The 72,089-nt window shown below is 43.4% G+C and overlaps 2 protein-coding genes across 2 annotated transcripts; both read left to right on the forward strand.

The window, feature by feature from the left end:
• Positions 1-8,579: 8,579 nt before the first annotated feature.
• On the forward strand, positions 8,580-27,862 carry LOC148043160 (uncharacterized). Its single transcript, XM_087727102.1, has 6 exons — positions 8,580-10,414; positions 11,468-13,984; positions 14,501-14,565; positions 19,651-19,738; positions 22,621-25,764; positions 25,849-27,862. The coding sequence occupies exons 1-6, from the start codon at positions 8,595-8,597 to the stop codon at positions 27,860-27,862; spliced, it is 9,648 nt and encodes a 3,215-aa protein (XP_087583228.1). The 5' UTR covers positions 8,580-8,594.
• Positions 27,863-41,482: 13,620 nt separating this feature from the next.
• Positions 41,483-61,184, forward strand: TENT5D (terminal nucleotidyltransferase 5D). Its single transcript, XM_087728383.1, has 3 exons — positions 41,483-41,634; positions 48,513-48,636; positions 59,891-61,184. Exon 3 carries the CDS (start codon positions 59,910-59,912, stop codon positions 61,083-61,085), a length of 1,176 nt encoding a protein of 391 aa, XP_087584509.1. The 5' UTR covers positions 41,483-41,634; positions 48,513-48,636; positions 59,891-59,909; the 3' UTR covers positions 61,086-61,184.
• Positions 61,185-72,089: the final 10,905 nt, after the last annotated feature.

Raw genomic sequence — 72,089 nt, forward strand, 5'->3', positions numbered from 1 at the left:
CGTGCTTTTGAGGAGCCATGAGGCCGCAGGAGCCAGTAGGAAGGCAGCGGAGGGAGCGGGAGCAGGAAAAAAAGGCCTCATGTCTTCACAAAAGCACGGTAGAGGATGAGGCAGCAGCAGGGGTAAATGCGGTGCCCAGCTCAGGTGCTCTGAGTGGAGGGGGTGCCAGCAGGAGCTTTGGCGGCTTCACCTCAGCCGCAGCGCCGGGCAGCAAATGTGGTGATGCTATTGGAGGAGGAGGTGGAGGTGGCAGCAGTTATTCTGGTGGTGGTGGGGCTCGTCGGCATCTTCAGCGGCAGCCCTGCCCCCTGTGAAAAAAAAACAAAGATGGAGCAGATCCACGAAGATGACATCGCCGGAACATGACTGGAGGAGGAATTCTGGGAGTTGAAGTCCACAAGTCTTAAAGCTGTCATGCTTAAAGATCCCTGAGGTTTTTTTTCTAAAGGGTTATGGGTGCAAGGATCTTGTAACTTGACAGCTTTAACACTTGCTTCAATGCCAGAGTTTCTGAGCCAACATGACTGGAGGAGGAATTCTGGGAGTTGAAGTCCACAAGTCTTAAAGCTGTCAGGCTTAAAGATCCCTGAGGTTTTTTTTCTAAAGGGTTATGGGTGCAAGGATCTTGTAACTTGACAGCTTTAACACTTGCTTCAATGCCAGAGTTTCTGAGCCAACATGACTGGAGGAGGAATTCTGGGAGTTGAAGTCTACAAGTCTTAAAGCTGTCAGGTTTGAAGACCCCTGGGTTTTTTTTCTAAAGGGTTAGGGGTGCGAGGGTCTTGTAACAACAGCTTTAAGATTTGCGTGCTTCAAATGCCAGACTTTCTGAGCCAACATTTTGGTTGCTAAGCAGGAGCATTGTTAAGTGATACTGATATTATATAACACTTTTAATTAAGCGGGTACCTTGAATAAACATAACTTTGAGTTTCAAATAATACTGATTTCGTTATTGTCTTAGGTGACATCTGTGAAAAAAATTCAGGTGCTCAGGCATGAAAATATGCATCTCAAACACTATACTTTTCTGCTCACACAGAAAAAAAAATAGAGGGGACATTGCTCCAACCCCCTGCTTAGGCAGGAAACCCTACACCACTTCAAATGGGTAGCCAACGTCTTCTTAAAAATTTCCAGTGTTGGAGCAGTCACAAGTTGGGGAGGCAAGTTGTTCCACTGATTGTTCTAACGGTCAGGAAATTTCTCCTTGGTTTTAAGTTGCTTCTCTTTGATTAGTTCCCACCCATTGCTTCTTGTTCTACCCCCCAGGTGCTTTGGAGAATAGCTTGACTCCCTCTTCTTTGTGGCAACCCCTGAGATATTAGAACACTGCTATTATGTCATCCCTAGTCCTTCTTTTCATTAAACTAAACATACCCAGTTCCTGCAACCGTTCTTCATATGTTTTAGCTCCAGTCCCCTAATCATCTTTGTTGCTCTCCTTGCACTCTTTCTAGAGTCTGAACATTTTTTTTATATCGTGGCGGCCAAAACTGGATGCAGTATTCCAAGTGCGACCTTACCAAGGCCTTATAAAGTGGTATTAACACTTCACCTGATCTTGATTCTATCCCTCTGTTTATGCAGCCTAGAATTGATGTTGATTCAGTTTGTGTGAATAACAACTACCTCTAACTCCACATGCAGTCTGGTCATTTTGTCTATGTGAAAGCTGCATTGGAGTTTCTTTTTAGCTGGATGAGGACTTCTGTTCCACTAGTTACTCCCATTATAGGAGAATCAGATCTGAATCTTTATCTTCTTTATGCCTGATTCTGAGCCAATGGCCTTTGCTGGTTTCGTACATTGTCCTAAGCTTTAGTTTGCTTAACTATGACTTGCAGACTAAGCCTCCTCCTGGCTGGGTTCACACAACACTAAAAAATCCCTGCATTGTAAAAAGGTAATAGCTGGCTTCTACCTTAACCTGCTTTGTGGTTGTGTTGGAAAATGAGGCTGGGGAAATAGGTTTTCTGTGCTTGAGGATCAGCAGAAAAGAAAATTTACCTTGCTTCTTCCATGGGCTGTTTTGGTTAGAGGTAGAAACAGACAAAATGCAAAATAGGAGTTGGAAGGGACCTTAAAGGTAATGTTAAAGGTTCTCCTATATGTGCTAGTCATTCCCGACTCTAGGGAGCAGTGCTCATCTCCGTTTCAAAGCCAAAGAGCCAGATGTCCAAAGACTAAGGTGACCAGATTTTCAGATTGGTAAAGAGGGACACCTTTGACCCGGGGGGGGGGGAGGCTTGATTATAAATTTTATACGGAGCAACAAAATTTTTCATACAACGCAAAAATAGTATTGTAATTTTTTTTATTTCAACATAACTACAATTTACAAATATAAATTTTAACTGTTGCCAAACATCAAAATTTTGATCACGTGACCATGAAGATGCTGCAACGGTCGCTAAGTGTGAAAATGATCGCTAAGTGTGAAAAATGATCATCAGTCACTTTTTTCAATGCCATTGTAACTTTAGTCACTATACCACCTTTCTTGCCACAGTTCTTAAGTGAATAACTGCAGCTGATAAGTTAGTAACATAAGTGAATCTGGTTTCCCCATTTGACTTTGTCAAAAGGTCACAAAAGGCAATTACATGACCCCAGGACACTGAAACCATCATAAATACGAATCTGTTGCCAAACATCAAAATTTTGATCACGTGACCATGAGGATGCTGCAATGGTTGCTAAGTGTGAAAATGGTCGCTAAGTGTGAAAAATGGTCATCAGTCACTTTTTTCAATGCCATTGTAACTTTGGTCACTATACCACCTTTCTTGCCACAGTTCTTAAGTGAATAACTGCAGCTGGTATTTTGTATTTTCAATAGAATCTTTTTTTTAAATAGTCTAATAAATTGAAGTAAAACATTTCAAACTATTCCACACAGAATAAATTGAAGTAAAACTATTTTAAAAAATTCTATGGACAATATATTTCAAAGTATTGTGCATAGAATTTTAAAAAATGGTTTCACTTCAATTTATTTTGGATAGAATCTTTTTTTAAATAGTCTAAGACAATTTAAAAAAAGAATCCACACAGAATAAAAGTATTTTAAAAAATCCTATGGACAATAAATAAAATATTATTTTAAAATACATTAAAAAAATAAAAGAAAAAACCCAGCTCACTTACCAGCAGGCAGGCACTCCAAGTCAATCCAGAATGATGTAGATATTAATACAAAGAACTGAGCAAATTAAAATGGTGAAATTAGTCCCAGGGAAATATTTTTCAAAGAAACATACACCATTTTCCCCACACAAGCCAACCTCCCACCTCCGTGCCCCTCCCATCCGGGAAATCCAGGAAGGAACAGTCGCTACTTCTCTAGCCAAAGTATTTCCTGGAGCTCCATGGTACAGGGTCATCTTTTCTTATAAAAGGAGGTAATAGGGCGGGGGGATCCATTTTCTTGCTTTAACGTTTTAATATCTTCAATGAAAGTATTGAGACAGAGAGAGAGAGGTTAGACAGAGTGTCTTTTGTCTTGCCCCGGTTAGGATTTCTTAAGCAAATCCACTGGGCTTTCAACATGAAGCCAGAAAATCGGGACTTTTTTAAAACGTTCAGGGACACGGGACAAATTGTTAGAAATCGTGACTATCCCGGGACGTCTGGTCACCTTACCAAAGACGTCTCCATGATCATGTGGCATGGCTAAATGCCAAAGAAAGGGAGGAAAACACCCTCACCCCACCCTATGGGCTACTCCAGTTGTCACTCCAATCCAGAAACACCAATAGGGAAAGCGATCAGTGCTGAAGCCCCTCCCACAGGAATCATCCCCTCTCCAGGGCGCCACCTGCTGTGAGGGTCCCCCACTAGACACACACTCCTTTCATCAATCTCTTCAGGAGGCGGGGTTTTCTTGCCCCCACCACCAATTGAAGCTTGGCCGTGTTTTCTTGACAGGCGTCACCCAGGATACTCTCCATATTGGACATGGCAGCGAGGTGGCTCGGTTTTGGCGACCTGTTGAGCTTCTGGTCTTTCTCTCAGCGGCGGGCTTCCTGCTCCTGCCTCCGCCCAGCGAGCTCCAGTCCCCGCCTCGTCCATCAACATCATGTCACGCGGAGCTTGACGAGTCCAAAAAGAGGTGGGGAAAAAGGTGGTTGAGAGGGTGAACCGAGGCGCATGCGCACAATGGGAGTGCCGTCTTTGGAAGCCGCGGAGAAAGCCATTCTGGCGTGAGGCTCCTTCTCCCAGCCAATATAGTTTCACTTTCCTTGATGGCGTCACCGGGAAGGAAGGGGTCTGCCTCCTGTCGGGAAGAAGAAGCAACTGCACGGCTTGGATGCTTCTCAACCGGGTATAAACTAGACAGGTGAGAGTTCCCATCCTCCCCTGCCAAGTAGGACCAAGATGGGATATGTAGTATATCCCGAACGCAGGGAAGGAGCCTTGGACGAGCAAGGCAGGAAACTGGTCATTCCAGATTCACAGGAATTCACACTCCTATCATTCTTGATTAATTGCCATTTAAATAATAATTTTAATTAACTAATAATTAATAAATATTCCCTTGTATTGGTACTCATTCCATGTATTCATAATCATGTTTATACTCATATCTGTTACCTTATTCATCCTTGACGAATCAAATTAAATTAATCAGAGGAGGGGATTTTTAATGTTCGTTCTTGCAGAGGAGGCTGCAGGACATCGGACTTCAGCGCGACCCCCCACCTGCCCCCCTCCCCCCACTGGGGATTTGGGAGTTAGAGATCTGCATCTCTAACCCATTTGGAGGGAAACAAGTGAAAGAAAACGAGCCCACCTCACCACTAACCCCCAGATTGATCTGCAGAGTCCTGGACCGGATCGTACAGCGGAGTCTTCTCAAACCTTGGCAGCTTGAAGCTGGGGCGACTTTAACTCCCAGGGTTGCCCAGAATTCTGGGAGTGGAAGCCCACCTAATCTTAAAGTTGCTGAGATTGAGAAGCGCTGATGCAGACCCTGAATCGGTAGAGACCGTTCTGCGTGACTTGAGCTCGACCGGACACAATTAGGTTGAAAACGAAGTTCCCCTTTTTTTTAATTTATGGAGATTAATTCCACGTTGCTCATGCAGAACGAATTATCTTCTTTCCAACGAAGTCAGAGCATCTGGTTTAAAAGGGATGTGAATTTTCCTTGGATGCCGTGCCTTATTGGGGGTGGGGGGGCGGGGACACGGTTTGGTTGCCCCGATTTTTCTGCAAATATAAATCGATAGCAACCACCGTGCCTATTTGTGTCAATCGAGCATCCCGTACCGGTGAATGAATGAATGAAGGGAGCTCGGGGACTCCGTTTTTTTCTTCGGCCCCGCCCCGAGCGCTTGTGTTTGAAATGATCTGATTGGCTAACCCGCATCCAAATTATGTGCATACCTCTCGGTGACAGGCGGGGCAGGTCGGTGAATTAGCGCGCAGAATTCAAATTGAACTCTTCAGGAAGCTTTATAGAGTTTTGTGCACGTTTGGGCGAAATCATGGCGGACCATACAGATTTGGACCCGGAGCAAATAGAAAAGTACCGGAGGTATTTCCAAAGGGGTTCATGTACGGGGAAGGGGCGCCTCCGGATTTGCTCCTGGCAAGCCATTTCTTTTTGGGTGGGCTTGGCAGGAGTGGTGGGGATTCCGCATTCCTATATTCATCTTCCCCCTTTTTTTCCTGCTACAGGGGTCGCCCCAAAGGTGCTTTTCTTTTCTTTTTTTTAAAGTAGAGTTTCTTATTATTTTTCTCCTTTGAAAACGAAAAGCACCTTTGGGACAACCATGCTCTGGATAATTAAGAATCTCCATAAATGCCCTTTATCAATGAGAGCAGGCTAAGGGTTAGCCCAGTGCTTCCCCAACATGGGGCAATCTTGATTTTTAATAGGTGCAAGTTGAATCTTTAATGATCTTTTACGCTTCCTCTGCTTGAAAGAAGAATTATAGGGGGGAGGGGGATTAGGATTTTAGAGATCCTTAGGTGGGGCATGGCCAAAAAAAAGGTTGGGAACCACTGGGTTAGGCAAAGCCAGGGGACAGCAGGAGAATTATTTTGGGGAAAGAATGAGAATGTCAGTCCTGCCTCCGCTCCTGGCTTTTAAGTAAGAACGATCCTTGACTCCAGTTGGTGAGAAAAGTATTGTTTATTAACGGTTAAGCAGAATACAATAAAGCAAAGCCAGAACTGGAGTTTGCATCCCAAAATTCCAAGTAAAGCTTTCCCCAGCTTTAAGGCGTCCCCATTTGTCCAATCGGTTTTGAATAAATGTTTTGGAAACGGGAGCTGCATTCTTTGCTTTCTTCCTATCGGCCAGTTCTTCTCTGCACCCACGCTCTCTTAGCTTTCGCTTTCCCCGATCGCTTAGCTCTCGCTTTCCTCCCATAGGCGCTCCCCCTCCTATCTTCTCAACTGCTGAAAGAAAATGATTGTCCCAAAGTCACACCATAGGGTTTTCATGTCTAAGGCGGTCTCCTGGTTTCTAGACCAGTGTGCCTTAACCACTGACTGTTTGATGAACCAAACCAACTCACTTATTCTCCAAGATCTAAGAAGAGATGTGGACTTCAACTCTCAGAATTCCCCATCCAGTTCTAGGTGCCCCTCACTTAGAACAGGATTGGAATGCAGCCATGATAGTCCTGTTGGCTAATATTGTCAGCGAAGGACCACGACTGCCTCTGTTTCTTTTTTTAAAAAAACCACATAGAGCCAGAGGGAGGCTACATTTTGAACTGCATCCTCAATCATTTGGAAGTAAGCTTTGTTTGAAAGTTTTTGCTGAAGGTAAAGAATATTTTTGCCAAGCTGCCTTCTTGATGCTGTGGAACAGTTTGTAACCAGCCTTTGATGTTCAGGAGGAGGAAGCATAATATGTAATATAAAAGGAGACTGTGGACTTTTCACGTTTGCAGGCTTCCATGGCTTTAATCCAGGTAGCCCTCCATTTATGACCACAATTAAGCCCAACATTTCTGTTGCTAAAAGAGACAGTTGTTAAGTGAATTTTGCTCCATTTTAGGACCTTTCTTGCCGCATATGTTAACTGAATCGCTGCAGTTGTGAAGTTAGTAGCATGGTTGTTAAGTGAATCTGGTTTCCCCCAAATTAACTTTGCTGGTCAGAAGATTGCAAAAGGGGATTTAAAAACGGTCATCAGTCACTCTTTTCAGTGCGGTTGTAACTTTAAATGGTGACTAAATGAACTGTTGTAAGTGAAGGACTAGCTTGTACTAGCCTAGAAATAAGCATTACTACTACTACCCATCTCCGAATCCAAGGCACTTACTGTATTTTTCGGAGTATAAGATGCTCTGAAGTATAAGACCCATCGTCACCCATCTAGCTTTTGGGGAGGAAAACAAGGGGAAAATATCTGCCTCTGCCTCCCAGTAATTTGCCTCCTTGCAACAAACAGCAAACAGTGCAGACAATATACACTGTGTTACGTTTCAGACTATACTTGTACAGATGCTGTTAAAATAGATATGGCTTTCTCGAAATATAGTTTTTCTCTGCTATTTAATAGAAGACACAATAGCACTGGGCCTCTTCAGATCAAGCATTTATTTTAAAAAGCTTCTTCATTTTGTTAAGTTGTCTAGATCAATAACAAAGTAGTCTTTAAAAATAAGTCTAATAATTTGAACTCTCTATACGCATTTATAATTATTGACTTACCTCCTTGCAGCAAACAACCTGATTAGCACAAGAAAAAATAATCTGCCTCCCAGCAATTTGCCTCCTGCAGCAAACAACAAGTTTCACTTTCGATTTCAGCAGGGGCCTCCCAATCATCAGCTGTTTCAGGCTGCAGGGATTGCTATAGTCCATTGAAGCCTCCGCACGCCCCGTTTTCCCCATTTGCTGCAAGGAGGTAAATTGCTGGGAGGCAGAGGCCAAAGGGTGCAGCTGGGTGGGTGGGGCTATATTCGGTATGTAAGATGCACAGAAATGTTCACCGTGTTTTAGTGGGGAAAAAGGTGTGTCTTATACTCCGAAAAATGCAATATGTTGCACAGGCAGAAAGCATTAAAATTTCTTCTGTGTTTTTTTTATTTTTCTGCCCTTGAGTGTTTTTTTTAATTGTTTGTGACTTCAGAACTGTCTCTTGATTTTATAGATATGTGTCTCAAGCAGAACAGGAAGCCAAAAGTGAAGCATCTCTCCAATTGCTCGAACAGGCTCTTGAAATCCATTTCAGTGAAAAGCTGGCCACCAAGATTAAAAAGTTGAAGGACGCCCTGGTTCTGGAGGAGGAGGAAGAGGAGGAGGAGGAAATGAAGGATGAGGAGGAAAAGGAGGAGGAGGTGGAGGAGGAGGAAATGGAGGAGGAAGAGGAGGAGGAAAAGGAGGAGGAGGAGGAAAAGGAGAGGGAAGAGGAGGAGGAGGAGGAAAAGGAAGAGGAGGCAGTGGAGAAGGAGGAGGCGGAAGAAGAGGAGGAGAAGAAGAAGGATTGCTTTGTAAATGTGTGTCAGAGCGAACTCATGCTGAACAGAGAAATTCATGATAAGCTTTATGACTATCAGAGGAAAGGGGTTGCTTTTTTGTACAAGTTGTATCGAGACAGAAGGAAGGGTGGCATCCTGGCAGATGACATGGGACTCGGGAAGACCATTCAAGTCATCACGTTCCTCTCCGGGATGTTTTACGCAGAACCCATCCGTTCCGTGTTGCTGATTCTCCCCGTTGAGCTTATTAAAAACTGGGTGAAAGAGTTTGCCAAGTGGACTCCAGGCCTGCGAGTGAAAGTTTTTTACGGAGTCAACAAAGTTAAACGTAAGAGATCTCTGGAACTGATCCAGAGGAGAAAGGGTGTCTTGCTCACAACCTACCGGATGCTCCTCAACAGCAGTCAGTACCTTTCTAGCTTTGATGGGAAAGAGTTTGTTTGGGACTATATCATTCTGGATGAAGCCAATAAAATCAAAAGCCCATCTGGCAAAACGACAAAATCCCTGCGCGTCATTCCTTCCAAAAATCGCATCCTTCTCACAGGGACTCCGGTCCAAAACAATCTCAACGAACTTTGGGCTCTTTTTGATTTTGCTTGTCAAGGCTCGCTTTTGGGCACCAGGAAAACCTTTCAAATGGAATATGAGGGTCCTATCACGAGAGCCAGGGCAAAAGACGCCACTCCTGGAGAGAAAGTTCTGGGACGTAAAATCTCAGAAAACCTGATGTCCATCATTCAGCCATATTTTCTCAGGCGGACTAAAGATGAGCTCCAGAAGAAGAAAAAGGCCGAGCTTCCAAACCATCTTCCTGATAACCAAAGCAAAGATCTTGCTCCCGCCATGCCTTCTCTTCCACGAAAGAACGAGTTCATTGTATGGTTGTTCTTAGCACCCATACAAGAGGAAATATATAGAAATTTTATATCCTTGGATCATATCAAGAAGCTGTTGTTGTCTCCCAAGTTCCCAGTGGGTGAATATGTTATCCTGAAGAAGCTCTGTGATCACCCAAGGCTCTTGAAAAATCAAACACGTAGTCAACTAGGGCTGGAAGCTTCCTATTACAGCGAACAAGAAGATGGTGAAAATGAACTTGGTGAGCTCCCGGACATGGAGAGGAGTATTGAGCATGTTTCTGTTGAGATGCTGATTCAGGAGTCTGGAAAGTTGAGCTTCCTTGTGGCGCTGCTGGAAAGACTGCAAGACGAGGGACATAGAACTGTGGTGTTCTCCCAATGGCGAAAAATGTCGGACATTATAGAGTGCGTCTTAACTCACAGGGGCTTTAAGCTCATGCGCATTGATGGGACAGTGCCCCAGTTGGCAGAGCGAGAGAAGAGAATTGGCATGTTTCAGAAAGATGGAGACTACTCTGTCCTTTTGCTTACTAGTCGAGTTGGTGGGCTTGGTTTAACCTTAACAGCTGCTAGCCGGGTGGTGATTTTTGATCCCAGCTTGAAGCCAGCTAAAGATGCCCAAGCTGTGAACCAAGTTCACAGGATTGGACAAAAACAGAATGTCGTAATCTACCGTCTGGTTACCTGTGGGACAATTGAAGAGAAGATCTATAGAAGGCAAGTCTTCAAGGAAGAGCTACAGTCTTCCAATATGTTCATACTGGATGACACACGAAGCTCGGCCACACAGCTACAATTGCAGTCCTTATATCCCACCCAAAGAAAAACAGACACCGAGTTGGATGAACACATTGCACACGTCTACACGCTGAAGATATTTGGCATTTCTGACCATGATTTGATGTACACACGTGAGACAGCACATGATGACGAAGCCAAAAACGAAGAAGCCCACATTGAATCCAGAGTCCAAGAAGCCCAAGAGTTGGTACAACTAGAATCTCAGTTGAATGACCAGCACATAAGAAATATCAGAAACACGACTGAAGGAACTTGGCTAAGAGATACAGACTCAGCCACCCAGCCAAAAACAAAACCATCCATGTCTTCACCAATTGACCCTCTTGGGCCATCCACATCTGAAAGGACAAGCCCAACACTCGTGGAATCACCCACACAATCCACGGAGAAACAACCTGCTCCTCTTCCATGTCCTGTGGTTGCCCCACCTGTATTTATTAGTCCTGTCGTCAGTGATGGAGTTATTGATCTTGTAAGCGATGATGACAATGACTTTGTTAGTGATATGGTCAATTTGAGCTCTTTAATGACCAGTCTGGTTGTTGAAGACATGGATGAGGAGCAAATGCTTCAGATTATTTTTAATATGGAAGATGGTTTGCCTTCAGAGGAGAAAGAACACCAATTTCCCAGCTTCCAATCATGTGACCTAAATCCTGGGACAGGTCTTGTCTCCCCTTTTCAGGCTCATTCAGTATCTATCAAGGACTACAGCCCTGAATCAAGAGCAATCTCTGAACTGGCTGCTGAGGGTACAGATGATGAGCAAATGGTTTTCCATACCACCAAAACGGATGTTCTGCATTCCAAAAACAAAGAATGTCAACCAACCAGACTGCAAGCAGATGACCAAAATAAGACCTATACTCCTGATGATGTCATGCTCCAAACTGGGATGGTAAGTGAGCTTAAAGATGTCCAGATGAAACTGCTGCAGGATTTAAAAGGGTATTATTCTGATTTATTTGGGTATTCTTCTGATGATGGGATTCACCAAACTCAGGCTGATATGTCACTCGATGGTCTTCCAATCTCTCATGGAGATCCCTGTGAAATTAAGGAACTAGATGCTGTGGCACCACAGGAGACCATGGTTAGCAAAATGACTGAAAGCAGCGCATTGCAGAACTCTGGCATGAGAGAAACTGCACAGTCCAAGTATCTTGATATTTCCACTCACTATCAGCAGATGAGAAATATCAGAAACACGACTGAAGGAACTTGGCTAAGAGATACAGATTCAGCCACCCAGCCAAAAACGAAACCATCCAAGTCTTCACCAGGTGAGACTCTTGGGCCATCCACATCCGAAAGGACAAGCCCAACACTCGTGGAATCACCCACACAATCCACAAGGAAACCACCTGCTCCTCCTCCAAGTCCTGTGGTTGCCCCACCTGTATTTAATAGTCCTGTCGTCAGTGATGGAGTTATTGATCTTGTAAGCGATGATGACAATGACTTTGTTAGTGATAGGGTCAATTTGAGCTCTAAAATGACCAGTCTGGTTGTTGAAGACATGGATGAGGAGCAAATGCTTCAGATTATTTCTAATATGGAAGATGGTTTGCCTTCAGAGGAAAAAGAACACCAATTTCCCAGCCTCGGATTATGTGACCTAAATCCTGGGACAGGTCTTGTGTCCCCTTTTCAGGCTCATTCAGTATCTATCAAGGAGGACAACAGTCCTGAATCGAGAGCAATCTCTGAAATGGCTGCTGAGGGTACAGATGATGAGCAAATGGTTTTCGATACCACCAATACGGATGTTCTGCATTCCAAAAACAAAGAATGTCAACCAACCAGACTGCAAGCAGATGACCAAAACAAGACTTATACTCCTGATGATGTCATGCTCCAAACTGGGACGGTAAGTGAGCTTAAAGATGACGTGATGAAACTGCTGCAGGATTTAAAAGGGTATTATTCTGATTTATTTGGGTATTCTTCTGATGATGGGATTCACCAAACTCAGGCTGATATGTCACTCGATGGTCTTCCAATCTCTCATGGAGATCCCTGTGAAATTAAGGAACTAGATGCTGTGGCACCACAGGAGACCATGGTTAGCAAAATGACTGAAAGCAGCGCATTGCAGAACTCTGGCATGAGAGAAACTGTACAGTCCAAGTATCTTGATATTTCCTCTCACTATCAGCAGATGAGAAATATCAGAAACACGACTGAAGGAACTTGGCTAAGAGATACAGACTCAGCCACCCAGCCAAAAACGAAACCATCCAAGTCTTCACCAGGTGACCCTTTTGGGCCATCCACATCCGAAAGGACAAGCCCAATACTCGTGGAATCACCCACACAATCCACGGAGAAACAACCTGCTCCTCCTCCATGTCTTGTGGTTGCCCCACCTGTATTTATTAGTCCTGTCGTCAGTGATGGAGTTATTGATCTTGTAAGCGATGATGACAATGACTTTGTTAGTGATATGGTCAATTTGAGCTCTAAAATGACCAATCTGGTTGTTGAAGACATGGATGATGAGCAAATGCTTCAGATTATTTCTAATATGGAAGATGTTTTGCATTCCAAAAACAAAGAATGTCAACCAACCAGACTGCAAGCAGATGTCCAAAACAAGACCTATACTCCGGATGATGTCATGCTCCAAACTGAGGCTGATATGTCACTCGATGGTCTTCCAATCTCTCATGGAGATCCCTGTGAAATTAAGGAACTAGATGCTGTGGCACCACAGGAGACCATGGTTAGCAAAATGACTGAAAGCAGCGCATTGCAGAACTCTGGCATGAGAGAAACTGTACAGTCCAAGTATCTTGATATTTCCTCTCACTATCAGCAGATGAGAAATATCAGAAACACGACTGAAGGAACTTGGCTAAGAGATACAGACTCAGCCACCCAGCCAAAAACGAAACCATCCAAGTCTTCACCAGGTGACCCTTTTGGGCCATCCACATCCGAAAGGACAAGCCCAACACTCGTGGAATCACCTACACAATCCACGGAGAAACAACCTGCTCCTCCTCCATGTCCTGTGGTTGCCCCATCTGTATTTAATAGTCCTGTCGTCAGTGATGGAGTTATTGATCTTGTAAGCGATGATGACAATGACTTTGTTAGTGATAGGGTCAATTTGAGCTCTTTAATGACCAGTCTGGTTGTTGAAGACATGGATGAGGAGCAAATGCTTCAGATTATTTTTAATATGGAAGATGGTTTGCCTTCAGAGGAGAAAGAACACCAATTTCCCAGCTTCCAATCATGTGACCTAAATCCTGGGACAGGTCTTGTGTCCCCTTTTCAGGCTCATTCAGTATCTATCAAGGAGGACAACAGTCCTGAATCGAGAGCAATCTCTGAAATGGCTGTTGTGGATGCAGATGATGAGCAAATGGGTTTCCATACCACCAAAACGGATGTTCTGCATTCCAAAAACAAAGAATGTCAACCAACCAGACTGCAAGCAGATGACCAAAACAAGACTTATACTCCTGATGATGTGATGCTCCAAACTGGGACAGGAAGTGAGCTTGAAGATGACGTGGTGAAATTGCTGCAGGATTTAATTGAGTATTCTTCTGATGATGGGATTCACCAAACTCAGGCTGATATGTCACTCGATGGTCTTCCAATCTCTCATGGAGATCCCTGTGAAATTAAGGAACTAGATGCTGTGGCACCACAGGAGACCATGGTTAGCAAAATGACTGAAAGCAGCGCATTGCAGAACTCTGGCATGAGAGAAACTGTACAGTCCAAGTATCTTGATATTTCCTCTGACTATCAGGTTAATTTTCACCTTTCCTTGGAGGATTCTGAGAATGGACCACAATCCTTTGCAGACAAAGACATGTCATTAGAGGAGACAGCAAATGAAAGCTTCCAGCTGTGGTTGGATAGCTACTGTAGCTCTGCAACTGAATCACTTGGAAGAGAACGTGGGAGTCTCAGAGGCCTCCAGACTAGCAATGGTGCAGAGCGCTCTGTGGTCATGAATGATTCCAACGCTCCATGTGATAGCAGAGACAGTTTTGGGCTGGGGAAATGATGTCCTGCAATTATTGATTCGGATGAGAAAGATGGTGAATTAACAGGTGAACAGTTAATGGCTCTGATTTGTTCTTCTTCTTGTCAATCCATATTCGATGTTCTCTTGGAAGAAATGGAGGCTGCAGCTGGAGAAGCAGGAACTGCCAGCAATGTATCTAATGACTCATTAGATGCCCAATGTAATTTCATGTGATCTACTTTTGCAACCTTCTGCCAAGGAAAGTCAATGGGGAAGCCTACATTTTCTTTTGATCTATACATCCTTGTTCTTTTCCATTCCAATTTTTATTCCTCAAATCCAACCATGAGTAAATCCTATTCCAAATCTCCTAGTATTCTGTCTCCTTTATTTTTTAGTTCCAGCGTTAGTCTATCACATTCTGCACAGTCTAATATTTTCTTTATTATTTCCCTTTCTAGAGGTATGTTCTCACTCTTCCATTGTTGGGCATAAACTATTCTCGCTGCTGTTATGCTATGTAATGTTAAATATGTTAACCCTTTACTTTGACCTCCTTTTATAATTCCTAATAAGAATAGTTCCAGTTTAAATTCCAATTTCTCTCTGGTCATTTCTTCCAACCAAATTTGAATCCTTCGCCTGTAGTCTTTTGCCTTTCTACATGTCCACCACATGTGGTAATTGGTGCCCGTTAGTTGGTCACATTTCTAGCAATTAGGTGATAATTTTTTTCTATATTTTGGCTAGCCTAGCTGGTGGTAAGTACCACCTATAAAACATTTTATATAGGTTTTCTTTATACGATGTGGCCAGAGTTAATTTCCTATTACTTTCCTACAATCTTTCCCCACTTTTTCAATTCGATATTACACCCAAAATTCCTTGGCCAATCTATCATTGTCATCCATGAATACTCTTCATTGTAGTAAGGTAGAATAACAACCTTGAAAGGCTATTCAGCTTTCTCTCTGTCCCATTTTCTAGTAAAATCAAGGCATAAAATATTCCTCACTTTTCCTTCTTTCTTGGGACTGCATAAAAACCTTTCTACGTGCCCTCCCGTCTTCATAGCTGGTTCCTTCTTATGACCAAGGTCAACTGTACTTTTTTTTTAACAAAGGAGTTTGCACCAACCCACAATGACGTTAGAATTTTCCAGTGATACTGTATAGTAGCGGCCCTCAGATTAAGGCCCGTGGGCTGGATATGGCCCGCCAAAGCCATTAATCCGGCCCATATGGGAACACGAGGCTGCCAATCCCACCCCACCTACCCACTGGCCCCCATCCACTTTCTGGAGGCCAAAAATGGGATGCACAGAGGCCTCAGGAGGCCAAAAACAGGCCCATTTTTGGGTGGCAGGGTGGTTCTGAAAACCGAGGAAGCCAAAAACAGGCCTGCATTTGGCCTCTCCAGCCTCCAGAGAAACAGAGAGAGAAACACACACACACACACACACACACACACACACACACACACACAAACAGAAGTCCCTCAAACACACTTTAAGGCAGCCACATCCCTTCACTAACCTGCTTTCCACCCCCAGGAGCATGGCAAATTAAAGTTTAATTTGTGTGCATTGTTTAATGGACTAATAAATTGGCCATGCCCACCCAGTCACTTGACCACCTTGTTGAGCCCACCCAGTCACATGACCACTTAGCCATGCCCGCCCACCCAGTCCAGGCCCTCAACAGTCTGAGGAACTGTGAATTGGCCCCCTGTTTAAGAATAGCAGTAGACTTATATACCGCTTCATAGGCCTTTCAGGCCTCTCTAAGCGGTTTACAGAGAGTCAGCATATTGCCCCCAACAATCTGGGTCCTCATTTTACCCACCTCGGAAGGATGGAAGGCTGAGTCAACCCTGAGCCGGTGAGATTTGAACCGCTGACCTGCTGATCTAGCAGTAGCCTGCAGTGCTGCTTTTAACCACTGCGCCACCTTGGCTCAAAGAAGTTTGAGGAGCCCTGCTATACAGTGTATGAACTTAACCAACATTAAGTCCATCCTCCTGGCCCATTTTTTTTAGAATTCTTGTTACAGGTTCCATCTAATTTGAGCCGTTTTGTGATGCCAGTGCTATTTCTGGGGAGCATTTATGTAGCATGGAACTGTCAGGGACCATGTGACCATCATTTATTCCATTTCCTTTCTATCAAGGACCAGGTGGGTGGCCAGCATCCCTGTCCCAACAATATACTTTTGTGCTTCAGAAAGGAAGCATCCAATCCCGTCCGAGGTGCACTTCCTTCCTTTGGAGGGTTTAAATATAGAAGCAACTAAGGTTCCTGCTTTCCTTCTATCCATGGATGAGTCACCTTTCCTTGATGTCATGTCTCAGAAAAGGCAAGTGAGCTTCGACGTCATTGGAGGTGGCAGCTGCAGCCTTATCATGTCCTATTGATCTCCCATTCCATTAGAGAGAGGGAGGGAGAGATGATGGAGGAGGAGGAGGAGATAGATGATAGATAGATTGATAGATTGATCATAGATAGATGATTGATTGATTGATGATAGATGGATAGATGATAGGTAGATAGATGATGGACAGATAGATAGATTGATAGTGATAGATAGATAATAGATAGATAGATAGATAGATAGATAGATAGATAGATAGATAGATAGATAGATAGAGGAAGAGATAGACAGCTTTTTGGTGCTCCGTTTTATTCTGGTCTCTCTCCATTGATGTCACCAGATTTGTCTTTGTTGTCAGGGTTCCAAAGAACATTCCCAACGAAATAAAACTCCAAGTTCCTCAAAGTTCCAATTTATTAGCGATGTCATGTTGGCGAATCTGAAAGCTTCCAGGTTTTCCCCACCCAGTTGAAAGTTCCCTAGTCCTTCTTTTCATTAAACTAAACATACCCAGTTCCTGCAACCGTTCTTCATGTTTTAGCTCCAGTCCCCTAATCATCTTTGTTGCTCTCCTCGCACTCTTTCTAGAGTCTGAACATTTTTTTTTATATCGTGGTGGCCAAAACTTGATGCAGTATTCCAAGTGCGGCCTTACCAAGGCCTTATAAAGTGGTATTAACACTTCACGTGATCTTGATTCTATCCCTCTGTTTATGCAGCCTAGAATTGATGTTGATTCAGTTTGTGTGAATAACAGCTACCTCTAACTCCACATGCAGTCTGGTCATTTTGTCTGTGTGAAAGCTGCACTGGAGTTTCTTTTTAGCTGGATGAGGACTTCTGCTCTTTAAGTGGGAAGCTGTCCACTAGTTACTCCCATTATAGGATAATCAGACCTGAATCTTTATCTTTATTCCTGATTCTGAGCCAATGGCCTTTGCTGATTTCATACATTGTCCTAAGCTTTAGTTTGCTTAACTATGACTTGCAAACTAAGCCTCCTCCTGGCTGGGTTCACACAACACTAAAGCAATCCCTGCATTGTAAAAAGGTAATAGGTGGCTTCTACCTTAACCTGCTTTGTGGAAAATGAGGCTGGGGAAATAGGTTTTCTGAGCTGGAAGATCAGCAGAAAATTTACCTTGCTTCTTCCATGGGCTGTTTTGGTTAGAAGTAGAAACAGACAAAATGCAAAATAGGAGTCGGAAGTTAAAGGTAATGGTTAAAGGTAATGTTAAAGGTATTCCTCACATATATGTGCTAGTCATTCCCGACTCTAGGGGACAGTGCTCATCTCCGTTTCAAAGCCGAAGAGCCAGATGTCCAAAGACTCTCCATGATCATATGGCCAGCATGGCTAAATGCCAAAGAAAGGGAGGAAAACACCCTCACCCCACCCTATGGGCTACTCCCGTTGTCACTCGAATCCAGAAACACCAATAGGGAATGCGATCAGAGCTGAAGCCCCTCCCACAGGAATCATCCCCTCTCCAGGGCACCCCCTGCTGTGAGGGACCCCCACTAGACACACCCCTTTCATCAATCTCTTAAGGAGGCGGGGTTTTCTTGCCCCCACCACCAATCGAAGCCCGGCCGTGTTTTCTTGAGGGGCGTCACCCAGGATACTCTCCATATTGGACATGGCAGCGCTTCAGCTGCGGGCCTGGGTCGAACGACGGCGGAAAACAGAGCGAGGCGGCTCGGTTGCGGCGACCTGTTGGGCTTCTGGTCTTTCTTTCAGCGGCGGGCTTCCTGATCCTGCCTCCGCCCAGCGAGCTCCATTCCCCGCCTCGTCCGTCAACATCATGTCAAGCGGAGCTTGACGAGTCCAAAAAGAGGCGGGGAAGAAGGTGGTTGAGAGGGTGAACCGAGGCGCATGCGCACAATGGGAGCGCCGTCTTTGGAAGCCGCGGAGAAGGCCGTCATGGCGCGAGGCTCCTCCTCCCAGCCAATGTAGTTTCGCTTTCCTCGAAGGCGTCACCGGGAAGGAAGGGGTCTGCCCCCTGTCGGGAAGAAGAAGCAACTGCACGGCTTGGACGCTTCTCAACCCGGTATAAACTAAACGGGCGAGAGTTCCCATCCTCCCCTGCCAAGTAGGACCAAGATGGGATATGTAGTATTTCCCTACTGCAGGGAAGGAGACTTGGACGAGCGAGGCAGGAAACTGGTCATTCCAGATTCACAGGAATTCACACTCCTATCATTCTTGATTAATTGCCATTTAAATAATAATATTAATTAACTAATAATTAATAAAGATTCCCTTGTATTCTTATTCATTCCATGTATTCATAATCATGTTTATACTCATATCTGTTACCTAATTCATCCTTGACGAATTAAATTAAATTAATCAGAGAAGGGGATTTTTAATGTTCGTTCTTGCAGAGGAGGCTGCGGGACATCGGACTTCAGCGCGATCCCCCACCTGCCCTCCTCCCCCCCACTGGGGATTTGGGAGTTAGAGATCTGCATCTCTAACCCATTTGGAGGGAAACAAGTGAAAGAAAACGAGCCCACCTCACCACTAACCCCCAGATTGATCTGCAGAGTCCTGGACCGGATCGTACAGCGGAGTCTTCTCAAACCTTGGCAGCTTGAAGCTGGGGCGACTTTAACTCCCAGGGTTGCCCAGAATTCTGGGAGTGGAAGCCCACCTAATCTTAAAGTTGCTGAGATTGAGAAGCGCTGATGCAGACCCTGAATCGGTGGAGACCGTTCTGCGTGACTTGAGCTCGACCGGACACAATTAGGTTGAAAACGAAGTTCCCCTTTTTTTTAATTTATGGAGATTAATTCCACGTTGCTCATGCAGAACGAATTATCTTCTTTCCAACGAAGTCAGAGCATCTGGTTTAAAAGGGATGTGAATTTTCCTTGGATGCCGTGCCTTATTGGGGGTGGGGGGGCGGGGACACGGTTTGGTTGCCCCGATTTTTCTGCAAATATAAATCGATAGCAACCACCGTGCCTATTTGTGTCAATCGAGCATCCCGTACCGGTGAATGAATGAATGAAGGGAGCTCGGGGACTCCGTTTTTTTCTTCGGCCCCGCCCCGAGCGCTTGTGTTTGAAATGATCTGATTGGCTAACCCGCATCCAAATTATGTGCATACCTCTCGGTGACAGGCGGGGCAGGTCGGTGAATTAGCGCGCAGAATTCAAATTGAACTCTTCAGGAAGCTTTATAGAGTTTTGTGCACGTTTGGGCGAAATCATGGCGGACCATACAGATTTGGACCCGGAGCAAATAGAAAAGTACCGGAGGTATTTCCAAAGGGGTTCATGTACGGGGAAGGGGCGCCTCCGGATTTGCTCCTGGCAAGCCATTTCTTTTTGGGTGGGCTTGGCAGGAGTGGTGGGGATTCCGCATTCCTATGTTCATCTTCCCCCTTTTTTTCCTGCTACAGGGGTCGCCCCAAAGGGGCTTTTCTTTTCTTTTTTTTAAAGTAGAGTTTCTTATTATTTTTCTCCTTTGAAAACGAAAAGCAGCTTTGGGACAACCATGCTCTGGATAATTAAGAATCTCCATAAATGCCCTTTATCAATGAGAGCAGGCTAAGGGTTAGCCCGGTGGTTCCCCAACATGGGGCAATCTTGATTTTTAATAGGTGCAAGTTGAATCTTTAATGATCTTTTACGCTTCCTCTGCTTGAAAGAAGAATTATAGGGGGGAGGGGGATTAGGATTTTAGAGATGCTTAGGTGGGGCATGGCCAAAAAAAAGGTTGGGAACCACTGGGTTAGGCAAAGCCAGGGGACAGCAGGAGAATTATTTTGGGGAAAGAATGAGAATGTCAGTCCTGCCTCCGCTCCTGGCTTTTAAGAACGATCCTTGACTCCAGTAGGTGAGAAAAGTATTGTTTCTTAAAGGTTAAGCCCGGTGGTTCCCAACATGGGGCAATCTTGATTTTTAATGGGGGCAAGTTGAATCTTGTTTACAGCAAGCTTCCTCTGCTTGAAATAAGAATTATATGAGGGGGGGGGGGTCAGGATTTTAGAGATGCTTAGGTGGGGCATGGCCAAAAAAAAGGTTGGGAACCACTGGGTTAGGCAAAGCCAGGGGACAGCAGGAGAATTATTTGGGGGAAAGAATGAGAATGTCAGTCCTGCCTCCGCTCCTGGCTTTTAAGTAAGAACGATCCTTGACTCCAGTTGGTGAGAAAAGTATTGTTTATTAACGGTTAAGCAGAATACAATAAAGCAAAGCCAGAACTGGAGTTTGCATCCCAAAATTCCAAGTAAAGCTTTCCCCAGCTTTAAGGCGTCCCCATTTGTCCAATCGGTTTTGAATAATTGTTTTGGAACCGGGAGCTGCATTCTTTGCTTTCTTCCTATCGGCCAGTTCTTCTCTGCACCCACGCTCTCTTAGCTTTCGCTTTCCCCGATCGCTTAGCTCTCGCTTTCCTCCCATAGGCGCTCCCCCTCCTATCTTCTCAACTGCTGAAAGAAAATGATTGTCCCAAAGTCACACCATAGGGTTTTCGTGTCTAAGGCGGTCTCCTGGTTTCTAGACCAGTGTGCCTTAACCACTGACTGTTTGATGAACCAAACCAACTCACTTATTCTGCAAGATCTGACTAAGAAGAGATGTGGACTTCAACTCCCAGAATTCCCCATCCAGTTCTTGGCACCCCTCACTTAGAACAGGATTGGAATGCAGCCATGATAGTCCTGTTGGCTAATATTGTCAGCGAAGGACCAGAACTGCATCTGTTTTTTAAAAAAAGAAAAACCACATAGAGCCAGAGGGAGGCTACATTTTGAACTGCATCCTCAATCATTTGGAAGTAAGCTTTGTTTGAAAGCTTTTGCTGAAGGTAGAGAATATTTTTGCCAAGCTGCCTTCTTGAGGCTGTGGAACAGTTTGTAACCAGCCTTTGATGTTCAGGAGGAGGAAGCATAATATGTAATATAAAAGGAGACTGTGTGGACTTTTCAGATTTGCAGGCTTCCATGGCTTTAATCCAGGTAGCCCTCCATTTATGACCACAATTAAGCCCAAAATTTCTGTTGCTAAAAGAGACAGTTGTTAAGTGAATTTTGCTCCATTTTAGGACCTTTCTTGCCGCATATGTTAAGTGAATCGCTGCAGTTGTGAAGTTAGTAGCATGGTTGTTAAGTGAATCTGGTTTCCCCCAAATTGACTTTGCTGGTCAGAAGATTGCAAAAGGGGATTTAAAAACGGTCATCGGTCACTCTTTTCAGTGTGGTTGTAACTTTAAATGGTCACCAAAGGAACTGTTGTAAGTGAAGGACTAGCTTGTACTAGCCTAGAAATAAGCATTACTACTACCACCCATCTCCGAATCCAAGGCACTTACTGTATTTTTCGGAGTATAAGATGCTCCGAAGTATAAGACGCACCTAGCTTTTGGGGAGGAAAACAAGGGGAAAATATCTGCCTCTGCCTCCCAGTAATTTGCCTCCTTGCAACAAACAGCAAACAGTGCAGACGATATACACTGTGTTACGTTTCAGACTATACTTGTACAGATGCTGTTAAAATAGATATGGCTTTCTCGAAATATAGTTATTCTCTGCTATTTAATAGAAGATACAATAGCACTGGGCCTCTTCAGATCAAGCATTTATTTTAAAAAGCTTCTTCATTTTGTTAAGTTGTCTAGAACAATAACAAAGTAGTCTTTAAAAAATAACTCTAATAATTTGAACATTCTATAGGCATTTATAGTTATTGACTTACCTCGTTGCAGCAAACAGCCTGATTAGCACAAGAAAAAAAATCTGCCTCCCAGCAATTTGCCTCCTGCAGCAAACAACAAGTTTCACTTTCGATTTCAGCAGGGGCCTCCCAATCATCAGCTGTTTCAGACTGCAGGGATTGCTATAGTCCATTGAAGCCTCCGCACGCCCCGTTTTCCCCATTTGCTGCAAGGAGGTAAATTGCTGGGAGGCAGAATGCCAAACGGTGCCAGTGGATGTGTGGGGCTATATTCGGTATATAAGATGCACAGAAATGTTCACCCTGTTTTAGTGGGGAAAAAGGTGTGTCTTATACTCCGAAAAATGCAATATGTTGCACAGGCAGAAAAAACTAAAATTTTCTTCCCTTTCTTTTTTTAGTTTTCTACCCTTGAGTGTTTTAATTGTTGTTTCTGACTTCAGAACTGTTTCTTGATATTACAGATATGTGTCTCAGGCCAAAAAGGAAGCCCGAAGTGGGAACCTGAAAGGATCTCTCCAATTGCTCCAACAGGCTCTTGAAATCCATTTCAGTGAAAACCTGACTGCCAAGATTAAAAAGTTGGAGGATGCCCTGGCTGTGGAGGAGGACGACGATGGCTTTGTGGATGTGTGTCAGAGCGGATTGATGCTGTATGGAAAAGTTCACGATAAGCTTTTTGACTATCAGAGGGAAGGGGTTGCTTTTTTGTACAAGTTGTATCGAGACAGAAGGAAGGGCGGCATCCTGGCAGATGACATGGGACTCGACAAGACCATTCAAGTCATCACGTTCCTCTCCGGGATGTTTGACGCAAAACTCATCCATTCCGTATTGCTGATTCTCCCAGTCACCCTTCTTAACAACTGGATGAAAGAGTTTGCCAAGTGGACTCCAGGCCTGCGAGTGGAAGTTTTTCACGGAGCCAACAAAGCTGAACGTCAAAGATCTCTGGAGCGGATCCAGAGGAGAAAGGGTGTCTTGCTCACAACCTACCGGATGCTCCTCAACAGCTGGCCACAACTTTCTAGCTTTGATGGGAAAGAGTTTGTTTGGGACTATATCATTCTGGATGAAGCCCATAAAATCAAAAACCCATCTGCCAAAATGACAAAATCTCTGCTCGTCATTCCTTCCAAAAACCGCATCCTTCTCACAGGGACTCCGGTCCAAAACAATCTCAAAGAACTTTGGGCTCTTTTTGATTTTGCTTGTCAAGGCTCGCTTTTGGGCACCAGGAAAACCTTCCGGATGGAATATGAGGGCCCTATCACGAGAGCCAGGGCAAAAGATGCCACTCCTGGAGAGAAAGCTCAGGGACGTAAAATCTCAGAAAACCTGATGTCCATCATTCAGCCATATTTTCTCAGGCGGACTAAAGATGAGCTCCAGAAGAAGAAAAAGGCCGAGCTTCCAAATCATCTTCCTGAAAACCAAAGCAATGATGTTGCTCCCGCCATGCCTTCTCTCTACACGCTGGAGAAATTTGGCATTTCTGACCATGAGACAGAGATGCCTGAGACAGCACATGATGACGAAGCCAAAAATGAAGAAGCCCACATTGAACACAGAGTCCAAAAAGCCCAAGAGTTGGTACAACTAGAATCTCAGTTGAATGACCAGCACATAAGAAATATCAGAAACACGACTGAAGGAGCACGGCTAAGAGATACAGACTCAGCCACCCAGCCAAAAACGAAACCATCCATGTCTTCACCAATTGACCCTCTTGGGCCATCCACATCTGAAAGGACAAGCCCAACACTCGTGGAATCACCCACACAATCCACGGAGAAACAACCTGCTCCTCTTCCATGTCCTGTGGTTGCCCCACCTGTATTTAATAGTCCTGTCATCAGTGATGGAGTTATTGATCTTGTAAGCGATGATGACAATGACTATGTTAGTGATAGGGTCAATTTGAGCTCTAAAATGACCAGTCTGGTTGTTGAAGACATGGATGATGAGCAAATGCTTCAGATTATTTCTAATATGGAAGATGGTTTGCCTTCAGAGGAGAAAGAACACCAATTTCCCAGCCTCGGATTATGTGACCTAAATCCTGGGACAGGTCTTGTGTCCCCTTTTCAGGCTCATTCAGTATCTATCAAGGAGGACAACAGTCCTGAATCGAGAGCAATCTCTGAAATGGCTGCTGAGGGTACAGATGATGAGCAAATGGTTTTCGATACCACCAATACGGATGTTCTGCATTCCAAAAACAAAGAATGTCAACCAACCAGACTGCAAGCAGATGACCAAAACAAGACTTATACTCCTGATGATGTGATGCTCCAAACTGGGACAGGAAGTGAGCTTGAAGATGACGTGGTGAAACTGCTGCAGGATTTAATTGAGTATTCTTCTGATGATGGGATTCACCAAACTCAGGCTGATATGTCACTCGATGGTCTTCCAATCTCTCATGGAGATCCCTGTGAAATTAAGGAACTAGATGCTGTGGCACCACAGGAGACCATGGTTAGCAAAATGACTGAAAGCAGTGCATTGCAGAACTCTGGCATGAGAGAAACTGTACAGTCCAAGTATCTTGATATTTCCTCTCACTATCAGCAGATGAGAAATATCAGAAACACGACTGAAGGAACTTGGCTAAGAGATACAGACTCAGCCACCCAGCCAAAAACGAAACCATCCAAGTCTTCACCAGGTGACCCTTTTGGGCCATCCACATCCGAAAGGACAAGCCCAACACTCGTGGAATCACCCACACAATCCACGGAGAAACAACCTGCTCCTCCTCCATGTCCTGTGGTTGCCCCACCTGTATTTAATAGTCCTGTCGTCAGTGATGGAGTTATTGATCTTGTAAGCGATGATGACAATGACTTTGTTAGTGATAGGGTCAATTTGAGCTCTAAAATGACCAGTCTGGTTGTTGAAGACATGGATGAGGAGCAAATGCTTCAGATTATTTTTAATATGGAAGATGGTTTGCCTTCAGAGGAGAAAGAACACCAATTTCCCAGCTTCCAATCATGTGACCTAAATCCTGGGACAGGTCTTGTCTCCCCTTTTCAGGCTCATTCAGTATCTATCAAGGACTACAGCCCTGAATCAAGAGCAATCTCTGAACTGGCTGCTGAGGGTACAGATGATGAGCAAATGGTTTTCCATACCACCAAAACGGATGTTCTGCATTCCAAAAACAAAGAATGTCAACCAACCAGACTGCAAGCAGATGACCAAAATAAGACCTATACTCCTGATGATGTCATGCTCCAAACTGGGATGGTAAGTGAGCTTAAAGATGTCCAGATGAAACTGCTGCAGGATTTAATTGAGTATTCTTCTGATGATGGGATTCACCAAACTCAGGCTGATATGTCACTCGATGGTCTTCCAATCTCTCATGGAGATCCCTGTGAAATTAAGGAACTGGATGCTGTGGCACCACAGGAGACCATGGTTAGCAAAATGACTGAAAGCAGCGCATTGCAGAACTCTGGCATGAGAGAAACTGCACAGTCCAAGTATCTTGATATTTCCTCCGACTATCAGCAGATAAGAAATATCAGAAACACGACTGAAGGAACTTGGCTAAGAGATACAGACTCAGCCACCCAGCCAAAAACGAAACCATCCAAGTCTTCACCAGGTGACCCTTTTGGGCCATCCACATCCGAAAGGACAAGCCCAACACTCGTGGAATCACCCACACAATCCACAAGGAAACCACCTGCTCCTCCTCCAAGTCCTGTGGTTGCCCCACCTGTATTTAATAGTCCTGTCATCAGTGATGGAGTTATTGATCTTGTAAGCGATGATGACAATGACTATGTTAGTGATAGGGTCAATTTGAGCTCTAAAATGACCAGTCTGGTTGTTGAAGACATGGATGATGAGCAAATGCTTCAGATTATTTCTAATATGGAAGATGGTTTGCCTTCAGAGGAGAAAGAACACCAATTTCCCAGCCTCGGATTATGTGACCTAAATCCTGGGACAGGTCTTGTGTCCCCTTTTCAGGCTCATTCAGTATCTATCAAGGAGGACAACAGTCCTGAATCGAGAGCAATCTCTGAAATGGCTGCTGAGGGTACAGATGATGAGCAAATGGTTTTCGATACCACCAATACGGATGTTCTGCATTCCAAAAACAAAGAATGTCAACCAACCAGACTGCAAGCAGATGACCAAAACAAGACTTATACTCCTGATGATGTCATGCTCCAAACTGGGACGGTAAGTGAGCTTAAAGATGACGTGATGAAACTGCTGCAGGATTTAAAAGGGTATTATTCTGATTTATTTGGGTATTCTTCTGATAATGGGATTCACCAAACTCAGGCTGATATGTCACTCGATGGTCTTCCAATCTCTCATGGAGATCCCTGTGAAATTAAGGAACTAGATGCTGTGGCACCACAGGAGACCATGGTTAGCAAAATGACTGAAAGCAGCGCATTGCAGAACTCTGGCATGAGAGAAACTGTACAGTCCAAGTATCTTGATATTTCCTCTCACTATCAGCAGATGAGAAATATCAGAAACACGACTGAAGGAACTTGGCTAAGAGATACAGACTCAGCCACCCAGCCAAAAACGAAACCATCCAAGTCTTCACCAGGTGACCCTTTTGGGCCATCCACATCCGAAAGGACAAGCCCAACACTCGTGGAATCACCCACACAATCCACGGAGAAACAACCTGCTCCTCCTCCATGTCTTGTGGTTGCCCCACCTGTATTTATTAGTCCTGTCGTCAGTGATGGAGTTATTGATCTTGTAAGCGATGATGACAATGACTTTGTTAGTGATATGGTCAATTTGAGCTCTAAAATGACCAATCTGGTTGTTGAAGACATGGATGAGGAGCAAATGCTTCAGATTATTTTTAATATGGAAGATGGTTTGCCTTCAGAGGAGAAAGAACACCAATTTCCCAGCTTCCAATCATGTGACCTAAATCCTGGGACAGGTCTTGTGTCCCCTTTTCAGGCTCATTCAGTATCTATCAAGGAGGACAACAGTCCTAAATCGAGAGCAATCTCTGAAATGGCTGTTGTGGATGCAGATGATGAGCAAATGGGTTTCCATACCACCAAAACGGATGTTCTGCATTCCAAAAACAAAGAATGTCAACCAACCAGACTGCAAGCAGATGACCAAAACAAGACTTATACTCCTGATGATGTGATGCTCCAAACTGGGACAGGAAGTGAGCTTGAAGATGACGTGGTGAAACTGCTGCAGGATTTAATTGAGTATTCTTCTGATGATGGGATTCACCAAACTCAGGCTGATATGTCACTCGATGGTCTTCCAATCTCTCATGGAGATCCCTGTGAAATTAAGGAACTAGATGCTGTTGGACCACAGGAGACCATGGTTAGCAAAATGACTGAAAGCAGCGCATTGCAGAACTCTGGCATGAGAGAAACTGTACAGTCCAAGTATCTTGATATTTCCTCTGACTATCAGGTTAATTTTCCCCTTTCCTTGGAGGATTCTGAGAATGGACCACAATCCTTTGCAGACAAAGACATGTCATTAGAGGAGACAGCAAATGAAAGCTTCCAGCTGTGGTTGGATAGCTACTGTAGCTCTGCAACTGAATCACTTGGAAGAGAACGTGGGAGTCTCAGAGGCCTCCAGACTAGCAATGGTGCAGAGCGCTCTGTGGTCATGGATGATTCCAACGCTCCATGTGATAGCAGAGACAGTTTTGGGCTGGGGAAATGATGTCCTGCAATTATTGATTCGGATGAGAAAGATGGTGAATTAACAGGTGAACAGTTAATGGCTCTGATTTGTTCTTCTTCTTGTCAATCCATATTCGATGTTCTCTTGGAAGAAATGGAGGCTGCAGCTGGAGAAGCAGGAACTGCCAGCAATGTATCTAATGACTCATTAGATGCCCAATGTAATTTCATGTGATCTACTTTTGCAACCTTCTGCCAAGGAAAGTCAATTGGGAAGCCTACATTTTCTTTTGATCTATACATCCTTGTTCTTTTCCATTCCAATTTTTATTCCTCAAATCCAACCATGAGTAAATCCTATTCCAAATCTCCTAGTATTCTGTCTCCTTTATTTTTTAGTTCCAGCGTTAGTCTATCACATTCTGCACAGTCTAATATTTTCTTTATTATTTCCCTTTCTAGAGGTATGTTCTCACTCTTCCATTGTTGGGCATAAACTATTCTCGCTGCTGTTATGCTATGTAATGTTAAATATGTTAACCCTTTACTTTGACCTCCTTTTATAATTCCTAATAAGAATAGTTCCAGTTTAAATTCCAATTTCTCTCTGGTCATTTCTTCCAACCAAATTTGAATCCTTCGCCTGTAGTCTTTTGCCTTTCTACATGTCCACCACATGTGGTAATTGGTGCCCGTTAGTTGGTCACATTTCCAGCAATTAGGTGATAATTTTTTTATATATTTTGGCTAGCCTAGCTGGTGGTAAGTACCACCTATAAAACATTTTATATAGGTTTTCTTTATACGATGTGGCCAGAGTTAATTTCCTATTACTTTCCCACAATTTCCCCCCACTTTTTCAATTCGATATTACACCCAAAATTCCTTGGCCAATCTATCATTGTCATCCATGAATACTCTTCATTGTAGTAAGGTAGAATAACAACCTTGAAAGGCTATTCAGCTTTCTCTCTGTCCCATTTTCTAGTAAAATCAAGGCAGAGTTATTTTATATTCCTCATTTCCTTCTTTCTTGGGACTGCATAAAAACCTTTCTACATGCCCTCCCGTCTTCATAGCTGGTTCCTTCTTATGACCAAGGTCAACTGTACTTTTTTTTAACAAAGGAGTTTGCACCAACCCACAATGACCTTAGAATTTGCCAGTGATACTATATAGTAGCGGCCCTCAGATTAAGGCCCGTGGGCTGGATATGGCCCGCCAAAGCCATTAATCCGGCCCATATGGGAACACGAGGCTGCCAATCCCACCCCACCTACCCACTGGCCCCCATCCACTTTCTGGAGGCCAAAATGGGATGCACAGAGGCCTCAGGAGGCCAAAAACGGGCCCATTTTTGGGTGGCAGGGTGGTTCTGAAAACCGAGGAAGCCAAAAACAGGCCTGCATTTGGCCTCTCCAGCCTCCAGAGAAACAGAGAGAGAAACACACACACACACACACACACACACACAAACAGAAGTCCCTCAAACACACTTCAAGGCAGCCACATCCCTTCACTAACCTGCTTTCCACCCCCAGGAGCATGGCAAATTAAAGTTTAATTTGTGTGCATTGTTTAATGGACTAATAAATTGGCCATGCCCACCCAGTCACTTGACCACCTTGTTGAGCCCACCCAGTCACATGACCACTTAGCCATGCCCGCCCACCCAGTCCAGGCCCTCAACAGTCTGAGGAACTCTGAATTGGCCCCCTGTTTAAGAAGTTTGAGGAGCCCTGCTATACAGTGTATGAACTTAACCAACATTAAGTCCATCCTCCTGGCCCATTTTTTTTTAGAATTCTTGTTACAGGTTCCATCTAATTTGAGCCATTTTGTGATGCCAGTGCTATTTCTGGGGAGCATTTATGTAGCATGGAACTGTCAGGGACCTTGTGACCATCATTTATTCCATTTCCTTTCTATCAAGGACCAGGTGGGTGGCCAGCATCCCTGTCCCAACAATATACTTTTGTGCTTCAGAAAGGAAGCATCCAATCCTGCCCGAGGTGCACTTCCTTCCTTTGGAGGGTTTAAATATAGAAGCAACTAAGGTTCCTGCTTTCCTTCTATCCATGGATGAGTCACCTTTCCTTGATGTCATGTCTCAGAAAAGGCAAGTGAGCTTCGACGTCATTGGAGGTGGCAGCTGCAGCCTTATCATGTCCTATTGATCTCCCATTCCATCAGAGAGAGGGAGAGAGAAGGAGGGAGAGATGATGGAGGAGGAGGAGATAGATGATAGATAGATTGATAGATTGATGATAGATAGATGATTGATTGATTGATGATAGATGGATAGATGATAGATAGATGATGGATAGATATAGATAGATTGATAGTGATAGATAGATGATAGATAGATAGATCGTGACCCGACAAAAGCGCGAACGTCATAAGCGCGCCGACAACACCGCGGCGCTAAAACCACAATGTCAAAAGCGCGCCGACAACAGCGCGCCGACAGAAGCGCAGTTTAATTTAAGGTAAGATTTACAGTTAGGTTTAGGGTTAGGTTTAGGGTTAGGTTTAGGGTTAGGGTTAGGGTTAGGGTTAGGGCTAGGTTTAGGGTTACGTTACAGCGCGCTTCTGTCGGCGCGCTTTTGTCGGCGCGCTTTAGGGCTAATTAGTCGCTCATTCGTCACGCGGTTTTGTCACCGTGCTTTAGACACCGCGGTTTAGTCAGGCGCGCTTTTGTGGTGCGCGCATTTGTGGTGCAACCAGATAGATAGATAGATAGATAGATAAGGAGATAGACAGCTTTTTGGTGCTCCGTTTCATTCTGGTCTCTCTCTCCATTGATGTCACCAGATTTGTCTTTGTTGTCAGGGTTCCAAAGAACATTCCCAACGAAATAAAACTCCAAGTTCCTCAAAGTTCCAATTTATTAGCGATGTCATGTTGGCGAATCTGAAAGCTTCCAGGTTTTCCCCACCCAGTTGAAAGTTCACAACCCTTGCTCCACCCACCCACCCCAAGTTCATCACATGTTCCAACCCAGGGGTGAAATTCAGCAGGTTCTCACAGGTTCTGGAGAACCGGTAGTGGAAATTTCGAGTAGTTCGGAGAACCGACAAATACCACCTCTGGCTGGCCCCGCTCCCATCTATTCTCTGCCTCCCGAGTCCCAGCTGATCAGGGGGAAATGAAGATTTTGCAGTATCCTTCCCCTGTCATGCCCAGCAAGCCATGCCCACCGAACCGGTAGTAAAAAAAATTGAATTTCACCACTGGTCCAATCCAATACTCCAACGCAACTGGAGACAATCTTCAACCACTCCCATCCAGGTGCAGGTAAGTGTCGTTGGTTCTCAGGAGAAAGAATGTTGTTATGGCTAAAATCTACCACTCCAAGCAAACCAAATTCACTGCCAAATTCAGTGGCAGTCAGGAAGCTGCAAAAAGGAGAAATAGCTTCGAAACTGACATTCATACTGAAAGCTAAGTCAGGGAGCTGGTTTCCAAAACCAGGGTTGACCTTCCTTTCCAGCCAGCACCAAAGGAGCAGCTCTTCAAATCCTTTTTGTCTTGCATGACTGGGATCATCCTGAATTGTCCTGAAGCTGGGGTGTAATCTTAGTCACTAATGTGCTGCTTATGACTGTTTACTCAACACACTTAACCTTGGATGAGGTTTACTCAGCCCAGTTCTGTACCTAGGAGATATTGATATACAGGGAGTCCTAGATTTACGATCACGGTCAGGTCCAAAATTTCTGTTGCTAAGTGAGACAGTTAAGCGAACTCGCCCCATTTTATGATCTGTCTTGCCACTGCTGTTAAGTGAATCATCACAGTTGTTAAGTTAGTAACATGGTTGTTAAGTGAATCTTTGAGTTTGCTTGTCAGAAGGTTGCCAAAGGGATTGTATGACATCCTACCACCATCATGAATAGGAGTCAGTTCTCATGTGCCTGAATTTTGATCATGCGACCACAGGGAAGCTGCAACCGTTGTAAAGGTGAACAATGGTCATCACTCACCTTTTCCCAGTGATGTTGAACAGCCATTAATGAACTGTTGTAAGTCAAAGACCATCTGTATAAACTGACTTCATCGGTAATATATACCTTACTTCATTGACTCTCTAAAGCAGGAGTCCTCAAACTATGGCCCACTGCAGTCATTAATCCAGCCCACTCACGACCATGAGGCTCTCCCCTCCACATTGCCCCACCTACCCACCAGCCCTCACTCATCTTCTGGAGGCTATGATGGCCAAAAACGGGATGCACAGAGGTCTCAGGAGAGAAATTGTAGGATTTCTCCAGCTTCAACGGACCTTGGAGGAAGCCAGTTACCTAGACCCCTTCCAGTCCAGCTTCAGACCTGGTTACAGCACTGAAACCACTTTGGTTGCATTGACTGATGATCTCTGGAGAGCCAGGGATGGAGGCCATGCCTCCATCCTGGTTCTCCTTGACCTCTCGGCAGCTTTCGATACCATCGACCATGGTATCCTTCTGCGAAGACTGCGGGAGGTGGGGGTGGGAGGCACTGTTTTGCAGTGGTTCTCCTCCTACCTCTCGGACAGGTCGCAGTCGGTGTTAGTTGGGGGGCAGAGATCGACCCCTAGGCCCCTAACATATGGGGTGCCGCAGGGTTCGGTCTTATCCCCCCTACTATTTAACATCTACATGAAACCGCTGGGCGAGATCATTCGGAGGCACGGGATAAGATACCACCAATACGCGGACGATACCCAGTTGTATCTGTCTGCCCCGTGCCAACTCAATGAAGCGGTGGACGTGATGAACGGGGGTCTTGAAGCCGTTAGGGACTGGATGAGGGCTAACAAGCTTGTACTCAACCCGGAGAAGACCGAGTGGCTGTTGTGTTTCCCTCCCAATAATTTGGCTAGTGCTCCATCACTCAGGCTGGGGGGCCAAACTTTATACCCCTCAGACAGGGTTCGCAACTTGGGAGTCCTCCTGGACCCACAGCTGACCTTCGACCACCATCTGACGGCTGTGACCAGGGGGGCATTTGCCCAGGTTCGCCTGGTGCGCCAGTTGCGACCCTACCTGAATCGGGAGGCTCTCACAACAGTCACTCGGGCCCTTGTGACCTCTAGGCTGGAATACTGCAACGTGCTCTACATGGGGCTGCCCTTGAAGAGCACCCGGCGACTTCAGCTAGTCCAGAATGCGGCCGCGCGAGTGATCGTGGGTGCACCTCGGTTCGCCCACATAACACCTATCCTCCGTGAGCTGCGCTGGCTACCTGTTGATCTCCGGGTGCGCTTCAAGGTGCTACTTACCACCCATAAAACCCTTCATGGTAGTGGATCTGCGTACTTGAGAGACCGCCTCCTGCCAATTACCTCCTTGCGACCTATTAGATCGCACAGATTAGGCCTCCTCCGAGTTCCATCCGCCAGTCAGTGTTGACTGGCAACTACACGGAGGAGAGCCTTTTCAGTAGTAGCTCCGACCCTTTGGAACGATCTCCCCGTGGAGATTCGTACCCTCACCACCGTCCAGACCTTCCGCACAGCCCTCAAGACCTGGCTATCCCGTCAGGCCTGGGGATAAAGATCGTAATCCGTCCCCACCCGAATGATGAATGTTGTGTACTATTTTTACTTATGTATTGTTTTATGTCTTACTGTCTTGTACTCCCCTCCCTATATATTGTAAGCCGCCCTGAGTCCCCTCAGGGAAAAGGGCAGCCTATAAATAATAAAACCATAAAACCATAAAACCATAAAAGTTATCATTCAGCCCTCTCCCAGAAAAATGAAATATCCTAGGAAATATCGAAAAGGCAGAATATTTCTCTGGATGGGAAAAGAAAGAAACATGTTTTAAAAGACAGAATAGCTGCCTGTAGCTTCCTGCCCATCCCCACTTTGTCAATGGGCCATTAAGAAGGCCAACCTAGTCCATTTTACATAATAAAGGCTTCTCCACTGCAGCTGCAGGGGGATGGGATCAAAAGCATGATAATATTGGCCCTTTACTCAACTGACCACATGGCATATGAGAACTCAACCAAACCTAGATTCAAAACACAGCCTAGAGAGTTGCCCCTCCATGGACCCATGGGAGTCTGACAACCAATCAGAATACATCTCTTACACAGGAACAGGAAACAGAGAGGTGGGACTGAACAGGTTATAAAAAGCCTAGCAAGCCCCTCCCTCAGCCCTTCTCTTTTTCTCCACCAACATTGAAGCATATGATCACCTTATCTGTTCAGGGCTCAAGCCATGTGGTCCTGTCCACCAATAAACCATCTTTCCAAGCAGCCTCCATGTCTCCAGTGTCTTTTTCCCCACTTGGAGCCAAACCCAGAGGGACATTTCTTTTATCAAAACGGAGAGAGGGTGGGAGTCTCACACACATACACACTCACACACACACACTCACACACACACAAGTCCCTCACACACACACACCAAGGCAGCCACATCCCTTCACTATCCTGCTTTCCACCCCCAGGAGCATAACAAATTAAAGTTTAATTTGTGTGTATTGTTTAATGGACTGCTAAATTGGCCAGTCACATGATCACCCAGCCGATCCTGCCCCCCCCAACTATCTGAGGGACCGTGAATTGGCCCCATGTTTAAAATGTTTGAGGGCCCCTGCTGTAAAAGGATGCAAATGTCCTGCTGTCTGCAAGGAATATAAATCTTTCCATTCCCCACCATCCAGTCAGAGCTGAAGAAACTTCTTAGATGAGAAGCGAAACGTCTTCAAAGAAAAAACAAGAAAGTCCAGTTGCCTGCTGATATTTTTTTTTTTTGCACCTTTGGGACTAACTTCATTGGATTAGCAAAGATAAGAAATATGGGTTGGTTAATTGTCGGCTCAGTAGGTCACTAGCTGCAGCCAGGTTAAAAAAATCTGGTGAGAATAAATATTAATTTTGCAGACTTGGTCCCTTCTTCCCTATCCCTTTGCACTTGCCTTATACCAAGTGTCAGCCATCCAGCCAGCCATGATCAAGGAAGGAAGCACAAATACTATACAGTGTAGACTTCAGTCACCTATCTGTTCTGTCCCCCCTTCTTCCCTCGTTAACAGACGACAGTCAGACAGACTTAAAAGGAAATAACTTTATCAGCCTCGGCTCCCGCTGGCTGCAAGCCCAAAATTAAACATAAATAAAGTCTCTGGCAAGAAGATAACAGAATCCAAAAACAAAGATCTCTTACAAAGCAAATCACTTCTCCAAGTGTCTCTGAATCAGGGTTACAGAAAGCAAATCACTTATCCAAGTGTCTCTAACAAACAAACTACAACCGATGAACGATGAACCACGAACGAACAACGAACGTTGACTTCTGCCACCAGGGCGTGGCACCATCTGTCCTTTTATCTCCAGAAGACCACACTAATGAGCCCCAGCTGCATTGTTATTCCTGCATCCCGACTCAACTCACAGCAAACCTCTGCTGAGTCACAACACGTATCTATAGTATTGGTCTGGGATTCAATACTGACTCTTGGAATGTTTCAAGAGGAATGTTCTCATTTATCATTAAGCTCTTGGTTTAATGCTTTTCTCCATGTTTCTTGCCTTTTGGGCTAGGTTGCCATTATGAGATGGGTTATCTGTCTCGATGCTCTTTCCTTCCTTTCTCTCTTTGTTCCTCCCTCTTTCCTTCTGCTCTCTCTCTTTCTCTCCCCCATCCCTTTGTTTCTCCCAGTTCTTCTCTTTCCTATCCCTCCCTCCCTCACTGCAAAGAACCCCCATCTGTGTTGAAGCAGGGATCTGCAGTGATCTCTGTTCAGCATTTAACAGACAGGTTAACAGAATTGGAAGGGACCTTGCAAGTCATCTAGACCAACCCCCTGCCCAAGCAGAAGACCCTACGTCTGCCTCTACCTAGGATTGAACTCACAACCTCCTGATTGTGAGACAAGAGCCACACCTCTAGGCCACAACAGCAAGTTTTCTCTTTCTCCTTCTCTAGTCAAAAGTCCACAGCATGACTAGCGGATTCTCCTGATCTGTAAACTTTATGCCTGCTGCTTTACGCCTTTCTCAGGCTGGCTGCCCTCTCCCACCCTTTGGCCAATATATCTTGCCCCCCCCCCCCCGTCCCCACTGCCTGTTTTATCCTTGACCTGATTCTTAGAGAATCATCTGTGAATCCCTTTGGAGGTTCACCAGACTCTGAGGCAGCGTGTTCCTCTTGCAAACTGGACTCGCTCCAAGTTCAAGAGAACCACAACACAAGAGCTATGCAGGGATCCATCTCTTTCAGTATGGGTAGTCCTCGGTGTATGACCGCAATTGAGCCCCAAATTCATGTTGCTATGTGAGACATTTGTTAAGTGAAGTTTGCAACTTAACGTTAGTTATGCAACTCTAAGCATAACGCTAAGCATACAGCATGACAATCTAGACAGCAGACTAAAAAGCAGACACATCACCCGGCCAACAAAATTGTGTATAGTCAAGGCTATGGTTTTTCCAGTTGCAATGGATGGCTGTGAAAGTTGGACCATAAGGAAGGCTGAGCACCAAAGAATGGAGGCCTTTGAACTGTGGTGCTGGAGAAGATTGCTGCGAGTCCCTTGGACTGCAAGGTGATCCAACCGGTCAGCCCTAGAGGAGATCAACCCTGACTGCTCTTTAGAAGGCCAGATCCTGAAGAGGAAACTACTTTGCCCACCTAAGGAAGGACTTGCTGGAGAAGAGCCTAATGCTGGGAACGATGGAGGGCAAAAGAAGAAGGGGATGACAGAGAATGAGGTGGCTGGATGGAGTCACCAAAGCAGTAGGCATCAGCTTAAATGGACTCCTGGTGATGGTAGAAGACAGGAAGGCCTGGAGGAACATTGTCCATGGGGTCGTGATGGGCCGGACATGACTTTGCAACTAACAACAAAAAGCATACAGAGAGTAGCCGGAGAAGAACAAAGATTTTTCAGAGTGGTCCATGAAAGCACTTTTGGAGACAGTTGAGGTTAGTTCTGTGGAAACCTACATAGAACCACACTGATTCTATTACTTGAAGTCTTTGAAGTGTGTTAATTCAGCACCCTAGAGATCTCTGCAAATCCAGACTTTACATCTTCCCACTCACATTGTATTCTCCACAGTTCTCATCCAGAAAATGAAGGATATTTATTGGTCTTGGCTTGTTGGTTTGTCTTTTCCAATCTGAGAAACAATTCAAGCCCCCTATCAGAAGAGAGTAATCTAGCCAGGTGATTCAGCATTCCACACTTCTGGCCATGAGAGGCATTGGTTAAGGTAACCTTGTATGTCTGCAGCCCCACCTTCATCAAGACTCGTGAGGTTGGACATGCTCCAGGCAATTCTTAATGGTAGAGAATAGCACATTCCTTAGCCAAGATACAAAGCATCTCTTCAAGAGCTTAATGCCTATAATAACAGAATAACAAGAGTAGGAAGGGACCTTGTAGGTCATCTAGTCCAACTCCCCACCCATGCAGGAGACCCCTACACCATTTCTGACTGATGGCAGTCCAGTCTCTTCTTGAAAGCTTCCAGTGATGAAGCTCACACAACGTCTGAAGGCAAGCAGTTCCTCTTCGCACAATGCTAAATTTTGGAATTATGTCTGTCTGTCTGTCTGTCTGTCTATCTCTATGTCTGTCTGTCTGTCTGTCTGTCTATCTATCTCTATGTCTGTCTGTCTGTCTGTCTGTCTGTCTATCTATCTATCTATCTATCTATCTATCTATCTATCTATCTATCTATCTATCTATCTATCTATCTATCTATCTATCTATCTATCTATCTATCTCTTTACACACATCCTAAAACATCCAAACATAAGATATAAGATATGACCAGGCTTTAATTCAAATGTGTGCAACTTCTTTTTAGGCCATTTTTTTGGCTTTTGATTGGCATGCTTATTTCTTCATTTCCAGAAATAGCAAAAGCACTTAGACTTATATACTGCTTCATAGTGCTTTTACAGCCCTCTCTAAGCAGTTTACAGAGTCAGCCTATGGCCCCCAACAATTTGGGTCCTCATTTTACCTACCTTGGAAGGATGGAAGGCTGAGTCAACCTTGAGCAAGTGAGATTTGAACTACCAAACTGCAGCTAGCAGTCAGCTGAAGTAGCCTGCAGTACTGCATTCTAGCCATGGCACCACCTTGGCTCTTAATGGGTATAGTCATGGCAAATGAGTACAGTCAAGGCAAAAGCTAATTTGGATTTAATGAATGGTTTACATAATTTGAGAGGGTGTGATGGTTCAGCGGTTAAAGATGCTGAATTTGTCAGCTGGGAAGCTGGCCGCCCAAGTTTGAGACCCTTGCGCCACACAAGGGATTGAGCTCCAATTGCCTGCCTCAACTCATGCCCACTTAGCAGTTTGAAAGCATGCAATTGTGAGTAGATCAAAAGGTACCACTGATGGGAAGGTAACAGCATACCACGATGCTGGCCACATGATCATTGAAAATGTCTTCAGACTGCTGGCTCCATTAGCCAAGAAACAGAGATGAGCACTTTCCCCTAGAATTGGACATGACTGGGACAGATAAATGTTTACCTTTTTATATGAAGTCATTTAAATTGAATTAAGTACAGTTATTAGGGTCGCAGTGGCTCAGTGGCTAAGACGCTGAGCTTGTTGATCAGAAATGTCAGCAGTTTGGCGGGTTGAATCCCTAGCACCATGTAACAGAGTGAGCTCCTGTTACTTGTTCCAGCTTCTGCCAACCTAGCAGTTCAAAAGCACATAAAAATGTAAGTAGAAAAATAGGAAGTACCTTTGGTGGGAAGGTAACTGTTCCATGAGCCTTTGGCATTGAGTTATGCCAGCCACATGACCATGGAAACGTCTTCGGACAGCATTGGCTCTTTGGCTTTGAAATGGAGATGAACACCGCCACCTAGAGTCAGGAACAACTAGCACATATGTGTGAGGGGAACCTTTACCTTTACCTTTAAGTACAGTTATTACAGCTACTCCCAAGTCATCTATGAGTTCTCTCAGTTCTTTCAAGTAATGCTTAAAGGAGCTTTGATATCTCACCCAAAATTTGGTGGTGGGGGGCTCATTTTGACTTCCTTTATCCATACCCGAGTTCTCATCGAGCACTTTCTGGTTTACTGCACTTTCACCCAACTTTGCAGGGAGAGATGTGAACAGGAAAGAAAAAGACTGATTGAATTATTCAGCCCAAGCAGAAGGACATGACATTTGTCTTACAAAAGGAGTTGTTGTAAGAGCAGTTACTCATCATTGGTCCAAGCGGTTGATTCATTGCTGAGTAATATTCTGGCTATGAAACCCGTGTCCAAGTGTAAAAAAGTAAACTGCTTCATTGCACAGCAAAGAGCAAGTGGATTGAAACTTTTTAAAAAAGTTTTTTATTAGATAATCAATAAGAACTAGAATGGATTGAAACTTGATTACCTCTTAAGTATTGTTTTTTCTTGAGGTTCTTAGTTTGATGGATGGATCCTAAAATTTCAATTTCCATTCAAAATCTGCAGTTTGTTTATCAAGCTATTATTCAGAATTTGTTTATCAAGCTATAATTCGGAGTTTGTTTATCAAGCTACAATTCAGAACTTGTTTGTCAAGCTATAATTCAGAGTTTGTTTATCAAGCTATAAATCAGGTTGTTTGTCAAGCTACAATTCAGAGTTTGTTTATCAAGCTATAATTCGGAGTTTTATATAATTATACTGTGAGTCTTGGATAAGAAATGGCGTGACCCGTCAAAACCGCGGAGGACAAAATCGCGCTCGACGAAAGCGCGCATTTGACGTCATCACAGCACGATGAAAAAAATTAAAAATTGAAATAAAATTAAAATTAAAGCAAGCTGATTCACATAAAGGTAAGGATTAGTTTAGGGTTAGGGTTAGGGTTAGGTTAAGGGTTAGGATTAGGGTTAGGTTTAGAGCGTTAGGGTTACGTTTAGCGTTAGGTTAAGGGTTAGCGTTAGGTTTAGCATTAGGTTAAGGGTTACGTTTAGGGTTAGATTTAGGGTTAGGTTAAGGGTTAGGTTTAGGGTTAGGTTTAGGGTTAGGTTTAGGGTTAGGTTTGGGGGGGTTAGGGTAAGGTTTTTGCTTTATTTTTACATTTTTCGATCACAGCGCAATGTTTTCGTCGCACTGTGATGACGTCAAATGCGCGCTTTCGTCGAGCGTGATTTTGTCCTCTGCGGTTTTGTGGTGGAACCAAGAAATGGTAGAGGCTGAGTGTCAAAATGGCAGCGTGTGCGCATGAGGGGGAATGCTGGAAACGGGAAGAGCAGCTCCCTGGTGCGCATGCGCAGGAGTGTGCCAAAAACCAGAAGAGCAATTCTTGGGAGCACATGTGCAGGACACTGGAAATCAGAAGAGCAGCTCCCCAGTGTGCATGTGCACAGGGCGGGGGCACCAGAAACTGGAAGAGCAGCTCCCCGGTATGCACATGCACGCTGGGAAACTGAGCTTCCAGTTTCTGGGTCATGCATGCTCACTGGCCACCTGGTTCCAGTTTCTGGCTCTCTCGCACACATGTAAAGACAAGCTGGCCAGCATGAGCAGGAACCCAGAAGAGTAACAGGCGATGATGGCTAGTGTGCCCGGAGGGATGGTTCTATGTTCCACTTCCATCACGTGTGCCATAGGTTCGCCATCACAGGTCTAAACCATAGTTGAACATACATTTGTGTCATGTGTGAACCTGGTCTAAATCTCAGAGCCCTACAAGTGAATGTGAATTGAGTGGTTCTCCGCTTAGGATTGCATTCTCCGACTTCATTCTCAAAATTGAATCTTGGCAAGCTGGCAAGCAGCCTCTGCTGGCATAATAATAAAGTACAGGGAAAAGTCCCTGAATATGCAAAGCAGAAAGAGGGAAAATTGATCGACTGAGTATCTGGCATGTTTACCCCTCGTGGTTTTTCAATTTCTGGAACTGACATCCTTCTCTCAGCCTACTTATTAAGGCGTGATTCTCTCTACGCGGCGCGGAGGGTGTCACCTCTATTTATCACGCGACGTTGCTGCCAAGCGTTTGGCTTCTCCACCGAAACCAGCCGGCTGGTTCACAGGGATGGAATCGGGGTGGGCTAGGATGGCTCCGGGGCTCAAGCGGGCCTAACTGTCGGGGACTCCAAGCCTACCTTTCGTTAAAAGGCGGGGCTCCCCCAAAAGCCAGGCTGGTAAACAACGTGCCGGAGCTCCGCCCTGCCAGCTGGCTACAAACAAGGGGGAAGGGGAGATTCCCACCCACCCACCCCCTTAAAAGAAAGTTGTCTGCGATCGTCTTTGGGAAGGGCGGTGGCGCTTTTGAATATCGAAGACGGGCGAAGGGCTGCCGGCCGGCGTGGGGAGAGGTCCTCGTTCCCCTCCCCACGCCTGCGCCCCTCTCCGCCGGGGCGCAGGGCGGCGTGGAAGCCCTGTCCGGCAGCCCCACCTCAAACTGTGTGACGCGGGGTTGCCATGGGCACTCTTTTACGCTACAAGGGCTGAGCCGCGGGAGGCGGGCGAGCGGGCGAGCCAGCGGGAGGGTCGGGGCGCATTTCAGCACCACCGTGGAGGAGGACAGCAGCCTCGCGGCGCCGCCACTCCGCGCTTCTCTTCCCCCGCCCTCCCCTCCCGGTCCCGGCTGTCGGGTTCTCCCTTCCAGTCCCCATTCCCCCCTCGTCTCTGGGGGGGACTGGCGGGTCCTGGGGGTACCTTGCGATCGTTGCTCTCCCCCCGGCGTACTTACCAGCTCGGGTCTGAGCCATCCATTTCTGGGAGGAAACGGAGGGAAGAGAAGGGCAGTGAGGGGCGCGTCTCCCCACCCCCTCGCCGGCAGGCTGGGGGACGCCAGCGGGGAGAGGGGGGACCTTAAGCTGACGCTTCCACGAGGCCGTCCCGGTGAGTACTTCGCTCTTCGGGCAGAGGAGCGGGCGGGAAAGACAAGGGGACCTTGGAGTGAGCGAGGTCCCCAGCATTTCGTAGCATCGTTGTGGGTTTTTTTGGCTATTAGAATTCCTGCTCTTGTTATTATTATTGGGGATGGTGTTGTGATCTCCGGGCTTGGTGGTGAAGGTGGCATTCAAAACTCTTGAGCCTCGGATAAAGGGGTCCTTGCATTGGGAAGGCATTCTGGAGACCTGGGGGATTGACCAGTTGAAGTTCAACATAGTTCAACACTTCACGATCTAATATAAGGACTCCTCACATGGAGCTCAGAGTTTTGAATGTAGTCTTCACCAGATCTTGGCCAAGAAGGTTTCTCTCCCTTAGGTCCCAGCTAAATATTCAAGACCCCTTTCTATAGCCAACTGTATTGGTTGATAAGTATTTGGGTTTTTCTCCTCCCCTCCCCCTTGCCTCCAGACTTTGAACCCAAGGTCAGCAAATTGTTAGGTTAAACAGCCTGATTTGAAATCCGTGCAAGACATTGTTGGAAATCCTCTTGATTTGGAGGGAACAATCCAACAAGAGTGTGATGGAGCTCAGGAACATTTCTTGGTGTGGTTTCCATCCATGGATACTGTTACTATTGTTTCTGGACCTCCCTGGAGCCTTGCCTTCAATATTTATCCATATAATCCAATATCCATGAAAGTACTGGAAGCTTTCAAGAAGAATCACACTTATAAGTATTTCCATTCAAATAGAACAATATGTGTCTATTGTTATTACTGTTATTGCTTTACTATAGGTCAGACAAGCTGTCCCAATTATAGAAGTCATTAAAGGATGGCATTTTAGATTTTGTTTTAAAAAAAACAACCCTCTTTAACTGCTACAGTTAAAGATTGACTCAGCCTTCCATCCTTCCAAGGTGGGTAAAATGAGGACCCAGATTGTTGGGGGCAAGAAGCTGACTCTGTAAATCATTTAGAGAGAGCTGTAAAAGCACAGGGAAGCGGTATATAAGTCTAAGTGCTATTGCTACAGAAACCCTGAGTTTTCTGTAGGTTGCAACTGGCTTTGTGTACCTGTTGATCTAAGAATTTATTTATCTGTTCATATCCTACACCAATTGTTGTGCTGATGGCTACAAATGGGAACTGAATTCCATAGAACTCACAAGCTGGGGAAAGACATGAGAGGATCTAAGCAGTGTATGTGGCCTTGTGTATATTTGTAGGCTTTAAATTCATGTTTGTATGGTATCTGGAGAACTATTTTCTATTAAGAATCCTGCCTTTATGAATTCCTTAAACTTAGGCTCTGCGTGAGAACTGCAACTGGTCGAGGCAACAACATTTTTTCTGCTTACAAGTTTAAATCCCTGAATATAATCCCTTACTTGTAGAATGTCAGCAGTTAAAAGTAGATACAAATATTCTCTTAGCTGCTCAACAATCCATAGAGCACTCAAAGTCTTCAGCTGCCTTTCCTTCAAAAGCCACTTGGGGGGCTCAACGAAGCAATGCAGCTCTCTGAATTTCCAGGATTCTCTGGGAACTTGTTGAGTTTTTCATTTGATTATTGTGAACCTTCTTGGATTCCTTCGGTGTCATCTGCTGATTAATGAGGGTCTCAGTTTTTTTAAAAAAAAATCTATAAAACTATGTGAGACATAGGGTGTGTATGCCATCCACTCTGATTTGTTTCAGCTTGCTCCGACAGGAAAAATCCCCACATTTGATGAGAAGATATCTTCTTCAGAAATTCTTCTGAATGTAGAATTTGTCCTGTTAGTAAAATTCATGCACTTTCCTCTTTGTGGAGAAAAAACTCTGGGCTAGACAAGTTTCCACCAATCCCCCAAACCCTTCCAGACCCTTTTCAGTCACATTCCCAAGACCTGACTATTATGGGATGCTGTTAATAAACGGGTCTGCTTTTCTTTTCTTCTCTAGGATCACGCATAGGTGATCCACAGCTCATTCTTGTTTTCTTTTCGAGAGGCATCTGTCTGCCCACACGTGTCCTCCTCGGGGTGGGAGGGGAAAAAGCAGTGAGGGAAATCACAGATTAGGGAGAGAGCTTCTGCGATTTCATTCATTCAGCTGCCCCTCTTGTGTCTGGTGGAGAGGCTCACATGGAGAAGTTCTACTCTGCAAGAGGAATTGGTTGGGCTGGGAGAGGCAATGAAGTAGTAGGAAAGTATGACTGGGCATTGAACATTGAATGTCCAGTTGTGGATCTGCCCCCCCTCCCCTCCTCTTATCCCATTTCCTCCTCCTTTTTAAAAAAAACTTGGATGATTAACTTTGCTGTCACAATGAGATGATTTTTCCTTTCAAATTCCACCTCCTAATTATCCCCACCAACTGTCTCAAGGACACTCTGGTGACAGGAGAATTTCCTGAATGAATCATTGGTCTGAGGGATTTGCTCTCCACCACGCCCCCACCCCCAAGCAATCAAAAGCAGTTTGAGCTGGATCAGATGTATTCAATTCCTCCTGGCCGGTCATTGATTGATTGAAGTTGTCCAAACATTTGCAGTCCGGAGCTTAGAACTTCAGGAGGTCAAAAGCAGGGGTAACTACTACAGCTGTCTCTCTAACATGATCCTTTTCAATTGATTCCCTGGGTTTCTTCTTTGTACATTGTTTTTCCCCCCAGGGGGTCGGTAGCCCAAAGCTGCAATGAATCAGCACGAGAGTTATCCCCTTTGGAAGAAACCATCAAATTCTCTTAAGCTCTTTCCTCCTCCTTATTTTCCATCACAGCTGGAAGCTGGGCAACACCAACATGCTGGAGCAGACGCAGAACCCAAAGTTGTGGTGGTGCAACACAGCATCCTTCACTTTATCTCCGTGTACCAAGCTGGCTTGAAAACAAATCTCTAATGCCAATCTAGGGTTTGTTTTTGTACATGGGGGGACCCGTTGAGTTTTAGATCTTGGGCAATAACGCAAATATAGGAGAACAGGGTGAAGCTGCTATGTTCTGGTTGGCGAGGGGGCTGCTGAAAAACTGCATTTCTGCATGAATCAAGAACTATCCAAATGAAAGTCGTTTCAATTTAGGGTCTCAAATGTGTGTGTCTGTGTTGTGTTGAAAAGTTATACTACAAAACCCAAGAATTTTGTTTCCAGTTTTGACTGGAGCTGATAAGGCATTTGGATGCTGCCTTGCCCTTTTTAAAGGAAATCCAAGGAAAATAATAATGGTAATATATAGTAATTAACTCAAATTTTGTGACTGTCGATGACTTACACTAGACTAAGGCTGGCTTCAATATTATTGTGTGTGCCTTTAAGTCAGTGTTGATGACTGCCTGGACAGGTTCCTGCAGTTTTCTTGGCAAGATTTCAGAAGTGGTTTGCCTTCTTCTTAAACATCTTTATTGTAAATAAATATCTTGATCGACCACATCTACATATTTTTAGAAAGCAGGTGATGAAACCTTCTTTTGTTCTGGTGGAGGTTTGTTGAATAACTTTCATTTAAGCCACTGCGGTTTAATTCTATTGTGTGAATCAGACCGGTGAGGTGTTTTTTTTCCCTTGTCCCCATTTCTTTTCACAACGCGAGCGCTTGTTTCCCAGAAAGAAAGAAATTAGACAGTATATCGTTATAAAATATATCATTGGCCTCTTGTTAGAAACATAAGAAAAGCTGGTAGATGTCATTCTGTGCCTTCTTAATTCAATTTTAAAGACTTGTCCAGTTCTTTCAAACTCAACTATTACATGTAATGAACAATTGCAGTTTTATGAATGGCCTTCAGACCCAGGCTTTCGGTCAAAAAAGCCTCCTTCCTTTCATATTTTCTGGATGTAATTGAAGCCAGCTTCCTTCCCCATCTCCTTTCCCCTCATTAACCTAGGAGGAGAATTGGATGCTTTGTTCCTTCCTGACCACCCGCCTTGGCCCTGATAGCTTCATTTATGAACTTTGCAGAAGATACAACTTTAGTAACAGAGTGGTCAATGCCTGGAATACACTACCTGGCTCTGTGGTTTCTTCCTGAAACCCCCAAAACTTTACCATTAGACTGTCTACTGTCGACCCCATTCCTGAGAGGTCTGTAAGGGGCGTGCATAAGCGCACCAACCTACCATTCCTGTCCTAATGTTTCTTTTTATTCATATCCATTTCATGTATCCAAAATCATATTGATATATGTTATCTAATACATGCTTGAGGAAATGAATGAATGAATGAATGAACAAATGAATAAATCTTGTCATTTTGCTTTTATTTTTTGGCTCCCAGCACTTTCTAAAGTGGTTCAACTCTATGAAATGAGGAGGTTTTGTCAAGTAAGGAAAGATTTTCTTAAACTGGTCAATCAGTTGGGATGGGGCATCTTTCATGTTTCTACTGGCAAGTTTGCACATTGTAACATCGAAAATGAGTCTAAACCACCCAAAACCTTGGGTTTTGAGCAATAATATGGAAGCTGGGCTTAGTAAGTAGGCTCACCAAAAGTAGTGAAAATTGAGTTAGTCATGACTATCTGCTCCCCTTATTATTTTCCTTGGATTTCCTTTAAGAAGTGCAATGCAGCATCCAAATGACTTACCAAAATTGGAAACAAAGTTGTTGGGTTTTCTTCCTATAACTTTTCAAGCAAAGGTGAAGAACATCTGTTTTTTTCATGTTTTATTTATTTTATTGATATAACATATAAAAATTCAATGTTCATCAAACAGTGTGTGGTCTGGGTACAGTTGTTCTTAAGCGGTCATGATCCACATATTTGCTATGATATTCATCACAATAATATTGATAATAATGTCATAACAATAATACTTAACATCATCTTCTTTAGCAACTCTCCACTTTAACATTTCCTCTTTTTTTTTCTCCTCCTTTCTGTCTTCTGTTTCTTTTTCTTTTTTAAGTGTTTTTACTTGACATTTTCCAAACATTAAAATCACAATTACATTTTTACAGCTTTCCATTTTTGGTACTTCTTTTTTCTAATTTCAGGTTTTCCATTTTGCAACCTGTTTTCATATACATATTCCTTTCTCATTTTTACAATATTCACGTGTATATACAATATTTCCATTTCTATCCTTTCTAAGTATATGCCATCTCCTTTGATTGTGTTTACTATGTATTCATTATGCATTGATTTTACATCTCTTTTCAAGCCAGTTATACCACCTATTCCATATCTTGTACTCTGTTTCCTCTCTCTCTCTCTTAGTTCCATCGTTAGTTTGTCCATTTCCGTTTATCCTAGCACCTTTTTTTAATGAAATCTACAAATGAGATTCTGGCAGCAATGATTATATGAGTCATTATATATTGGATATACTTACTAATATTTTTTTATTATTAGCAATAGCAATAGCAATAGCAGTTAGACTTATATACAGCTTCATAGGGCTTTCAGCCCTCTCTAAGCGGTTTACAGAGTCAGCATATTGCCCCCACAGTCTGGGTCCTCATTTCACCCACCTCGGAAGGATGGAAGGCTGAGTTAACCTTGAGTCGGTGAGATTTGAACCGCTGAACTGCAGATAACAGTCAGCTGTAGTGGCCTTCAGTACTGCACCATTGCGCCACCTCGGCTTATTCCTAGAAGAAACAGCTTAGGCTTCCTTTCAATTTTTTGTTCTGTTATTTCTTCTAACCATTCTTGAATTTTTGTCCAGAATTCTTTGGCTTTCGGACATGTCCACCACATATGATAGAAGGTCCCCTGTTGGTGGATACATTTTCAACAGTTTGGAGATCTATTTGTGAACATTTTGGCCAATCTTGCCGGGGATGAATGCCACCTATAAAACATTTTGTAGATGCTTTCCTTGTATGATGCCAACATAGTCAATTTATATTTTCCCCCCATAATTTTTCCCAGTGCTCCAATTCAATATTGTACCCAAAGTTTTTAGCCCATGATCATTGTTTCCTTCACGGTTTCCTCTTCCTCTTTCTATTGTCTAGTCATTTTATCAATGAAGAACATCTTTTTAAAGGCATGCGATGCCAATGGTCCAAATGGATATGAACTCTGTCTACCACAGATATAGTACCAGCCCATGGGTTAATATTGCCCACCAGCCTTCCCCACCCAGTCTGTAAAGCTCTTGAATATGATTGTTCTGGTCTTCCATCTTAAGCTTTAATGACACCTGTTTCTGTCTTGGGATCGACAACCTAGTTGGTTTCAGCAAATCTGATGTTGATCCTTAAAGACTTTGGACCAATCACACACTCTTTCATCCCAACTTGCATCATGGGCTGTTGTGGGGAAAATGTGGAGCAGGGCATGTGATGTTCATTACCCTGAGCTGCTGAAGGAAATGGATAATGAGCTGCGGTGGTGCAGTGGTTAGAGTGCAGTACTGCAAGCTACTTCTGCTGAACACCATCTGCCAGCAATTTGGCAGATCGAATCTCACCAGGCCCAAGGTTGATTCAGCCTTCCATCCTTTCGAGGTGGGTAAAATGAGGACCCAGATTGTTGGGGGCAAGAGGCGGACTCTCTAAACCACTTAGAGAGGGCTGTAAAGCACTGTAAAGTAGTATATAAGTGCTATTGCAAGCTAACTCTGCCCACAGCTTGGAGTTTGATCCTGATGAGCTGAAGGTTGACTCAGCCTTCCATCCTTCCGAGGCCAGTAAAATGATGACCCAGATTGCTGGGGCAAGATGTCGACTCTGTAAACCACTTAGAGAGGGCTGTAAAACACTGTGAAGTGGTATATAAATCTAAGTGCTATTGCTATATAAGTCTAATGAATCACAACAGTCCTTGGTTCTTGTGTCTAAATAAGACATTGTGGATACAGGATTTAATCATTCTAACATTTGATTTATTCTGTGACCAGACTGACATTATATAAAAACAATTTCTCTATTATTGTCTGTTTTATTCCACAGCATTTTCTTGGGAGGTTCATGATTTTATTCGTGGCAAGATGACCGTTTGTATTTTTGCCAAAAAAACCAGTGAATCATCACATTAATTCTGCAGAAGTGCATGCTTGGCAAGAATCCAACCATCGTAAGTTTTAAAAATGCTCTCTTCTTTCTAGAAAATATATTGAAAAAGTGGATCACCTGTAGTAGAAATAGTAACGGGTGATATTATCTTGCAACGAGTGACAAAATGCAAACATTCAAGGGACATGAGATTTGTTCATCTAGAAAAAAAATGACAAGTGTATTCCCACAGCAACCTATCAGGTCCAATTGACAACATCATTCTTTATAGATTCCTGGCCTATGAGACAGAGCTGAACAACTGAACGCAGTTCACCTTCTTCTTATGGTGTCTCATAAACCAGATTTCCTACTGAACTAATCTCATTAAAAGTAGGAAAGAGTCATTCACTTGGGTAAAAGCAAATGACTCTCGGGGAAAAAGAGTCATTTGCCTGCCTTCCGTTGAGGACCTGTATATTGTATACGAGCCAGAAAGAGGACTGAGAAAATATCTACAGAACCCTCACATCCTGGACATAAAGTGTTTCAACTTCTCCCCTCGGGATGGCGCTATAGGGCATTGCATGCCAAAACAACTAGATATAGATAAGTTCCCCCCATGCCATCACTCTTTTGAATACCTAATTGCCACAGTACTGTCTTATGCCCGAGGATATTTACCTAAGTAGTAGGCCTGTATGGCTTTTATCCTTCTCATCTTTTCTATTACCTCCTCCTATCTTATCATGATTATATTACTTTGTTGTTGTATGTACACTGAAAGCTTCTGTACCAGAGACAAATTCCTTGTGTGTCCAACCACACTTGGCCAATAAGGAGTTCTGTTCTGTTCTATTCTATTCTATTCTATTCTATTCTATTCTATTCTATTCCATTCCATTCCATTCCATTCCATTCCATTCCATTCCATACCATTCCTTGTGTGTCCAATCACACTTGGCCAATAAAGAATTCTATTCTTTTTTACTCTACTCTACTCTACTCTACTCTACTCTACTCTACTCTACTCTACTCTACTCTACTCTACTCTACTCTACTCTATTCTACTCTAAAGATGGATTAAACTATCACAACTAGGTATGCCTTTTTCTATACCAATTTGCCTCAGCCTTCAGCACAATCATCCCAAATGATTGAGAAAAACATAAATACTGTATTGGCATTTCATAAAATCATTGTCTGTCATTTGGAAAGAAGAAGAAAAATATTAACAATTCACCAGAACAATGCAGCTCATGGATTTATTTACAAATGATTTGAACAACAGTTTTAACTCTCCTCTTATAATCTCAATAGTCTATCAAGAAAAGCAATCCTAGATAATGAGCCATTAATGGTCTATCAAGAAAAATAATTTTATATTCTGAACTAGCACCATGAAATGCCCTAAAGAACCACACCATCAATTTAATCAATTGATTTCAATCGATGAATCAACCTAGCACACTTAGGAATCTGAACTAGAGAAGCCAGCAAGCTGGTGCTGCAAGAGATGGATTCCTTCATTAGATATCTTCCAGCTTTATCTGCCCAAGAGAGTGGGGCCTTGTGAGACACTCTACCAATGAGATATTAGAACAGGAGTGTCAAACTCAAGGCCCAGGGGCTGGATCCGGCCTGCAGAGTACTTAGATCTGGCCCATGCACACAGCCCTCCCAGCTCCATTTCCACTGGCAGAGGGTTGCAGGAGGCTGTGGCAGCCAAAAATGAAACTCGGGAGCCGGTTTTCGCTGGCAGAACACTCAGGCCACCACAGGCACCCCTGACACAAATGACATCAAGCTGGCCATACATACCGTGCCCCCCCCCCCGGCGAGGTTAAACACTACCCTGATGCAGCCCTCAATGAAATGGAATTTGACACCCCAGTATTAGAATATTCCCATCTCTGCCCTTCCTGATTTAACCCAGGTAGCATCAGGCAGAGCTCCCCAGGCATAGGTGTGTGGAGCACTAAATACTGGTGTTTGCACCAGCATTCCAACTACTGTACAGAGATTGAGGGACAGGGTGAGGAATCTTTCCTGATCAAACCTTAGAAAATCGAATTGTTTTTAAGCTGTCTGTCGTTGTGTTTGTTGTTGTTGTTAGTTGTGAAGTTGTGTCCAACCCATCACGACCCCATGGACAATGTTCCTCCAGGCCTTCCTGTCCTCTACCATCCTCTGGAGTCCATTTAAGCTCACACCGACTGCTTTGGTGACTCCAGCCAGCCAGCTCATTCTCTGTTGCTCCCTTCTTCTTTTGCCCTCCATCTTTCCCAGCATTAGGCTCTTGTCCAGTGAGTCCTTCCTTCTCATTAGGTGGCCAAAGTATTTGAGTTTCCTCTTCAGGATCTGGCCTTCTAAAGAGCAGTCAGGGTTGATCCCCTCTAGGACTGACCGGTTGGATCGCCTTGCAGTCCAAGGGACTCATAGGAGTCTTCTCCAGCACCAGAGTTCAAAGGCCTCAATTCTTTGGCGCTCAGACTTTCTTATAGTCCAACTTTCACAGTCATCCATTACAACTGGGAAAACCAACTTGACTATACACACTTTTTTGGCAGGGGGATGTCTCTGCTTTTTAGGATGCTGTCATAGCTTCCCTCCCCAGGAGCATAGCTTTCCTTGTATAGCTCCTCTCATTTCCTCCAGATGTTACTAAAAGTAAAGTAGCATATGGTAATGGGTTACTCATTAAATGTTTGATGAGATGCCTAGAATGCTAATAGCATGAAAAGATTACAGTAGTAAACCATGCCTTATCTTGAGATAAGGTAGTATTACAAAGGCTGTCAATGTGGTTGTTGACATTAGCTTAATGGGAGCAGCTCTAGCGAGTCCCTACTAGAGGAGATTGGCTCATTTTTATTGAATGACCTTTTCCTCTTAGCTCCTTCTATTTTTCCATTTCTTACTCTTGGTGTGATGACGTGAGAAGCTGTGTTCCCAAAGTTTCATATCAGCACCAGATCTTTTTCACAATTTGGGGTGGTGTTTTTTTTTGCCAAATTCCAGTCCTTTAGTAGCATTTCATCTTGTGAATTGGGGGCCATCAAAATTGTAGCATGTGTTCTCCTATTATCCCATGTCCTTTATATAACCACAGAAAAGGAATATATAGATCAACTACTTTTGAGATTCCCAGGAAGGAATGGTTTACAGTATTTTATGTAATTTAACTGTCTTGCAAATATGAGTTCAGGTATAACTAAAATGGCTGCCAAGTACTTTTATGTTACTATTAAGATGAGCACCCAATTATTGTAGATGCACCGGAGCTGAGTGCATTAAGCTGATTTTTTATTTTAAGTATGGTACTTTAATTGTGATGTGATTGCATTTTTGTTTAGTGGCCAAAGGGCAATAATTCATTGATTCACATTCCAATGTGCAAATGAATTTGTTTTTGTTTTTTCAAACAAATTAGATTTTTCAAGAAAATTAGATTTCCCCCCAAACAACCTGAATTTTTTTTCATCTAGAGTTTTTTTTTTACATGCAAACTGATGGATTGCATTGTCTGACTCGTGATCAGTTTTTCCTAAATCGGAATAGCAATAACAATAGCAATAACACTTAAATTTGTATACCACTTCATAGTGCTTTACAACCCTCTCTAAGCGGTTTAGAGAATCAGCATATTGCCTTCAACACTCTGGGTCCTCATTTTACTTGTGGAAGGATGGAAGGCTGAGTCAGCCTTGAGCTAGTCAGAATTGAACTGCTGGCAGTCGGCAAAATTAGCCTGCAATTCTACATTCTAACCACTGCACCACCATGGTTCTTATCAATATATGGCATGCTTATACAAAACTATATAAATCACAGATTGCATACATATTTCTGGGCATTTTTACTGACCATTACCCAGAGTTTTTGGAGGAATATTGCAATTTACATACAATCTCCATCCATTTCATTTGAAAACTAATTTACCTTTGAAGGTGTGGTTTTCTTGTAAGTAATTGTTTAGAAGAAATAGTTGGCCAGAATGTAATCAGACTATTCCACCCAGAACCATAATATTTCCCAATGGATACTATGATAGACATCAGCATTATCCTAAATCAACTAAGTCCCATCAAGTTTATTTTTCTCTGTCTCCAGAGTGGATGTTTAGAATTCCTCCCGTAAGGTAAAGGTAACGGTTTCCCTTGCACATATGTGCTAGTCGTTCCCCACTCTAGGGCCGATGCTCATCTCTGTTTCAAAGCTAAAGAGCCAGCGCTGTCCAAAGACGTCTCCATGGTCATGTGGCCAGCATGACTAAATGCCAAAGGCGCACTGAACGCTGTTACCTTCTCACCAAAGGTGGTTCCTATTTTTCTACTTGCATTTTATGTGCTTTTGAACTGCTAGGTTGGCAGAAGCTGAGACAAGTAATGGGAGCTCACTCCTTTATGCGGTGCTAGGGATTCGAATCGCCAAACTGCCAACCTTTCTGATCAACAAGCTCAGCATCTTAGCCACTGAACCACCACATCCCTTACTTTTGCTTTCTACCCATTCCTCCAGTAGGGCTGGGTTTTATCAAATTTTGGTTAAGTCTGCCATATTTTAAATGGAATATTTATCACCATTTTTATAAGCCAGTGTGGTCTTTTCTCTTTTGCTTCATACATCCTGAATTTTAGCAAACAGTCTTTTCCCCCTAAAATCCTCCAGCATGCAGTCCAATGCTCTTCTGTTTTCTGACTCATAAGGCAGGCAGGCCTTTGATTACATCTATGCCTATCTAAGGCTTCAGGATTTGCTCCATTATCTCTGGTTTCCATGGCAGCTGCATCTCTTTCCAGGGGTTTCTCTATAAGTCATCTTCCCTTTTCTTCATCTCTGTTTTCTGTCAGCCAGGAACCAATCTAAGCCTTAACTTAATTTTAGAAGCAAAATTTGAACAAGGTGCATGAGTGTAAAAGATAGATTGATGAATGAGTCAATGTTGTTGGGAAAGAGATATTTTAATGTGCACGACAATTCAGCCGATGTTTTGAAAGATGGGGATCCAGGCTGAAGTTTTTCCAGATGCTTGGAGATGCCAAGAATCGAAGCTGAGTCTCTGTATAAGTTCAGTATACCAATTAGCCTTCTACTTCTAAGCTTTGGCTTCTCCTCAGCCGAGGACAAGCATCTTTGACCTATAATAGCCCTTAAAAAGTCCTCAAACAGAGGCATGAGTCAGTTTAATCTAGTGGTTAAGGCAGCAACTAGAAGCCAGGAGAGTGTGAGTTGTATCTTGCCTTAGGCATGAAAACTAGCTGGGTGACTTTGGGTCAATCATCTTGAGACTGTGAGTTCTACTTCTGCCTTAGGCATGAAAGCTGGGTGACTTTGGGCCAATCACCAGGAGACTGTGAGTTCTGTCTCAGGCATGAAAGCTGACTGGGTGACTTTGGGCCAGTTCTGTCTCAGGCATGAAAGCTGACTGGGTGACTTTGGGCCAGTCAGGAGGAGACTGTGAGTTCTAGTTCTGTCTCAGACATGAAAGCTGAGTGGGTGACTTTGGACCAATCACCAGGAGACTATGAGTTCTAGTCCCACTTTAGGCATGAAAGTTGGCTAGGTGACTTTGGGTCAATCACCAGGAGACTGTGACTTCTAGTCCCGCCTTAGGCATGAAAGTTGGCTGGGTGACTTTGGGTCAATCACCAGGAGACTGTGAGTTCTAGTTCTGTCTTTGGCATGAAAGTTGGCTGGGTGACTTTGTCCCAGTCCTTCTTTCTCACCCCAACTCACTTCATTAGGCTGTTGTTGTGAGAGAGGAGGATGGAATATTGTGTGTATTCACTACCTTGAGTTAATGTAGAAATAATAAAGGCAGGATGCCGATAAACATATAAATAAATTCAACAAAAAAATCTGTGTTCCACAATAATTAATATTCAAAATAATGCCAGTATTCATCACAACATTTTTGCTTACATTTTCTTTCTTCTTCTCCCTCCCTCTCCCTCTATCCCTCCCTCTCCCTCTCCCCCCCCCTCTCTCTGAACTTGCTGATATCTCTCTCAGCAGGGGTATGTGTGTGAACTTGCTGATCAAATTAAATCCCTATCACCAATAGGACATGGCTGCAGAAAAGGGCTCATGTAATTTTCAGCTTCACCATTGAGAAGTAATAATTCCATTATGTTCTGCATCGGTCAAAAATCTTGCCTGCACTTGATCAATGCTGAGCATCACAGACGGAGAAAGATCAGAGAATAAAAAGGGCAAAAAGAATGATAAGGGGACAGGAATCCATGAGATCAAAGGAACTGGGCATGTTAGCCTTGAGAAAAGATAAGTGAAGGTAGAGATGACAGTAGCCTTCAAGTCCCCAAGAGGCCCCAAGAGCCGAGGTGGCGCAGTGGTTAGGGTGCAGTACTGAAGGCCACTACAGCTGACTGTTATCTGCAGTTCAGCGGTTCTAATCTCACCGGCTCAAGGTTGACTCAGCCTTCCATCCTTCCGAGGTGGGTGAAATGAGGACCCAGACTGTGGGGGCGATACGCTGACTCTGTAAACCGCTTAGAGAGGGCTGAAAGCCCTATGAAGCGGTATATAAGTCTAACTGCTATTGCTATTGCTATCATGTAGTAGAAAATCAAAATCTGTTTTTTTTAAATCATCCTAATTGTAGGACAAGTCAGAATGTCGGCCTCAGTTGTGGGAGGCAAGGCTGCAGATATGCAGTGACATGTTCAATTTCAGGGTGCAATCAATTTTGCAAATTGAACCGGTGGATGAGTACAATTTTTCCATTTCAATTTTCCAGAGAAATGTTATGCATTCAAATCAAGTCCATGCTCCTATTTGATGGGGCTATTTTATTTCGGAGTCCCACATGGGACAGGAGGTTAGATTCATTGAGATATACAGTATTTCTTGTTCTAAGGCTAAATGCCAAATTCTGGAATCCATCAAAGAATCACAGAGAATCAAAGGAGTTTCCCACTGGTGTAGTGGTGGGATTCAGCCAGTTCGCACCACTGCAGGAGAACCGGTTGTTAACTTTCTAAGCAGTTTGGAAGAAATCATTAAGGCAGAGAACCGGTTGTTAAATTATTTGAATCCCACCACTGCACTGGCACGACATAGCAATAGCAATAGCAGTTAGACTTATATACTGCTTCATAGGGCTTTCAGCCCTCTCTAAGCGGTTTACAGAGTCAGCATATTGCCCCCAACAACAATCCAGGTCCTCATTTTACCCACCTCGGAAGGGTAAAAGGCTGAGTCAACCCTGAGCCGGTGAGATTTGAACAGCCGAACTGCAGAACTGCAGTCAGCTGAAGTAGCCTGCAGTGCTGCATTTAACCACTGCGCCACCTTGGCTCTATCCATATAGGACATCAGCCCTATACCCAATGGAAAGCCAAATGGGTCACTGAATGCCCAGACTTAGGAAGACATATCAATGAAGTGCCACGGTTTGAACTACCACATCAGCAATGGACAATCCTGAATAGGATTCACACCTCACACGACTGTTCTGACCCAGGCTTCCTTAGAAAGCAAGAAGCAAAGTCCCTGCAAAACCTCTTTTGTTTACACAACTGTGAATTCCTTTCATTCACAGTCAGCAAAGCTTTAACAAACAGTCTTTCAGAGGAATGTTTATCCACACGCACCTTATCTCATTTGGAGCGCTGCCAGATAACTAGTTTCCAAACACAGGGCAAGGCAAACTTGGCCCGGAGTCTCTTAAAGTCATGCACAGAACTTTCCACATTTGAACCAACCTGGATGGATGGATGGATGGATGGATGGATGGATGGATGGATGGATGGATGGATGGATAGATAGATAGATAGATAGAAAAATAGATAGATAGATAGATAGATAGATAGATAGATAGATAGATAGATAGATAGATAGATAGATAGATAGATAGATAGACAGACAGACAGACAGACAGACAGACAGACAGACAGACAGATAGATATGGGACATAGATGGATGATAAGTGGATAAGATGATAGATAGATAGATAGATAGATAGATAGATAGATAGATAGATAGATAGATAGATAGATAGATAGATAGATAGAGATAGATAGATAGATAGATAGATAGATAGATAGATAGATAGATAGATAGATAGATAGATAGATAGATAGCCAGTTCGGGTATGATATGCCATATGCTAAACAAATAAAGGAGTCCATTAATTCTTCCATTTCCATTGTTCTCCCCAGTCCCACAACCACAACCACAGCTATGTTACTCCACCCAAAGAATGTCAAATTCCTCATTTTGTGTAGTGAAACACTACGACACCAGATCATACTTGGTATGGTCTTTTGATCAGAGAGGTGGCAAGCGTAGAAAAACTGAACAGGCAACAAGTCCATTTTTAGAAGTATATCAAATATTGCCAGATCACAAACGTTTTATTGGAGAAATGAGCAAATACTGCCCACTGTTACTAGTCAGATGATTGCTTGAGCAGAAATGAAGAAACTTATAATCATAACTTGATTTTTTTAAAATTTAAAAAGTGCTTGCCTGCCATGTTTGATGGTGTATTTAACTGTTATAATTACTTTTAATTACACAGCTGTGTAATTTTCACTTAATTACATTCATAGAGTTCAGATTTAAAATCACAACATTGGAACATTTAGTTTTATAGCAACCCATAATAACTGTCCAGGAAAGCAATTGACTCCCAAATGTTCTGTTGGCGACATTCAGAAACTGATTTTTAATTTTTATTTTGCCATTTTTCCTTCCTTCTTTTCTTCTTTCCCTTCCTCCCTCCATTCTTTCTCCTCCTCCTCCCTCCTCCTCCCCTCTCCTCCTCCTCCTCCTCCTCCTCCTCCTCCTCCTCCTCCTCCTCCTCCTCCTCCTCCTCCTCCTCCTCCTCCTCCTCCTCATTATTTTCTATTTTCTGTCTTATTTATTCACTAGGCTTTCTTCTTTGGTTCTTTTTCTAATATTTGTATTAGTGTATATTAAAACCCCATCCCAGGGGGGTTACTTGATTAAGTCAATCAACTCATATTTTCATCCAGAGAAAGTATTACTAAGATAATTTCACAGGGCTTTTCTGAAATTGAGATGGCTCGATTTGGGCCATCTAATTTCTGAGATGTCTCTCTCTGGCTTTTCCCCTTCTTCTGCCGTTTCCAGCTAAAAGAGAGGTTTTTTTGCTATTACTCTGGCAGGTGCTTTGCCTCTTTTAACTGAAAATTTCTTCCCTTGCTGTGAAAAGCTAACATTGCAAAAAATGGTAGTGGTGGGCGAAACCACAACTAGGATCATTTTCTGTTTCTGCTCTAATTGTGTGTGTGGGGAGGGCACTAGCTGGCCTCACCAGCCAGGCTTCAAATTGCAGTAGCAGAACTCAACCGAGTGTTTGGGTGGTGAAACTGGCAGCACACAGAGTAAGTGTGAAAGTGCATATGTCAACATTTGGTGGTTAAGTACACCCTGTGGCTGCCTTGTTTTAATGCTCCTCTAAGTGGTGAATTGTGTGTTTTTATTAGTCAAACTGAGCTAATGGTATGATTCAGAATAGAGCAACCACCCCCCCCCCTCCCCGCCCAGCAATATAGCTATCAGGGAAAAACCAGAATCCAAAATTCCCTCTCAAGCAACACATTTAATAGAAGCAAGCAAATTAAAATAAATGGGCATGCAAGAACTCTTCAACTGATATGCAGCATGAATCAGGTGATTAGGGGGTGAAAATAAAATAGAAATGCTATATATTTACAGCGTGCTTTGGCAACTGCTCTACTTCAAACTGCTACAAAAAACTAAGAGCCCCACTATCTCATGGGATGTTTAGAATTATAAGAATTAGAATTATTAGAATTAGAATTCTTTATTGGCCAAGAGTGACTAGACACACAAGGAATTTGTCCCCAGTGCATAAGCTCTCAGTATACATGCAACAATAGTGATAGATCATTATCATAGTCACTGTAAAAATAAGGTAAAGGTTCCCCTCGCACATAGGTGCTAGTCATTCCCAACTCTAGGGGGCAGTGCTCATCTCTATTTCAAAACCGAAGAGCCAGCATTATCCAAAGATGTCTCCATGGTCATGTGGCCGGCATCAATTTCAATTGTCAATTTAATGGGTTTATATGCCGCCCAATCCCGGGGGGGACTCAGGGCGGCTTACAAGTACGAATAGAATAAAATAACATACAGGGGAAGAACATACAACAATACAAACATTTTAAAAACACAACATACATCCGGATTAATTGGGGGTTGACCTGGTTTGAGTCAGCAACCCCAGGCCTGCCGGAACAGCCAGGTTTTGGTGGCTTTTTGGAAGGCTGCAAGGGTGGGGAGGGTCCGGATCTCTGTTGGTAACTCGTTCCACAGAGCCGGAGCAGCAACAGAAAAGGCTCTCCCCCGAGTGGTCGCCAGCCGGCATTGTCCAGCAGACGGCACCCGGAGGTGGCCTAACCTGTGAGTTCTTATCGAACATTGGGAGGTGTGTAGCAGGAGACGATCTCTCAGATAGTCAAATAGCATGACTAAACGCTGAAGGCACTCAAACGCTGTTACCTTCCCACCAAAGATGGTCCCTATTATTCTACTTGCATTTTTTATCTTCTTTTGAATGGCTAGGTAAGCAGAAGCTGGGACAAATAACGGGAGCTCACTAGGGATTTGAACCTCCGAACTGCCGACCTTTCCGATCGACAAGCTCAGTGTCTTAGCCACTGAGCCACCATGTCCCTATTATAAAAATACATTCATAATAAAACATTCGATACAACACTTACTGATAGTCGTGGATGCTAAATAAGCAATCAACATAAATCATACTAGGATACTAAGTAAATGCTATCAATCATAAGACACAAGCAACAAAGTTATAGTCCTAAGAAGATAAGGAGATAGGGAATTAGGGAATTGTTTAGTTTTTGAATAGTTCATTCAAAAATTCTGCACACATTCTGGGTAAAAGGCATTCTGGGATAACATTTAGCAGTAGGACAGGAGTCTAAGGTGGCATCTTTGTCAATACTTTATACACAGAGTTTATCTCAAGCCAGGTTCAAAACAGTGTCCGTTCAAGGTTCTTGGTCCTGTAAAAAGCTACAGACTCATATAAATTTGCATTAAAACCTGTTATAAATATTTTGAAGTTGAGAAGGATGGCCCGTATGCAAATCTTGAAAGCAAGCATGGAGACCATAGTCAATATCTCCTGGGCCAGTGGAATTACTGAAGTTATCATTTCTTCCCCAGCTCCAGATCAATCAATTGATCAGTCAATCAATTCTAACTTAAGTTTTTATCATGCAACCACCCTGCCAAATGTATTAACTTTTAAGATGTTCCTGACTTCTTCCTCTCTTTTTTTGTGCTTTTCTTCTTAGTTGACCACCTGATTTCAGGATGACTGAGGGTTTAGATCACAGATTCAGTTATCTCACCTGGGAACAGATTAAAATACTGGATCAAGTGCTGACTGAGGTGATCCCCATTCACGGAAGAGGGAATTTTCCAACTTTAGAGGTAAAGCCAAAAGACATCATTCATGTCGTCAAAGAGCAACTGATAAAGAAACAGATCGTTGTCCATGACATTCGCTTGAACGGATCCACGGCGAGTCACATCCTGGTGAAGCAAAATGGCACCAGCTACAAAGACCTGGACATCATTTTTGGGGTGGAGCTTCCCAGCGCGCATGAATTCCAGGTCGTGAAGGAATCTGTCTTGAATTGCCTCTTGGATTTTCTACCGAAAGGCGTCAACAAGGAAAAAATCACAGCACAGACCATGAAGGAGGCGTATGTCCAGAAGATGGTGAAAGTGTCCACCGATCATGATCGCTGGAGCCTCATCTCCCTGTCCAACAACAGTGGCAAAAATGTGGAGCTCAAGTTCGTCAACTCCCTGCGGAGGCAGTTTGAGTTCAGTGTAGATTCCTTTCAGATCATCCTTGACACTGTTTTGGATGTCTACAGTGATGCGAATGGCAAACTTACCGAAGACGCAGAGCTGTCTGTCATTGCAGAGAGCATGTACGGAGATTTTGAGGAAGCTATGGACCACTTGAAATACAAGCTGATTGCTACCAGGAACCCGGAAGAGATCCGCGGAGGAGGTCTTTTGAAATACAGCAATCTCCTGGTCCGGGATTTTAAGCCGGCGGATGAAGTCGAGATCAAGTCATTGGAACGTTATATGTGTTCTCGGTTCTTCATTGACTTTCCAGATGTAGCTGAGCAACAGCGGAAGATTGAGTCTTACCTGCGCAATCACTTCATCGGGGAAGAGAAGAGCAAGTACGACTACCTGATGACCTTGCGCGGTGTTGTGAACGAGAGCACGGTCTGCCTTATGGGCCACGAACGAAGGCAAACACTAAATATGATTACAATCCTGGCTCTCAAAGTACTGGGAGAGCAGAACATCATCCCCAATGTAGCCAACGTAACCTGCTACTATCAGCCTGCCCCTTATATCAGTGACAGGAACTTCAGCAATTACTATATCGCTCATGGACAACCGTCTATTATCTACCAGCCCTATTCCTTCCACATACACATGCAAAGTGGCATGGTGTAGCCGATCACGAAAACCTCCTTGCCTTACATCAATCAACTCTTCCTTTGCCCTTGCTCCACCCAACAGTTCTCTTCGAAATAAAGTCCTCGTTAAAGCAAATTTTCCCACCACTTTTGATTAGCGGGACATCTTTTGGTGTGTGTACCCCACCTGTACATGTGCGTTGTTGCAAAGGTCCATCAAAGGTCCATCAATTGGTCCAGACCTTGAAATAACCTTCAGGCAGCTTGGGAAAGATTGACTTGTATATCAGGGGGATTGTGTTTTGACTAACTACACGTTGCATTACTCATCTAGTGCCGTAAAATGATGATCTCTTTGTGTTGTTGTTTTTTCAAGTACCAATTTGTGTTCTTCTCTCTTTATTGCAATAGTTGGCCAAGGCTAGAAAAGGGTAGCCAGCGATAAGGTATTACAAGTGACACAAGGGGATGGGAGATGATGATGCCATGCCTGAAGAGAAGTGCAACAGCCATGAGAGTTCACTATGGAAGCAGCTTTCTTCAAGTTGGTACCTTTCCAATGGTGTTTGGTTTACATTTCCCAGAATGTCAAACATTGCTGGTTGGGAATTTTGTGAATTAAAGCCCAGCATTGGATTTAATTTTCTTGGGCACCAGATTGGGGAAATCTGATATAAATATATCTTTTCCCCAAGGTGGCTTCCAGACTTGTGAACTTCAACTCCCAGAATTCTCAGCAATGATCATCTTATCTGGGGAATTTTGGGAGATGGTTCAGATATCTAGTGATGCCCAGGTTAGGAAAGATTCTGGAGGTTTCGTAGAGAATAGGTGACCTGCATGATTTCTAACAAAACTGTGGGGAAAAATGCTTCTGAGCATTTTTAGAAGTTCTGCCATGGTTTGTAGAAGGGATTCTAGCCCTTTCACTCTAACCTGTGAGAAGATAGAAGTTGCCCTTCCATATATTAATTGTAATTGGGAGTGAGGATATTAATTGAATGAGATAAAAGCCTGGCATTGCCCGACTGAAGTATCTGCTGGATCAGGAATAGGTATCCCACAACCCTCTTCACTGAGATTTAAGTTATCAATTCTCCCCTTCAAAGACCACCCATACAAAATTGTGGCTTGTGGCATCCATTGCCCACAACACCATGCACGAGAACTACCAGATCACATGTCCATAAACCTATGCACATTGCATGTTTAAGTATGACCTCGACACAAGCATACCTCAGAATCATGTGGCAATGAAGTGCAGGGCCAAGGGGGAATCATAGCACTTAATTAGGCAGAACTAGAGTCATTTCACAGACTTCAGACACCAAAGCTATAAAGCTTGCCTCCAGAGGTTGTGTGTACTCCATCACTGTTTCAAAGAAAAGATTGGATGGCCATTTGTCAGGAATAGTTTAAGGTCTCCTGCTTGAGCAGGGGTTGGACTAGAACAGTGTTTCTCAACCTTGGCAACTTGAAGATGTCTGGACTTCAACTCCCAGAATTCCCCAGCCAGCGAATGCTGGCTGGGGAATTCTGGGAGTTGAAGTCCGGACATCTTCAAGTTGCCAAGGTTGAGAAACACTGGACTAGAAGATTTCCAAAATAACTTCCAACTCTCGTATTCTGTAAAGCTAAGGGAGGAAACAAAAGGATGTCTCAGAGTGCCTAAGACAGAAAGGTCCACAGTTTGGTGGTTCGAATCCTTAGCACCATGTAACCGAGTGAGCTCCCATTACTTGTCCCAGCTTCCGCCAACCTAGCAGTTTGAAAGCATGTAAAAATGCAAGTAGAAAAATAGGAACCACCTTTGGTGGGAAGGTAACAGCTGTCTGTGGGCATTTATTCATGCCAGCCACATGACCACGGAGCGGTCTTTGGACAGCACTGGCTCTTCAGCTTTGAAACGGAGATGAGCACTGCCCCCTAGAGTCGGGAACGACTAGCACATATGTGTGAAGGGACCTTTTACCTTTTTAGGGGGAAAAAACAAGTCCTTGACTGGACAGGAAATTGGTTAATGGTGATTTCTTTGGTACTTTGGATGGAGCAAGATGTTTTGAAAGTCATGGGAATGTCACTGAAGAGAATAGTCCTGTTTATTTCTTGTTCCACTTTGTCTTCAGCAGTGGTCATGAAATAATGTTTCCCCCCACCCTGTCAAGAATGTTTCTATAGCATGAAATACTTCACAACTGCGAGGCTAATGTTTAAATAGTAACTTAGATTCTGACTTGAATTTATGTGAGTACCCATATGTCATCATGCAGTGCTTGGCAGTTTAAATATGCCACATGAATTTTATTTAGGAGGAAGCATCTCCTTGTATTTGGAGTAGCAAAGTATTTGTATATGTACAATACACACACACACACACACACACACACACACTCTTTCAAAGGGATATTCTAGAACAGATTGGAATAGAATGTTGGATAAAAGACACAGAAGCGATAGTGATCAGAGATAGAGGCACCCTTTCAAAAGTGCAGGGTTTTATAATGCCTAATTCTGAAATTCTCACCAAATATTAACTGGAGTGATAGTGGATGAATTAGGATGTTTAAGAAAAAACTGACCACTTGTATCTCCTTTTGTCCCCAAAAGCTGTCCCCCAAAGTGTCCACCAAATATTGTGTGTCTGGCGTTGGGGGAAAACAAAACCCATGTTCTTCTTGTCATTATTTTTAAAACATGTCTTTTTTCAAATGAGACCAGAAAAGAGTTTCCACGTGCCAAAGTGCCTGCTCCCACTGTATTTTCATAGAACGTAACCAAGAAAGAGAAAAATCAGCAGATATTTAGAGCTAATCAGATATTCTATAATTCTGAAGGGGGGGAACTTCAGAACACTTAAGGTGGAAAGAAGTTTATGTTGCCAACTCTGGGTTTTTAAATATGTGTTCCCCATGTTTTTCTGTACATTTAAATAGATTCTAAGAGTTGCTTTGCACAGTGTGTTTTCCATGACACTGAGATGAACCCTGGTTTAAATATTTTATTCGCCGTGGTTTCAAAAGAAAAACCATAGCTTCACTCAGGATAGACCAGAGGTTGGCAACCTGCAGCTCTGGAGCCGCAGGTGGCTCTTTCATCCCTCTGCTGTGGCTCCCTGTTGCCAGTCGGCTCCACAATTGATAGGGCTTTTGGTTAGGACAAGTAGAGGAAAAAGGATGCCATGCTAGGAGGAGACTCTATGGTGGGAGAACCGGACTTCCGGTCAGCTCCAGAATTGAATGGGGGGGGCTTCCAGTTAGGACCTTTGTGGCTCTTTCAGTGTTTAAGGTTGCTGACCCCTGGGAAAGACCCTAGAAATAACTTGGTTGCCAAAATGATTTGCAGATTTACTGGATGAAAATTGCAATGATCACCATCCTTAATGTCTTTCAAGATTACTATGTCTTGGAGAATCGAGATTTATATCATCGACAACGGAAGACCTGTTTGCCAACCAGATTGTCTCACTTATTCATTTAATCCAGTTTCGTTTTGAATACTGTCATTATGTTTTTAGTTCATCCAACTATACCAGCAGGTTTTCAATTCCACTCCCTAGTACCCAACAGAAACGGTGATTCAGTTCATTTTAGCGAGAAGTTACCCTACATGGATTTGAACTATTAAACAGTTTGAAGAACATCAATATGCAAAAAAACAAAAAGAGTCTCAGGTATAAATTGAATCTCTTGATATATTCTTGTATTTCCTATGTAAAGGTAGCAGCTGACCGCCTCCAGAGAGAAATTATTTGGGATGTACATATAGAACTCAAACTGAGCAGAATATTTTTATATCTCTATAAGATTTTATTGATTTAAAGCTCCAGTAGATTTTAGGAATGCTGTCAGCAGTGTTGATTCTTGTTTTTGTTCGTTTTTGAAATGCAGCCACCAGAGGAAATGTACATGTTCTACTTTCTCCTGTGAGCTTCTCAAATCCAAGGCAAACAATGTGACTCGTTTGGTCTTGGATATATATATATATATATGGGTAAGAACAACCCTTATAAAATCTCCATTCCAATTGATGAAAATTGTACAAACTTACAGTTGTACGCTTGGGTTATACTGAGAGTTGTGGCTAGTTAAAGAAAAAAATCCATTCAGTAATAACTTACTTATCCCAAAATTGGAACAAAGAAAGCAGATTTATGCTGAGTCAGATCATTAGTCCATTCAGCTCAATTGGGCATTATCTAAACTGACTGCAGAGTTTTTCCTGAGTTGTGAACAGGTGCTCTTCTGCTAAGAAGATGCCATGAGTTGCATCTGCTGCTTGCAAACTAGACACTCAAGCACTGAGCAAGCCTCTCCATGTATCAGAACATGGAGTTTCATCAGGCAGCACTTACTCGCTTGTTCCTAAAGAAGTTAACAAGACCGGGTAATAAGAAGAAGTAGAAGTAGCAAAGTTCTCTGGGCAAGACACCTTGTACAGTTGCTCCTAGTCAGATATAGTCCTAAGCGCGGTGAATAAACAATTGGATTTGATGTAAAGGATCTTATGTGTAAGCCTAGAAAGGGGAATAGTCTTTTATTGCTGTAAAGTATACACAGTGGTGGGATCCTTCCACTTTAACAACCAGTTCGGTGATTGCATGTTTTGTACGCACGCTGATGCACGCTCCACACGTGTGCACAGTTTTAACAAAACTTACCTTCCATGTTACTTCTGCGGAGTAACACAGCTGAGGTGCAGCAATCCACTCTGCTGCGCAAATCAGCTGAGAGGATCTAGGTAAGTAAAGCACAGGGGCAGTTGGGCGGACCAAACCGATTGTCGGTTCACTCCAAGCTGATCATCGGAGCTAACATTTCGCCTGAATTGGTCCGAACCGTCTGAATCCCACCCCTGAGTATACACCATATAAGTGTCAGTCCTATGGGGAAGATCAGATCCCTAACTGAACAGAGAGACTAACTATATGAACAGAATTTTGTAAGTCTGCTTGTGTTTTATCTTCCCTCACTCTTTGCCTTCGGGGCCTCCCTGGCTCTCTACACTAAATTCCTGCTGAAGCACCTTATCTATGTCTTGGTTCATACATTCATAGACTGACCAACCTTCTTTGCGTTGCAGGAGGTTGAATGACCTCCCTATCCTCCACCACCCACATAATGTAATGTTAGAGGCGGGGTTTCCATCCAGAGATGTATATACTGCGAAGCTACTGTGCATGACTATCCTACAGTACCTATTGGCTTCTTTTTAAGTGTGAGGATCACTACACCTCTGTTTGGGAAGGCTCACTTTGGTTAATTCTTGAGTTTGGATTTACCCGTATAGATTATCCGTACGATCCTGCTGTTGTGCATTGGTTTGATCTTGCATGTTCTGCTTGGACATTTGTCTCCAAGTCCTGATTTGATAGCGCCATTTTCTAACCACCTATCTGACAATATTACATTATGTGTGTGGTGAATTGACTTGAATTGGGTGAATTGGCTTTCTCTTTGATATCTGAGGAGGGATACACCACCCAACAAATGTAATAACCAGATTCTGATGTTGTTACTTCCCGGTATAAATCTTAACTACCAAGATTTCATTGGGGTTTTTTGTTGCAAATATCTATACGTTTTGTTAAATGTTTATGTAAAATCTTATTCAGTCAATAGTGTTGGAATATGTCTAAAGCTACTTTTGAGAATGCCTGGTTTTGATCCACTGTTTTCAGAAAACTTTCACAAAGTTTACAGCTTCAAGTAACCTAATGTTGTGAGGTCATGTGTGTAAGGTCTAAGTGCTTTCTTAATATAGATATATAGAGGGATAAATATATCAAAAAATAGAAATCCTTATAAAGATCTTTTGTTATAATTGTCAAAGATTGGAGACAGATATTTTATGGTATTTTCATGTACTTTGTGACATTTATACTACTTAAGATGTTGATGTTTTATCACACAATGAGTTTTTTAAAAGTTGTAGAGTCGTTTGCAATCAGAATGAGATGTCTCTTGTGTTCCAGTGATCCAACAAAAGGATGGGCTGTTTTTGTTTTCTGTTTTTAAATACAAAAGTAGACAAGCTACACGCACACATTATCCTGCCATTGTGGACCGCCTATCTTCTTGTCTCAAGGTCAACAAGCACTTTCAAGAAACTGTTATGCAAATAAAGCAACCCTTTCGTGCAGAGTTGGTAGCAACCTGTTGACTTCGACTTCCAGATTTCCTCCAACCGGCATGAAGTTGGAGGAATTATGGGAGCTGAAGTCCATACATCTCCAAGTTGCTGAGATTGAGAAAAAATGCTCTTGTGTATATAGCTCCAAAGTCCCTAATTTGCTTCTGGAGGTTTTTTGACATTTCCCATTATTTTTTATTTTTGAAGATTAGGTACCTCAGGCCTCTTCCTGAGACTTTGGAAGACCTTATGGTTAGAGCATAGCATGGGTTTACAGCATTTATCCCCCCCAAATATGGCAAAAGCATCTCATGTCCTACATTATTGCATTATTGCTGGAATTATACTAGTCTCCCTTTATTTATTTATCAGCACAAATAAAAAAAACACAAATATATATATATATATATATATATATATATATATATATATATATATGTATGTATGTATGTATGTATGTATGTATGTATGTATGTATGTATGTATGTATGTAGTATTTGTGCTGATAAATAAAAAAAGGGAGACTAGTATAGATCTATTTCAAGCTATTTAGCTCTCATCAGCTAACCATAGCCATACCCTTACTGGGATTCGAACCAGTAAGGGTATGGCTAGCTGATGAGAGCTAAATAACTTGAAATAGATCTATACTAGTCTCCCTTTATTTATTTATCAGCACAAATACTACACAAATGTAACAAAGGCAACAGTAAAATATTGAGCTTTCTGTCTGAATGGTCTCTTGTGACGAGCCAATGGACAGAGAATGGAAGCAGTTAGCTTCCTCCCATAATTGGGGCATACCAGGGGTTGTGACTTTAAATATATATAATTTAAAGTCACAACCCCTGGTATGCCCCAATTATGGGAGGAAGCTAACTGCTTCCATCCTCTGTCCATTTTAAAAATTGTGCCCTCCTTATTCTGTGACTTACCATCAAGTTGCAGTTCTGGGACTTGGGACTGTGGGAACTGCAGAAGTAGACCATGAGAAGTCACCAGCAGTCCATGAGGTAGGGCTTGGGCCATTCTTGTATTGTAAGGTGGCTTCTTGTATACTCAAGGGCTCCACATTCAGTGTGATGGAGAAGAACTTTATAGACACCAAGGAGAAACCAGAGATTGACCGTGAAATCAATGAAGAAGCTTTTCCACTCTTGTAAAACATGAGTTCCTATGCATTCTGGAAGCAATTGGAATGGAGAGCTTCCTTGCAAATTTCACAGAGGTTTTGCAATGCAAAAGATTCAGGGATTTTAATCCTTTATAAAGGATTATTGGATAACTTTTCCATAGGGAAATAGAAATTAGGAACCATCTGAACAGCATTTCTTTAAGGTTCTCATTAAGGTAATAGTCCTTCCATGTCAACGCACTGAATTCTTCCAATGCAATGGGAAGGATCCTTTTTCTTCCATCCTGGCCAGTCCTGGATGACCTGTGACCATAGTATCTTCAAGGACAACTCATGCACAAAAAAATCCCTGGCTATTGGTCTAATTATGAGTTTTTGGCGGTGGAGGGTTTTTAATGTCAATGTTTTATTTCAATTTTGGTTTTTACTATTTCATTTTAAAAAAATCATTTTTGACTCAGAAAGATCCTGAATTTTATTTCTAAACACCAAACTGTCAAAGCTGCAGGAGGAGGAGTAGCAGAACCTGGGGGTGGCATTAAAAGAGGGACCAGCCTGGAATCCTTACATAGACACAAGTGAACTCAGCCCGATCCCCCTTGAATTCCACTGACTCTTCCAAGTAGGTGCTAACCTGAGATGGAAAGTTCCCTATCCACAGGCTTTTTAAGCAGTAAATCAGTTTAATTGGACCTTCTGGTGTGAATCTGGTTTTTTGTGCCTGACAAAATCTTTCTTAACAATGTTACTGTGTACGGATATAAAACTTACCCTTGAGTAAGATACTGGTTTCTTTTTTAAAAAAAAATGCCTTGTAATTCTATCCATATCCATAATTGGGCACGCTGGAGGAAATGGATCAAATTACAAGAATATACATGCAAATCGTTTTCCAAATAGTTTCTTAGAAATTGTTCCAGGAAGAATTTTGAGCATTTTTTTTTTTAAACAAATTGGGAATGGGAAAGTAGGCTGACAAAATTAGTTTCTTCTTTTCTGGAATCTCTAGTTGAATGCTATAACATTGATTGGGAAGCCTGGAAAATTCTATCACTGTGCTTTTTTTTATTGCGTGAGAGAGCTTGAGAACTTGCCATGTAGATGTATCCCTGCATAAATTTGACCAGAGTCTGTACTAAATCAAGAACTGCTGAGAAAGTATGCACTGAAATACTGTAAAGCATTGGTTGCATATTCCATCTGACCAGAATTGTACCTCCTGCTCAGAATTTCTTGTTTCATCAGCATGTTTTTTAGTCTTAATATCAGACACCGATGTTGTGGTGTTCTGGAAATGGAATTGTATTGTAAGAATGTAATTCACTTGATGTGCCATCTCAAGTTGTGCAAAAAAAACAACAACCCAACAGCAACAACAACTGGGAATGCTAAAGTAATTGTATTGATCATGTCTATTTGTAGGTCATTAGTCTACATGTTGACTAGTGCCTTTGGGTATTCGGGGAACGTTCATTAAATAAATGACCTGCTTTTAATCAAAGTGTCTTCTTTCTTTCTAAATGTAGACTTTTATCTATATTTTCTCATATCTTCTGGTTTATAAATGTTGCTTCCTCTCCTCCCACATCCCCTCTCTTCCCTTCCCTTAGCTCCTTCCTTCCTTCCTTCCTTCCTTCCTTCCTTCCTTCCTTCCTTCCTTCCTTCCTTCTTTCCTTCCCCTTTCCTTCCATTCCCATTAGCCTCTCCCAGCCAATTAACTCCATGTAACAAATATCAGAATGTCACCCTATTGCACATAACCAATCACTTCAGTTGTCACAATATTTATTTGATATAAATATTTGATATAAATATTTATTTGATATTTGATACCACATTCAGTTTTGGGTGCCACAATGTAGAAAAGATGTGGAGACTCTAGAAAGAGTGCAGAGAAGAGCAACAAAGATGATTAGGGGACTGGAGGCTAAAACATATGAAGAACGGTTGCAGGAACTGGGATGCCTAGTTTAATAGAAAGAAGGACTAGGGGAGACATGATAGCAGTGTTCCAATATCTCAGGGGGTTGCCACAGAGAAGAGGGAGTCAAACTATTCTCTAAAGCACCTGAGAGTAGAACAAGAAGCAATGGGCAGAAATGAATCAAGGAGAGAAGCAACTTAGAACTAAGGAGAAATGTCCTGACAGTTAGAACAATGAATCAGTGGAACAGCTTGCCTCCAGAAATTGTGAATGCTCCAACGCTGGAAGTCTTTAAGAAGATGTTGGATAACCATTTCTCTGAAGTAGTATAGGTTTTCCTGCCTAACCAGGGGGTTGGACTAGAAGACCTCCAAGGTCCCGTCCACACTCTGCTTTTGTATTGTATTGTATTGTATTGTATTGTATTGTATTGTATTGTATTGTATTGTATTGTATTGTATTGTATTGTATTGTATATCACCAGATAGTTTTAGTTCTGGGGAGGGTGATACTGATGAAAGAGAACAAAATTATGTCAGGTTTCCGAGTAACACCCCCAACGAAAGAAGACACTAAGGCTTGAATTTCCACAAAGTTCCCTTTTATTAGTCATCTCTTTTATTAGAGATGTCATATTGGCACATCTGGGAAAACCGAAATCTGAAAGCTTCCAGGTTTTCCCCACCCAAGTTAAAGTCCAAGTCCCTGCCCAGCACCCACATGTCCATCACATGATCCAACCAGGCACTGTCCAAAACTGGAAATGCCTCCCAGTCACACCATCGGCAGAAAAGAATGTTATTTTGACTATATATCACTCATGCTCTATGTAATCCCCCCTCCCATTTTCCCACCGTAGAAAATGTGGCAGGCCTGAAGATTCAATGCAAAAGATGGCTTCCAAGTTCTGACACGTTAATTTAAAAGTTCATTTGTCTTCTAGAGCATTCCCTGAACTGTCAATGAGCAGGCGAACAAAATAAGTAAGCAAATGAATAGAACAGCCCCAAATCATGTTTGAAGGGAGGGAGAACAGGAGTGAAATCCACCAGGTTCTGGAGAACTGGTAGCGGAAATTTTGAGTAGTTTAGAGAACCGGCAAATACCACTTCTGGCTGGCCCCAGAGTGTGGTGGGAATGGAGATTTTGCAATATCTTTCCCCCAGGAATGGAGAGGGAATGGGGATTTTGCAGTATCCTTCCCCTGGAGTGGGGTGGGAATGGGAATTTTGCAGTATCGTTTCCCTGGAGTGGGGTGGGAATGGGGGTTTTGCAGTATCCTTCCCCTGGAGTTCGGTGGGAATGGGGATTTTGCAGTATCCTTTCCCCTGGAGTGGGGTAGGAATGGGAATTTTGCAGTATCCTTCCCCTGCAGTGGGGTGGGAATGGGGATTTTGTAGTATCCTTTCCCTGGAGTGGGATGGGAATGGGGATTTTGCAGTATCCTTCCCCTGGAGTGGGGTGGGAATGGGGATTTTGCAGTATCCTTCCCCTGGAGTGGGGTGGGAATGGGGATTTTGCAGTATCCTTCCCCTGGAGTGGGGTGGGAATGGGGATTTTGCAGTATCCTTCCCCTGGAGTGGGGTGGGAATGGGGATTTTCCAGTATCCTTTCCCTGCCGCGCCCACCAAGCCATGCCCACAGAACCAGTAGTAAAAACCCTTGAATTTCACCACTGAGGGAGACCTTTCAAGCATAGTTGAATACTCAGTTTTTAGGTACATTTCAAAGGAAACTCTAGTAATGTAGTAGAATGAGGAGACAATGAAGCCAAGCGATGCAATATAGGAAAAGCCCACCTTAGTAAGAAGCACGAGAGGTCAAGTTATAACGGGATGTGCAGAAGAAACACA

This window comes from Thamnophis sirtalis, unplaced genomic scaffold (genome assembly GCF_051295495.1).
Source record: "Thamnophis sirtalis isolate CommonGarterSnake01/CBP01778 unplaced genomic scaffold, rThaSir2_p1.2 scaffold_13, whole genome shotgun sequence".
Lineage (NCBI taxonomy): Eukaryota > Metazoa > Chordata > Lepidosauria > Squamata > Natricidae > Thamnophis > Thamnophis sirtalis.

Excerpts from the sequence above, each read along its gene's own strand:
- LOC148043160 (XM_087727102.1), top strand. The coding sequence starts at position 8,595 with ATGGGACTCGGGAAGACCATTCAAGTCATCACGTTCCTCTCCGGGATG. Across the intron at positions 10,415-11,467 it reads CCAAAAACAAAACCATCCAT|GAAACCACCTGCTCCTCCTC; the intron begins GTCTTCACCAAT and ends ACAATCCACAAG. Across the intron at positions 13,985-14,500 it reads AATGAAAGCTTCCAGCTGTG|TTCCAGCGTTAGTCTATCAC; the intron begins GTTGGATAGCTA and ends TTTATTTTTTAG.
- TENT5D (XM_087728383.1), top strand. The coding sequence starts at position 59,910 with ATGACTGAGGGTTTAGATCACAGATTCAGTTATCTCACCTGGGAACAG.